The 72,089-nt window shown below is 41.7% G+C and overlaps 1 protein-coding gene across 1 annotated transcript; it reads left to right on the top strand.

Moving 5' to 3' along the window:
* Positions 1–25,353: 25,353 nt before the first annotated feature.
* On the top strand, positions 25,354–44,973 carry LOC148049953 (vomeronasal type-2 receptor 26-like). The gene is made up of 9 exons (XM_087705746.1): positions 25,354–25,478; positions 25,770–25,896; positions 26,094–26,292; positions 27,640–27,697; positions 28,959–29,188; positions 29,708–30,564; positions 33,233–33,451; positions 43,286–43,415; positions 44,069–44,973. The coding sequence occupies exons 1-9, from the start codon at positions 25,354–25,356 to the stop codon at positions 44,971–44,973; spliced, it is 2,850 nt and encodes a 949-aa protein (XP_087561872.1).
* The last annotated feature ends 27,116 nt before the right edge of the window (positions 44,974–72,089 follow it).

Consider the following 72,089-nt stretch of genomic DNA (forward strand, 5'->3'; position numbering starts at 1 on the left):
CAATAGAACTCACAGTGAAGACAAAGAAAAAATATCCCTGACCCAATAAATCATATTAACAAACACCCAGTCCCATTACACCCGTGTGAATATGAGATATTTTGAATTTTTGACTTATAGAAAGTCAGTGGTGAATACCTCTACACGAGATAGAGTTTGGCCTGAGTCATAGTATGTTCAGAGAGAATGGGTGCTAATGAGCTATGGTGGCATCAGCTGTGCCCTAGGGACTGTGAGAAATCATACCAATGTTTAGATACAATGACTGACTTGGTTATACCAGAAGTGATATTCAGCAGGTTCTGACCCGTTCTAGAGAACTGGTAGTGGAAATTTTGAGAAGTTCAGAGAACTGGTAAATACCACCTCTGATTGGCCCCTCCCCCATCTATTCTCTGCCTCCCGAGTCACAGCTGATCAGGAGCAAATGAGGATTTTGCAGTATCCTTCTCCTGGAGTGGGGTGGGAATGGAGATTTTACAGTATCCCTCCCCTGCCATACCCACAAGCCACGCCCACCAAGCCACGGCTACAAAACCAGTAGTTAAAAAAGTTGAATCCCACCACTGGGTTATACCCACAAGACAGGATACGATATTGGTTGAGTGATCCAATTTATATGATCACCCATCTTAGGCAAAGTCACTCTGGGCACCGTACAATAATCTAGTGAAACCTGTAAGTAGAGAAAACCGTCTTTGCTGAAAACCTTTACACAATAAAAGAACTGGGAATTATAAGAGCAGAACTAAAACAGAAAAGAGATTAACAGATGGAGGTATGTTAATAATAATAGAACCAACTCATGACTTCAACTGCTATTGGGGTCCTCAAGCCAGCTAGCATAACCAGGTCTGAGGGAACTTTGGAAGGTCAAGAGTGACAAAGCCAACCAATGCAGCTGAGAAAGCAGAAGCATAATATGGTCTACCAGAAACATCATAACTGATCTTGCTACTGCATTTTATACTGGGTGAAGTATATCAATACTCTTCAAGGGCAGACCTATACACAGTGGTGGGATTCAGACAGTTTGGACCAGTTTGGGCGTACCAATTATTAAATCCCTGGCTGGCCCTGCCCCTTCCTGCAGTTCCCAAATGCCCCGTTTTGACTTCCAGATAAGTGCAGGGAGGCCTGCTAGGCCCAAAACAGGATGCAGGAGGGGTTGCAGGGAGGGCCCCCCCATGGCCTTTTTTTTTGCTCATTGGGGGGTATCCAGGAGGCCAAGTACTGCCTGTCACACACTCTGGCCATGCCCACCCCCTGTGGCCCACCATGGCCACACCCACCCAGCCAATCATTGGGACAGAGAAATGGTTGTTAAATTATTTGAATCCCACCACTGCCTATACAGAACACCTTGCAATAATCCAACCAAGAAGGGGCCAGAGAATCCTTCACCCAGGAACGGGTGCAACTAGCACATAAGCAAAGTTGTGACTCCTAAAAAGAACTTCTCCTTGATTCTCAAGCAGGAGTTATGAATCTAGGAGCATCTCCAGATTGTGCTCAGGATCTGTTTGGGGCATTGCAAACTGCAACTAGCACCATATATGGAGTAATCCTAGAACCAGAGTCCCACAAAACCCAAATCTTGCTGAGGTTCATCAGAAGCCTGTTTTTAAGCATTCAAACACTCAAATCTTCCCAATAGCAGGACAGAATATGCACTTAATTTACCAGAAGCAAAGATGTGCAATTAGATTTTGTCACCATATTGAGGATAACTCACCACATGGAAATGGATGAGCTTACTCTGGAGTCTTATGGAGATGTTGAATAGGAAAGGGGACAGCATTGATTGACCTTTGTGGCTCATCACAAAAAATGGTCAATGAACAGTGAAAAGAACTGGCATGGCTAGTCTAGTGAAGAGAAGGACCAGGCGAGACATGATAGCAGCCTTCCAATATATCAGGGGCTGCCACAGAGAGGAGGGAGTTAAGCTATTTTACAAAGCACCCAAAAGCCAGAAAAGGAATAATAGATGGAACCTGATCAAGGATACATTCAAATTGGAAATAAGGAGAAATTTTCTGGTATTAAGAGCAATCAACCAAAAGAACAGAAGTTGCCTTCAGAGGTTCTGGGAGCTTCATCACAGATTAACAGAGTCAGAAGGGACCTTGTAGGTCATCTAGTCCAACCTCCCACCAAGCAGGAGGCCCTACACCATTTCTGACAGATGGCAGTTCAATCTCTTTTTGAAAGCTTCCACTGAAAGCAGTGGTGGGGTCTGCAGGAATCATTCCTACCCAGGTGCAGCAAATTCCAGTGGGCTGGATGCGGGTATGAAGGGCCTGGCTTCACAGTACTTCCTTGCTCAGTTTGAGAACTTCATCCAGCCTTCCAGAGTTCACTGTGCTGGGGCAGGAATGATTCCCACGGACTTTACTGCTGCTTGAGCAGGGTGTCAACTTATAAAGCATTTCCATCTCTGTTATCAAGTTGACATTGGAGGAAAGGGGGGAGAGAATTCCACACATACCTTCGGCTAGAGTCGGATCCCAGATTACTACAGCAGCTTGTGAGGCACAAAATTTTACAACCTGCTGCAGCACATCATTGGCAAATGTGATTTATGACACAGACTGAGGGGCGGGGAGAAACAGGGGTAAAGTTCTATCATAATTTAACTGATGTCAGATCTGACTCCACGTGGGTATTACCGAGATGGTGTTCCTAATAAATGACTGGATTTCAAATCAAATCAAAAAATCAAATCATGCTGCCCAGAAGCTGCCCCCACCACTGCCAGAAGTTTGGGTGCCTTGGCTAAAGCACAGATTTTTGTTATTGTGTGCAGAAAAAGAAAAACAAAAAAGTTTGTGGGACTGAAAGAAAAAACTGGATCAATTCCAGACTACCTGCTCCCAATTACCTCCCAAAGACCCGTCAGATCTCACAGGGTCGGCCTCCTCCGGGTTCCGTCCACCAGCCAATGCCATCTGGCTACTCCATCCACCAGCCAATGCCATTGGCTACTACACCAGCCAATGCCATCTGGCTACTACCTGGGGGAGGGCCTTCTCTGTAGCAGCTCCGGCCCTTTGGAATGAACTCCCCACGGAGATCCAGATCCTCACCTCTCTCCAGGCCTTCTGGAAAGCCGTCAAAACCTGGCTGTGCCGGCAGGCCTGGGGTTGATGAGTTCCCCTCCCCTCTCGACTAGTATGGCTGTGTGATTTTCGTGTATTTTAATTATGTGTACTGTTGTTTATGTTCCCTTTCCCCCCCTGAGTTGTTCGCCGTCCTGAGTCCCTCCTGGAGAAGGGCGGCACACAAATAAACCAAATACAAATACAAATACAATGGCTAAATTCCAACTTTAAGAGATTTAATATTCTGGAGTAACACCAAATTTCTAACTACTTCTCCTACAAAAAAACTCTTCTCTGCTAAAGTTATTAGAAGTTGCTCCTCTCACAACAAGGTGTTCAGTGTAACACATTGCAAAGTAAATGCATGGTGTGGGTCAGGCAGTCTGCTAAGCCATAAAAACTAAACCAAAGTTAAAATAAAGTGAGTTGAATGTCTTTTCAAAAAGTAACGCAAGTTCAGAATGTATGGGGAGACTTGCCCTGTAATAGTTCATAATAATATGTAAGTGCCCTGTAGAATAACAACATTGGAATTGAGAAAAATAATCATATTGGAAAGTAGAAAAACAAACAAATAAATAAATATTTTTTTAAAAAGGATGGGATTTGTAGACCCCAGAAATGATCAAGATCTCGAATCTTCTTAGAAATACAACACCTGGTTACCTTTCAAAGCATTAGTTTCATCCTTGAAAGGCCTGAATGATCTGTCACAGAGGAACCAACAATTCCATCTTGTCCAAACACTTTTGGCCAAAACTGAAGCCTATGAAGGTGCTCAGGCCCTGCTCTTTTCTTGCTGGCCCTGTTTTGCCTAAGGGAGCTTCCCTTCAGAAATTGGATCTGCTCCATGTTCCCCAGGGTATTTATAAATAAATATTCTGGAACACATTTGGTGAACTCTTCCTCTCAATTTTATTAGTCATCTAATTATTTATACAGTAACTGAAGACTGATTTTTGTTACAAATGAAGAAAGGAAGTGCTATTAAAACTTTCCATATTTTTCCTCCTTGTAGACAGTTGTTTTTTCCACCAAACCCTTGTGCCAAAAAATAGTTCCCTTTCCCATTTTCAGATTCTTTTGAGGGACTCTCATAAACTTCCTCCAACCAGGACTTTCTCAGTATCTTCTCAACCATGTTTGATTGTTCATCAATGTTTATTCCTCAGAGGAGATTGTCCATTATGTCTCTAAATCCATTTGAATGCCTCTTGGTTGTTCCACCCCATTCCCTGACTTTACTGGATGCTCTACATTTGTCCATCTTTTAAGGACTGAATTGCTCCAGATGGTCACAGGGAACAAAAGTTCTGCAGTTCTCTGACAAGGGCTGCGTGTAAATTGTTCATTAGATTTCTCTTTCAAACACAACTTTCTTGAAGTTTGATATGTGATTATATCACATATGGTCAGACAGTTAGATGACAGAATAGGATAGGATAGGATAGGATAGGATAGGATAGGGCAGGGCAGGGCAGGGCAGGGCAGGGCAGGGCAGGGCAGGGCAGGGCAGGGCAGGGCAGGGCAGAGCAGAACAGAACAGAACAGAACAGAACAGAATAGAATAGAATTCTTTATTGGCCAAGTGTGATTGGACACACAAGGAATTTGTCTTTGGTGCACATGCTCTCAGTGTACATCAAAAGACATGAAAAGATACATTCATCAAGAATCATAAGGTGCGGCAGTTCATGACAGTCATAGGCTACAAATAAGCAATCAGAAAACAATCAATATGAATATAAACAATAAGGACATAAGCAACAAATATACAGTCCTGCGGTCATAACTGGGAGGAAATGGATGATAGGAACGATGAGAAGACTAATAGTAATGCAGTCTTAGTGAATGGTTTGACAGTGGTGAGGGAATTATTTGTTTAGCAGAGTGATGGTGTTTGGGAAAAAACTTTCCTTGTATCTAAACATGACAGCTAAAGATGCAGATTTTTTTCCATTATATATATATATATATATATATATATATATATATATATATATATATATATATATATATATATATGTGTGTGTGTGTGTGTGTGTGTGTGTGTGTGTGTGTGTGTGTGTGTGTGTGTGTGTGTGTGTGTGTGTGTGTGTGTGTGTGTGTGTGTGTGTGTGTGTCTCAAATCTATGGAGCAAATCATTTGAGATTTTAGACAACATACCACTGTCTATTTATAAGAGTATGCAGAATTTTGCCTTCCCCAATAACCAATTTCTAGGCATTTCCTTTATTCTTATCTATCAGTTCATTAAACAAGCAACAGCATATCACACAATGGTATTTTCCTCCCTGAACATGAAAAAGTCGCAATGTATTTCATTTTTTCTCCCCACCCCATCCTTCCTCCCTTTCTTCCAACCAAGCATCTTCCTTCTTCACAATATTTGAAAAGGATAAAAAAATACTACCAACAGTAGAAGCCGGAATATATCCATTAATATCTATTTTACATGATCGTGTCTATTAATGATGTTCTCCATTAAGTATATAGAGAGCAAAAAATGTAGCCCATTTAAACTGCAGAATTAAAAGAACTCTATAAAACATTTGAATGAAAAAGATGGCAGGGAACTTGGCAAAGCCAAGTTGCAAACAAACATGCTTCAAAACAATCCAACATAGTGAAACAAACCCACCATATTTTTAAAGCTACTTTTGATGATAATAGACCTTTAACATCAAATCATATTTCCAAGTTGTTCATGGGGCCTCACTGGGGTGAACGGACATCAATGAAAAATAAAAATGTGGTTGATTAACAAATAGTCTGTGATTATTTACATCACTTCATTTCCAATTATTTAAAGAACTAGCTATCCTCTCATGTCACAACTTTTTTTAGAAATCAGATCAAGTACAAAAATACCCTAAAGTCAAATTAAAATTTTCAAATAAATCAGAGATTTTTGTGTCTCATGATATTTTCTCTACAATTAAGATGGGGTCTCAGTAGGATAATATAACATTTGGGGGAAAAGATGCAAGCCAAGAGACCAGCCCCAGAGGCCAGGATGGAGAAGATCTCCACAGCTACCATGGACTTCCCTTTGGTGCTCAGGTAGGTGGGGAGGAAGGTGATCCAAACACTGCAAAAGACCAGCATGCTGAAAGTAATGAACTTGGCTTCGTTAAAACTGTTGGGCAACTTCCTAGCCAGAAAGGCCACCGTGAAACTGATAATAGCCAGGAAACCCAGGAAGGCAAGGACAGCATAAAACATTGATGCTAAGCCTTCATTACATTCCAAGATGGCCTCTCCAACCAAGGAGTGGAAGTCCAAGTTGGGAAATGGGGGATAGGTTACCAACCAGATTGCACAAATAATTGCTTGGACCAGGGGACAGACTGAGACAATAGAGTTGGTCAGAGGCTTTCCTAAGAATTTATTTGTCCTATTCCCTGGTTTGGTTGCCATGAAGGCCAAAACTACCATGACAGTTTTTGCCAACACAGAGGAAACTGCAAGGGAAAACAGAATGGCAAAGGAAGTTTGTCGGAAGAGACAGGTGAGCTTCCCGGGTCGACCAATGAAGAGGAAAGAGCAGAGGAAGCAAAGCAGCAGAGACACAAGGAGGATGTAGGTGAGGTCTCGGTTGTTGGCCTTGACAATTGGTGTGTCACGATGTTTAAGGAAAACCACAAGGACTGTAGATGTGGTCACAAAGAGAAAAAGAGTGAGAGAAACTAAAGCGTATCCCAAGTTATCTTGATAGGCAAGGAAGTGGAGCTTCTTGGCAATGCAATGGTTCTTGCTCTCATGGGGATATTGGTCTTCTGGGCAAGGGTCACACTGGACTGCATCTGAAATCAAAAGTCTTTGTCTGAACATGATTTCCCCTTCTCTGCAATGACCAACCCACAAAGATAAAGATGGAATGACCCAATGTGCTAACTGTAGTGCATTATAAAGGGCAAACTACACTTCATTCATGATGACCCTGAGATCTATTCAGCTCCAGCTGGTCAATTTGGTGGAGGAAAATAAAAGCTCCCTCCAGTCTTTAGACACTTCCATGATTCCTGTGGCTTTTACTGCGAGACAGATTGCCAACTGTTGTTTACCCCAGTTTCTACTGGAACCCACAGAAGACCGATAGTCCTGTCAGCCAGCAATCCTGCTCATTTGTTTATATGTGTCTCATCTGCTTCACCTTCAGAGATTTTTGCAGGAAAGTTTAGCAAACATAGATAGTGGGGCCTTCGGTTTTCTCCAAAAGTTCTAACAATTTCCTGGCAGGTTCATAATACTGAAAGAACAAGCAACTCCCACACCACCAAATAATAAAGCTTAAACCCCATACTATACCCCTTCAGGAAAAATGGGTAGTTGGATTTTTTTCAATGTGATGTGACAGCAGGAACGGGAATTCTGGTAGGGAAACTTAAAATTTTGGCATGAAACTACCCTGCATTAATAGCTGAGAGGTGGGGAAGATGGTCCATGGGGTTAAGAAAGGTCAGAACCATCAACTAAAAGTTCTGCTGAGACCTATGAACAGGTTGATTAAGGCTGATAAAGTTTGATTAGGTTGATTAAGTAGATTAACTAGGTTGATTAAGTTTGACCAAAGTTATTGTGGGTTCTTTCCAAAGCCTTCTGTGGAAACCCTAGAAACTATCAAAAGCTGTTTAAAACTTTCCTATCACTTCTCCTTTTTCAAGATGGTTATAATTGTTTCTTTTTTCTTAGCAAAGAAAGCTTGTAAGGCAGAAAACTCAGAACAGCAATGCAATTCTTCTGATTTGTAGATTTCTTCCTTTCATCTTGGGATAATATGTGATTGTTGGTTCATTCATTCACTCAGTCCTTCATTTAGGGCTAAGACTGGCTATTCCCCTAAAAGACATGGAAAATTTACCCCCATAATCTTGAAAAGCTGCTGCTAATAATGTACAGAATAAAGAATAACATAGTTGAAAGGGACCTCGGAGGTCTTCTAGTCCAACCTGAACTCAAGCAGAAGACCCTTAAATAAGGCTGAGTTCAATGGGCCACACTTTACATTGCATCATCTTGATTTGGCTGAACTGATTTGCTCTCTCAGGTTCTCCTTCAACCCTCTCCATCCAGCCTTGCCAGACCTCCTCATTCGGCTTTGAGGGTCTTCTTGAACAACTTGCCTGTTTGATTAGAGATGGTCCCATCTGGGCAAGAAACACATTCATAGCAGCAAATGGGCCTCCCCTCTGCCACTTTCCTGACCTGTCCTGGAAGGCAGTGCTTCACACATCGGGAGAAAGGCTTTGTCTGGAAGGAGATATTTTAGTGTTGAGAGGTGAGAAACATTCAGCTCGGCTACATGATCTGCATAAAAGTGCCTCCTTCTTGCTCCATTCTGATCACAGTTTCCACCTCAACAGCCCCTTCTCTTCTCTCAGTTTTCCTTAGCCCTGGAAGCAGCGTCTGGTCCCCACCTGGTTGGCCCACACAATGGCATCAGGATCGATGCTGAAACCTTCAGCTGAAGGAGCCTCGGAATTGACCCATCCGACTTTCTCTCGAAAGATCGTCATATTTGCAAAGACGACCCAGTTGAGGATATCAAATCCTTCATATTTCATCCCAGTTTCTGAAAAGGAGACTTCATCCCCAGCAGTGTTGTTAAAAACCATGTTTCTCAAGAAAGCGTTGATCTGAAATTGCAAAAAAACAAACAAAGAACAAGCTCATAAAAGGGAAGAGAGCTGATATAAAGAGATAGTCAGGGATGTTTCCTAGGAAAGAAAAATCCTCAGCTCCAGAAATTTAGAGAAAAGTACTTTTATTAGGAACAATCCAAAAGCAAAAAATTCCAGGCAAGCTCTGAGGCAAAGCACACGAAAACAGCAACTTGAAACAAACTGTACAGTCCAGCCCCCTTGTAGCTAGTCAACCAGAGGGATGCTGCATACCAAAGCTAGAAGAAATGATCTTGAAGTGATATGCAAAGTCCAGGCCATAGTTGCAAAGCTGCAATGAAAAATTATCCACTGATCCCTCCCCGCTTTTCTATGGCAGAAAACAGCAGGCTAACTGACAGAAGATTTTTTAAAATTGCAATATGTTGAAGGAATAATATTCTGAATGCAGGACATGAAACAGAGATGGGATTAGCCAGCATTTCCTGGATAGGCCTTTAAGAGACAATCTGTTGGGGAAGAGAGCTGATGTCGCAATGGCATGACGTGCAATCTTGGTGCTCCGAGATTGCAGTCAAATTCCTGCTGCTGGACAGTCCATTCGAACCTAAACTGTCCTGCAGAGACGGTGATTGAGACATCACAAAGTCCCTGAAAGATCCAGGAATAGCCCTTTTTTTGGGGCGACAGAAATGCAGCTAATGAAGCTGCTGAATTTGGGACAGCTCCAGAATGGGAAGAAATCAGAAAGAGAAAGTGTGTCGAATTGGTGAGGAAATTTTATTATTAGAGGAAGAGACTACCCAAGAAAATTTTTTAAGTTAAGTTAAAATTGAAGACAAAAGAATGTAGGCGGCAAGATTGGTTTGCACTGAACTTAGTGTGTTATCCAGTTTCTAATTTCTCTTTTTTTTTCACGGATGGAACTTTTTCAGAGGCTCCCTGTTTTTTAAACTGAATGGATTAATTTTTTCTTCTTCTTTTTTCACTTTTGCTTATATCTATGGGTTAAAATTCCCCTTCTTTTTTATAATGCCTGACTGGATTGATTGGATTGTTTTTTTTATCTCAATTTAAGGGTTTTTTCTTTCTTAATCTTGGAATATAACGAAGAAAATAAGAAGGATTAAAGAGGGTTGTAACAACAGGAGGAAAAATAGTTACACTGCCACTTAGAGGCTGGAGGCTGGATACATTGTTTTTCCTTCTTTCTCTTTGATCACTTGAGATTCAAGGTTCTTTCAGCTTGTTTACTGACAGTGATAGTAGGAAGTGCACAAGTTGCTTATACAGGTGCCTTTTGGAAGTTCTATCACTAGCTTTTGGAGAGAAGACAACATTTTGACTTGAAAGATAATAACCTTTTTGAAGTGTATTAAATAGCCTTGAAACCTATAGTGGCATTATCTGCAAAATTTAAAGAATGGCCGAGCAGGAATAAGAAACTGTAACATTGCAAATGATTATGTTTGAAATTCAAAATCTGTTAGCTGTAATAGAGAGAATTGAAAAGAATTTGGAGAATATGGAATACAAAACAGAAAAATTGGATGGAGAAATTGAGGATGTTTACCAAATGAAGAACGTGGAGGACAGAGTTTAAAAGATGGAAGGAAAAAAGAAGCAAACAGATAAGAAAACTGTGGAGACTGAAAATAAAGTGAGTGTGGTTGGTAATGGCAAGAACGGAATATGGAAAGAGAAGATGGATAGATTGGAACTCTACCCCAGACTTCAAAGCACAGAAGAAGAAAAGAGAGAAAATTGACAGAGATAAGGAGAGAAATCTTGATAGAAGCACTAGTGATAACCAAAGATAAACTGATGGAAAGAGCAGATATTGGGTTTCAAGCTTTTGTGAGATACGAAAGGAACAGCATGTTGCCTAGGGTGGTTTATATAAGATTTATTAAGAAAGTAACTAGAACATTAATGCTGCAAATGGCAAGAGATATAAGATTGTACTATCACTGGAGGGATACAGGTTGATGCAATGAAAATGTATAATAAAAATTAAGCTAAATGTAGTTTAGATTTTAGGATGATTTAATGGAATGTTATTATGTAATCCTATTCTAGATTTTGAATATTATATATAAAAGGACATAAAAACAATTATAGTCAAATTCAGGTTGAGATATAATAATTGTGATATACATGAATATAGGTGAATTTAAAATATGCGATTTGATATGAAAAGCAGGTGGTGACTATGGAAGAGATGCATGGAAATACTGTAACCAACTGACACACTTTCTACAATTTGTAATGGAAGATGGGTTTTTTATTTTTGTTTTTATGTTTGTCTTTGTTTAAAAACAAATAAAATTGTTTAAAAAAGAGACAACCTGTTATTTCTTTTACTTTATTATACCCTGTTGCAGAACTAGAGTAGCAAGTGTTTTCTTAGTTGATAGACTAACAATAACGTTTGGCAAATAGGGAAAATATATTTCACTTTAAGGTTAAGAAAAACTATTTCCCCCTCAAATGAAAGTGTGGACGGCAAAATATACCTATTAAATTTGAGACTTAATTCCATTTGTAAACTATGACCTGTTGCTACAACAGAATCCCAACTGAAATGGAAGTTGAGACAATGAATGTTCCATTTCTGGAGCGACTACATCTTCACCTTCAAGGATTGGAACAAATGCTACTTTGAAGGGGAAAGAAAAGTGCTTGGAAAAATAAATTAATAGGAAAACTGCAGAGCCAGGTGACTTCTCTGTAAAATCTCATTGGTTAAGCAGTTAATCCAAGTAATGAATGAGATCCATCAATATTGCATGGTCCTGCTTGGAAGTTTCTCTAAGTGTTCTCATTCTTATTTACTTTATTGTTTCCCTTACGAATCGTCTGGAGACAACAGGGAAAATTTCTGTAAATTTCAAGATATGATATTTTTGTAAAAAGAGGGGGGGGAGTACTTAGACAAGAGAGTGGAGATTAAAGGCAAAAGTTCATAAATCCTAAAAGAGTGCAAAGTGAAGAATTTATGTTTCACAGACAAAGAAATAAAGGAATAAAACATAAATTCGACACAAAAATAGTTTGTCATCAAAGTCACTGTCTGTGAAGGCTCCTGGATTGGGACTGAAAGGCAGAAATGGAAGCAATATGTTCTGCCCCATAATTGGGTAGACCAGACAAAGAAACACTTAGTGCAAAGTGAAGGTAACCAAGAGAAGGAAAGATTCCTTGGCCAAAAGGGAAGACCTGAAGATGAGAATTACCTGCCAGGGCTTCATAGAGAGCAGTTGTGGCTTCTTTCTGCCCCTCTTCAATACCCGTCGTGATTCCCATGTATACGCAGCCTGTAATGCGTGTGCCACAGAATAGGCAGCATTGTAGATGCTGTAGCTGAAACCAGTCATCTTTCCATCAAAGACAGAAGCCGGGAGGGTGTCCAGGTTCTCCTGCCCTGTGCAAACCCTTCGGCCACCAGGTGAGGACACACCTGCCTTCAACATATCACAGTCAAATACAACTTCCCACCATTCGGGGAGAAAGACGTTTCCGTGAGGTTTGTGTGGATTCAGAGCCCAGAGATAATCTTTGAATCCTGACACTGGGTTTGTGTGGACCGTGAAAGACAAAGCACCATGGAGGGACTTTAATTTCACCCAATCGTAGTGATAGCCAATAGCTGAAAATTCCCATTGGGTGGTCAGGATCCAGACCTTCCCAGAAGAATCCTGGTTCTCATCTTCATAAGTATAGAGGGATACTATAACGCTTTGCAGAGCATTGGAGTCCCCAGAAATAATCACAACCTGAGCATCACTGTTCAAAATTGTCTGAAGCATATATATTTGAGTCCTGTGCAATATATTCAATATTGAGATTACGGGCAAGATCTGTTCCACAAATTGTATGCAAATATCATACTGGGACAAGGTGGCATCAAAAATCTGGATGAAATGGTCACTGCTCTCTGATTTCTGAACAACAATCCCAATCCAATTCCACTGGAAATACAGAAGGAGTCGGACAATGGCTGCATTCTGCAGGTGATACTGGGGATCGATCTGGTAGAAGGTGGAGAACTGAGTCTTATCCCTCAGAACAGGGTCAGAGAAGCGATACCCTAGCTGAAGGGAGGTTGGGGATGGAGAAAAAGGAAGAAGTTAAACAAGGAAAATAGTATCTGTATTTTTGTTACTATCTAGACAAGTAGGTTATCCTATTCTAGACCTCATCCCCACAACCTTGCTCTTTCATGAGATGTTTTCTGCAGGTCACAGAATTGGCTCTGCAGGTTATTGGAAGTAACTACACAAGGCAGAACATACAACATTACATTTGCATTCCCCCTTTCATCATGTTACATGTACAAGTACCTGAGAAGTCTTGAAACAGCCAAACACGGTTGCCATCTGGTATGAGGTTCTAGAGTTGAGACCCCCAAGGACAGCGAGAAGGCTATCCTGTGTGTCACACTTATAGTTAGGAAACAATTTTCCCCAGCTGGAGAGGAGAGACAGGCTGACCTCTTCAGTCATGCTTGCATACTGGTTCTCTTGGTAGATGCGGAAGCCCAGGGTGATGTTGGGGAGAAGCCGTGGGTCTGTGTTTACCTCCTGAATGGCAAATGCCAAGGCCAGGACATGTTGGTAGTTCTTGGGAATAGGTCTTTGTTGGAGGATGTGTTGGAGGACAAAAATTAGACAGGAGCAGGAGGGAGATTTTGGTTAAGAAAGCATTATCAGGATTCTAGGAGTTAATCATAAAACAGATCAATACAATTTATTTTACTGCTGCCAGAAAACAAGGTTGCTGTCAATCAGTTGTCTCTCCCTCAGTCTGAAGCACCTTTCTATGAGCGGGTGCAGAAATTATCATTTACAGCATGAACTCAGTTTAAGTCAGTATTGACTTTTCCAAAATGTATTTCTCACTCCAGTTAGGGAAATGAGGCTGATCATCTTGCTAAAGCTACACACTTTATTATATCCAGTCTTGGAAATCTTTACAGGCTGACAACTTGCATTCTCAGGGACTTATTCCCACCCTTCACCCATCATGTTATCAGAGTCCTTTTCAATTTGGTGGCTTCATAAATCCAATAAATTAGAGTCTGACCAGATTGACTTTTGCTGACCCGCAATGATTTACCCAATAAATCTGGAAAGCACTTTTAGTGTCTCAGAATGTGGAACTCTTTCAGTTGGGGATTCTCAAAGAAGCTCACTTGGCTGACCTAGAAGGGCCCAGGATTAAGAGGAGATTGAAATTAAATTAAATTAGAATTAAATTGAATGCCTGACCAGATTATTTTTTGCTGGATAGTAACGATTAAGCTGATATATCTGGGTGACATCCACTTAGAAAAAGCCCATTTAATGCCTCAGAATGCAGAACTCTTTCTGTTGGGGATTCTCCAAGAAACTCTCTTGACTTGCCCAGGATTTAAAGGAGATTTATGGTAAATGAGACATGGTGGGACAAAAGACAGACTTTCTCTATATTTGATATAATGAAAGCATGAAGCATGGTGTTACAGATCATCACAATAATGAGATGGGAAGATGAATTTAGTCCAACTATAAGATAGAGGATCTCCCTAAATTCAGACCAAATTGGCTTCTCTGCAATGTGCACTTTACCTACAGAAACATGGAGAAGGCCTGGGGATAAAAATCTTAATTCGTCCCCTCCCGAATGATGAATGAATGTTGCGCTCTATTTTTTTAATATTATGTATTGTTTTATGCTTTTTGTCTTTGTACCCCTTTTCCCATGTTTTTGTGAGCCACCCTGAGTCCCCTCAGGGAAAAGGGCGGCCTATAAATTATAATAAACATAAACATAAACAAGAGGTTGACTCCCTTGTGTGAAGAGTCAGAGGGCTTGAGAAGGGGATTAGAAGGAGATTGAATCATCAAGGTGAAACATTGTGAGGCTAGGTGGGATTTAAATCTGCCCCATCTTCAAGTCTGCCCTTTCCATGTTGCCCTGAATGAAAAGACAATCAAGGAAACACTTACAGATAATAGACGTCCCTATCACCAGGACGCTCATCTAAAATAAAAAATGGGACTACAGAAATTGAGAGAGGCAGGTTTCCACCGATAATGAGATCTCCAGGTCTGTAATAGTCTTTCTGTGCTTGGAAAGGTCTCCTCCAGAAGCAGTTTGGCCTCAGGACCATCTGGACGGCTGCAGGCAAGGACCATAGCAACATTAAAAGCCAAATCATTGGCCACAGAAATAGACCCTCTTCCTAGAGCAAATCAAGAAAGGATGATGTAGGGAGTGTGATGCGCAAGGTGGCGCAGTGGGAGCCAAGGTGGCGCAGTGGTTAAATGCAGCACTGCAGGCTACTGCTAGATCAGCAGGTCAGTGGTTCAAATCTCACCGGCTCAGGGTTGACTCAGCCTTCCATCCTTCCGAGGTGGGTAAAATGAGGACCCAGATTGTTGGGGGCAATATGCTGACTCTCTGTAAACCGCTTAGAGAGGCCTGAAAGGCCTATGAAGCGGTATATAAGTCTACTGCTACTGCTACTCTCATGACTTCAGAGGGCTCAAGTAAGATTTTAAATCTTCAAGATAAACGTTCATCTCAGCTCCAACTCTGAAGAGACCCAGCCATGTTATTCAGATCATGCTAAGTAAACATGTTTGGACTGGACGCAAACCTCTTTATGCTAAGGGAGGGTTAATCTTTGGAAATCCACTGAGATGAAGTCAGAATTACTAGTGAATGAAAATAATAAAACACAAACTGAACTTAATAAAAAAAGGAAGAATTGGTGCAACAAATCAAAAGAGCAAAAGAAAACTTTTTTGAAAATGCTAATAAATCGGGAAGATGTTTAGCCTACAAATTGAAAAAAGAAAAGAAATTGCCGTTCCTGGGAGGAGCCTGCTGGTGGTGGCAGCAAAAAAATCAGCTGCCTCTGAATTCCTGGCTACATACCTGTTTAGAGGATCTTCCATCTGATGTCTTATCAGGTTTTCTTATCCTTCAGGCAAGAAGGAAAGAAGAAATTGTTTTGCTGGCAAATGCTCTTCGATTTTTGCAGCTTTTGTGCTTGCAGGGAAAGGGGGGCTAGCCCAAGGCAGAACGGCTGTCCGTGCTGGGAATTTCAAACTGCCTTGTGCAGGACAAAGTAGGTCTCCCCCACTCAGTTCAAAGTTTTGTTTGATTTAATCTTATCACGAGCTGAATCCGTTTCCGTGGACAATAATTGTTTATCAACATTTTAGCTTCTTTTCTTTTTCTCCTCCGAAAAATTATTTACTTAGAGGCTTTTAAAATGGCGCCGAGCAGGTTGGTTTCTCCGGTAATAATGAACACTTTTTGTTAATTCTCACAAGAATTCAAAACAAAAGAGATTGCTTATCATATGTTTTGGTTTCACAATAGGCCAGCAGAAGTTTTTTAATTAGTTTCATTTCTACAAGAATTTTACTCCTTCATTAACTTTGCTTATCTGGAAGTTAAATGGTGATGAATCTGCTGAACGGTCTTGTTACAATGTTTACTCACTGAAAGTTTTGCCAAGCCTTAAACTTCAAAATAAAAGGGGAACTCAGCCTCTTTAGTTAAAGCTGCATATTCAGGCAATAGAGTTTTATTAACTGCAGGCAGATAAATTTTGAAATGGCTTCAAAACCAAATATTAACTTGAAGTCGTAAATTTTTTTCTTATTACTATTCAAAATACCAGCTTCAATTTTGTAAAAGGCTTTCTTATCCAGCTGCGTTACAAGATGGCGATTTTATAGCTTCTGCGTTTGATATATGACACACTCAATCAGCTCTATTCTCCTGAAGACTTCTCCTTATTAACTGTTAAAAGTCTATAAATAGTATCCCATTTAAAACCGAGGGGAGCAGAGAATTTGTTTGTTTGCTTGTTTGTTTGTGCGTTTTTTATAATGGCTCCCAAATCGAAGCAGTCTAAGCGTTTCCTTAATAATACATCTCAAGAAATTGTTACAAAATCGCTGCCCTTGCCTCCCACACCCTCTACTGGAGATCTCTTAATGCAAGAATTTCTTTTTGAAACCCTTAAAGAGTTCAGACAGGAAATTAAACAACTTTTATCGGACTTATATGATAAACTGGATGCCAAGATTGCTCAAACAAGGAAAGATATGATCGGAGTTATGACTGTTATGACAGACTATGTTTCTGAAATGGAGGACAAATTGGAACTTTTGGAAAAAGCTAATTCTAATTTGACATCTAAAATTCAAACGTTACAACAGGAAGTTGAAAATGCTCAAAAACAACTCGTTATGATAAATTACAATAAGACTGCGTTTGCAATAAGAGTCAGAGGGTTGCGTGAAAAGGAACAGGAGAATTTGAAACAGACCTTTTTTGAGGCTTTCAGACGTTTGGTGGGAAGTCCGGGATTTAACTTTGATTGGCAGATTCAAAAAATTTATCGCCAGAACTCGTGTGTAGCAAAACAACGACAGCTTCTGAGGGACATAATTATATATTTCACCACAAGAGAATCCAGAAATGCGATAATACAGAAGTTCTACAATAACAGGCTGCGAATCGATGGACAGGACTTGATTGTTTTTAAAGAAATACCATCTCAAATATTAAGAGCAAGGAGAGACTACACTTTCTTAACTGAAAAACTCAGAGATTCTCAGATACAATATAAATGGGAAGTGCCATCTGGTATCACAGTCACATTTGAGAACCAAAAATATCGTCTCAATTCTGTTTGCGAAGCCCGAGATTTTTACTACAAAACTCTGAAGGCGGGACTTCCTGATTCACCTGGACTTGGAGAAAGACAAGGAGAAGGAGAAGATAAGCAGCGGGACACGTGGCTACAAGGCGGAGGGTGTTGCTTTCCCCTTCCGGAAGGGCAGAAGAGTAAAGAATAAAGATCCAGCTATGCCTTTAAAATACTTCTTAAATTTTTAATCTGAATAAAATTTCAGGACTCCTGTCTGGTATAAAATGACAAAGCTGTATACCGATGAAGAGATATTGAGACTGAAAGAAGCGGTGCTGAATTTGGACATATATTGTATGGGACTTATATAAGACTTGTTTGCATCTTAATTTAAACTGCGCATGATCTATTCTTTGGGGCGAGGAGAGCGGAGATCGTAGTTTTCTTGGATTGTGGTTTGGGATGAATGGAGTCGGGTGGCGTGGGGTAGATGGAAGGGTAGTGAAAGTTCAATTAGATTACCTTGATCCAGAATGTAAGCTGATTTTTGTATAAATTGTTATTTGAATACAAGGTTAAGAAAGATTATCTGGAGAGTCTACACGAGGGTGGAGTAAATATGGGAGGAGCAATGGATGAGGATAAAATATATATGCGGACACGGGTAAAGGCAGGATGGGAGGTATAAAATTTATATGCGGAAGCAGGTAAAGACATTGTTTAAGATTTTAAAAATAATGAGAAGCTGAGTTTAATGTTAGAGAGTTTATTGACTTCTCTTTCTTGGGGGAGGGGTTCCCCCTTTTTTCTTTTTATTATTCTTTTCTTTTTTGTTCTTTATTTTTTTTAATTATTATTATTTTGTAACTTCTAATCTATTTGGTTTCAATATACTCCAGACTTTGCTTGATAAAGAACGATGCCGGGAATGGGATCTGGGAAGTCGGAAGGGGGTCAGGGAGGGGGGTTCAGGGGGTGGGGGGGAGGGTGGAAATATAGACTCAATTTTCAGAACAATGAATGCACTTGGATACTGTTGCTTTTTTTCTTTTTTTTTCTTTTCTTCTTTCTTTTCCTTTTATTTTTCTTTTGTTTTAGTACAAAACAAATAGACCAATGAATACTAGAAATACACCGAAGCGAGGTGTAGAGGGAAAGAAGAGGGGGGAATTAAGAGGGAGTGAGAAGGGAATGTAAGGAGGGTGAGATGGTGGGAAGGGGAGAAAGGAATGGCTGAGGGGGAGGGGAAGTAGAAGAGGGGATTGTTGGAAGGGAGAAATGAAAGTTGGAGGGGTAGAAGGAAGGGTGTATGTAGGATAGAAGTGTTATGAGTTGTTTATTGCTTCTTCTTTTTTAACTGCACAGTATTTAAGTGATTGTATAAAGGAAAAGGAAAATGTAATAAAAGATTAATCTTGAAAAAAAAAGAAAAAAGAAAAGAAATTGATAAGTAAACTACAAGATGAGAAAGGAAACTTATAGTTTCAAAATGAGTGTCAGCATTCCAAATATCATACAAAATTAAATCAGAGTCCAAGGCAGAGCTTTCCTCAGAGTTCCAATTTATTAAGAGAGACATGTTGGTACATCTGTGGGAAACCTGAATCTGAAAGCTTCCCGGGGTTCCCATCCAGTTCAAAGTTCATGATCTTGCCCCCACACCCACATGTCCATCACATGGTCCAATCTTCCACTGCCTCACTGGCATTTCCACCCATCCAGTTCTGGTCAGGCTCAGAGATGCGGAGACAAAGAATGACCTTGGCTTTCTGGAAAGGATTTTTTTATTTTGACAACAACACATTCTACCCCTTACTATTCCCCCTCCCAATTCCCCACTAATGAAACAGCATAGTAAAATAAGAGAGAGTGTGGCAGGCCAAAGATCCTAAAAGGAACCAGCTGCAGGCCTGACAGGCAGCCTCTCCTCAGAAGAAAAATGTTTCCTGAAAATAGAATAATATAAAAGTTAACATAACAAAATTAACCACCTTTTCCCCCCACCCAAGGGGACCCTTTGGCTTATCGGAAAACATATCATGGAATTGCTTTACTAACTTATCTGCTTTTAGGTCCCAGCTTTTCACCCAAGCGGCTTCGGACAAAGGGTACCCCTTCCAATGCACTAAATACTGTAAGCGACCCTATACAGCCTGGAGTCTAAGATTTTTTCACCTCATAATGTGTTTCTCCTTCTACCCCTACAGGAGGAGGGGGAGCTTGGGTGAACGATCTTATGCTGGACCCAATTACTGGTTTCAACAAGCTACAATGAAATCCTGGGTAAATCTTCCCTAGAATTCTGGGTAGACTGAGTTGAACTGTAACTGGGTTAATTATCTTCACTATTGGGAATGGACCTAGAAATTTTGGGCCAAATTTCTTGCTAGGCATTCCTAATCTTATGTATTTGGTAGATATAAAAACTTTGTCCACTACATGAAAGGGGAGTTGGAGTGAGCGGTGTTTATCAGCTTGTTTCTTGTAGGTTTCTGCCGCATCTGCTAGAGCTTTTTTGTATTTTCCCATCCTTTCTTTAGCGTGTCCATCCATTCATTCAGAGACATGGAGGAGGGAGGTTCTCTAGGTAGCTCAGGCATTGGAACAAATTCCATGCCACTGGTAATCTGGAAAGAATTGTTGTATGCCACTTCAAAGAAGGACAGCAAGTCTGACCAGTTGTCTTGCTGATAGCCCACGTAACACCACGTGTATTGTTCCACCATCACACCAGGCTAGAGGTCTTGTGTGTATGTGTAGTTGCTTTACAATCAATATGCTGATTAAGCATCGAGTGCAGCTGGTGTCCACGACTGCTTCAAGTTCCCCTTCCACCCCTGTTTCAGGTACTTGGAGCTTGGCTTGGAAGGTGAAGGGATGGATGGGTGCATTCACCATTGGGTTGTCTTTGGCATTTTTCTCCTCTGAGGCCTCCACATTGGTAGGACTTTTCATCACCTTAGGTTGGTCTATATTTATGATTAACATACGCACTGGAGGAATTCTCTCCAGAAATAATGCAGGAACTCCTGCAGAGAAAAAGATGAACACATATTTATGCATTTCAGATAGCAGAAGAAAATGATATTTTTATTTCTATTCTGTTCTGTTCTGTTCTCTTTGATTCTACTCTACTCCACTCTATAATTTTCAGGCTATTTCATGTATAGGCATAAGTAATAAAGTAGGTAAGCATAAATATTCACAATGACCAAAACTCAAGTTACTTTCCTAAACCTCTACTGTTAGTATTCCTATGGGGGCGGGGAGGGGGGGGAATTGCCTGAATAAAGGAAACACATGACTTACATTTTCGTATAAATATTGCTAAGACACTTGAAGGTTGCCTTTTGATATGCCAATTATGAAACATTCCTTCTCTGTTTCTGTTTTGCTAACACTCTCCCACTCCTCTATGGATTTATTTTCCTCACAGCACCTGCCCTGATTTGTGACTTCACTGGCCAGAGAGACCCATTCTTTATCCTTTGATGCAGAAATAAAAAATCTGATAAATTTTGGACTAGGTTGAGTCGTGTGACAGAGGTTGCTTTCACACAACTAGAAAAACATTGCAAGTGAAATACACGGGGTGGGTGACACAGGATGCTAATCCATAAAAACAATCTTAGGAAAACTGAGGTGGTTCTCCAAATATGCTCACTAGGACCATTAAAGCATCTGTCAGAATTGTCATCTTGCTCTATGTTCTCTTTTGCTTTGAGGTTCATATCTCCACTCTGGAATGACCATTTTATAAAACTCCGACAATCTTTGAAAGAACTTTTAGGAAGGTCTTTCCTACATGAATCTCATGGAAAAGTGGTTTAGTTTACTTATCTTTCCTCCCCCCAACCTCTTTCCAACAGAATATTATACTGAATTTGCTTTCTTTTTCTGAAAATTACCATTTCAATCTGATTTCTGGTTTCCTGCCTAGGCAGGGGGTTGGACTAGAAGACATCCAACACTGCTATTTTATTTGCATAGAGTAGAGTAGAGTAGAGTAGAGTAGAGTAGAGTAGAGTAGAATAGAATAGAATAGAATAGAATAGAATAGAATAGAATAGAATAGAATAGAATTCTTTATTGACCAAGTGTGCTTGGACACACAAGGAATTTGTGTTTGGTGCATATGCTCTCAATGTACATAAGAAGACAGATACATACATCACAAGGTACAACACTTAATGATAGTCATAGGGTACAAATAAGTAATCAGGAAATAATCACTATCAATATAAATCGTAAGGATACAAGCAACAAAGTTACAGTCATGCAGTCATAAGTGGGAGGGAATGGGTGATAGGAACAATGAGAAGACTTATAGTAATAGTAACACAGCCTTAGTGAATAGTTTGACAGTGTTGAGGGAATTATTTGTTTAGCAGAATGATGACATACAGGAAAAAAAAAACTGTTCTTATGTCTAGTTGTCTTGGTGTGCAGTGCTCAAGTGCATCATTTTGAGGGTAGGAGTTGAGACAATTTGTAAGATTGCCATTGTGCTCTGGGCTGACTCTTTAGGAACCTTCTATGATGATGTTTCATCTATGAATCTTAAGGAATCTTGCTTTGATTTATTTCTGTTCCCCCTTCTGCCCTTTTTCAATCAAAAGCTACACTTAATTCATACCATATTTATGTATAAGTCATTGATGATATAATCACAGATATTCATAAATAGGAAGCTTTGAGGTACTCTCCCTGTTTGAACTGTTACTAACATCAAGAAAGAATAATTGCCTTAATAAATATAAGCATATCTTGTTATGTTGCAACAGAAAATTTAATAAAGCATATGGCAGCCAAAATGAAGGAGTACAAAGATGCTCCTGTCAGCCCTGAAGCCATTTGGGGAGCATCTTTAGGGCTGCCAGCTTACTGAGTACCAAAGCAGTTCGAGATTGCCTCAATTAGAATCCATTTCACCTGTTTTTATTTTGCTCACCACCTCCTACTTCTCCAAAAATTCATTTCCCTCACACTGTTCAGTTGGTCCTCATCATTTACAGTAACTTAATGTCACAAACTTTGAACCTCCAGTCTCCAGCATCCAGCTCCAATCTCCAGAATTCATGGAAAGGATAGGAATGCTGGTTGCCTAAATCATCTAGGAAATGTTTTTGGTTTCTGGGAAGCCAAAGACTTCCCAGAAGTTTCTTGAAGACTTTCTTTTGATTGGAATCAGAATGTGGAGAAGAATCGACGAAGCATGTTCTTTGCTTATGCCATCTCAAGCATTTCCTCTTTCTCTTTTAGAAAGTGTCCTTTGCCAGGTGTTACATGAAAAGATGCCAGGCAGGAGAGAGGAGAAGAGTTCCAGAGGGCCAGCAAGTCTGCTGCTATCAATGTGTCCCTTGTCCAGAAGGCACCATTTCTAACCAGCCAGGTAGAGCAAATGTCAAAAGCAGATCTTCCAGGATCAGTTGATAGACATGTCAAAGGAAGAGGAGATCCAGATATCCATGTCTACTAACACTCAACAACAACAACAACAATAACAACAACAATCATAATCAACAGAGTTGAAGTACAAAACAGAGAACTTGAGCCAAAGAACTCTCATTGCTGTGGTGCTTCTGGATCATTCTTTCCTCTTCCCTCTTTCTCTATAAACTACTTTGGACCAGGAAAAGAGACCTTTCCCTCTCCCAAAAACACAAACTCAAAAATAATACACAGACAAAAGAACTGGATTGCTGGCTGAAACATCTGTCAGTCTTTTTGTGATTCCAGCAAAAAACGGGGAAGACTTGGCAATCTCCTTCACATTTAAAGCCACAAAAGTCATGGGAGAAGCTATTGACTGGACACTGCTTTTTTATAGAACAAAAAAAAAACCAGAGCAGCTGGAGCTGAACCCCTCCTTGTCTGGGGCTAAGTTATCCAAAGCATCATCAATAATATACAAAGAATGAACTTGTTTCATTCATGATGAAATGCACAAGAGTCATTTCATCACTTCCTTTGTAGACTGGCAATAGCAGAAAGGGGAAATCATGCCAGAATAGAGGGAGGGAGGAATAATGAAGGGGCAATAAAACTTATGGCAGATATCCCTGGAATCTTCAGGCAAAGATTTGATTTCTTAATTTCAGATGCAGCTTCCTCTGATCCTTGCCCAGAAGACCAATATCCCAACAAGGACAAGGACCACTGCATTGCCAAGAAGATCCACTTCCTCACCTATCAAGACAACCTGGGATAAACTTTAGTTTCTCTCACTCTTTCTCTCTCTGTGACCATAATAGCAGATCTGGCAGCTTTCCTTAAACATTGTTGATACACCTATTGTCAAGGCCAACAACCGAGATCTCACCTACATTCTCCTGGTCTCCCTCCTACTCTGCTTCCTCTGCTCCTTCCTCTTCATTGGTCGACCCCAGACGCTCACCTGCCTCTTCCGACAAATTATCTTTGCCATTCTCTTTTCCATTGCAGTTTCCTCTGTGTTGGCAAAAACTGTCATGGTGGTTCTGGTATTCATGGGCACCAAGCCAGGGAACAAGTCAAGAAAATTATTAGGAAAACCACTGACCAATTCCATTGTCTTAGCCTGTCCCCTGATCCAGGCAGTTCCCACCTGGCTGGGAACCTCTCCTCCATTTCCCAGCTGGGACTTCCACTCCTTGTTTGGAGAAATCATTTTGGAATGCAAGGAAGGCTCAACTTTAATGTTTTACATTCTCTTTGGCTAGCTAGGTTTTTTGTCCTTCATCAGTTTCACAGTGGCATTTCTAGCTAGGAAATTGCCTGACAGCTTTAACGAAGCCAAGTTCATTACTTTTAGCATGCTTGTTTTTTGCAGTGTGTGGATCAGCTTCCTCCCCATCTACCTGAGCACCAAAGGGCCATGGTAACTGTGGAGATCTTCTCCATCTTGGCCTCTGGGGCTGGTCTCTTGTATCTGTATCTTTTCTCCCAAATGCTACATTATCGTATTCAGGCCTGATCTGAATCAGAGAAAAAATACAATGGGGAACAAGAATCTCTGATTTATATGTAAAGTAGTAACATTTATTTTGCCTTTGGGACCCTTTTTAATTTGATGTGATTTTAGATGTTTAGAGGTTTAGAGGTTTATTCAACTTGTATGCCGCCCTATTCCCGAGGGACTCAGGGCAGCTAACAAACCGGGAGGGAAGGGACACAATACAAAAGGAAAAAGAAAATAAAGACAAACAACAATACAGAGCCACTTTAAAAGGTCTCAACAAGCACACCAATTCGCGTGGGGATGGAACTCAGGAGCCCCAGGCCTGCTGGAACAGCCAGGTCTTAATGGCTTTACGGAAAGCCTGAAGGGTGGTGAGGGTCCGAATCTCCAAGGGGAAATCATTCCAGAGGGCCGGAGCAGCCACAGAGAAGGCCATCCTCCAGGTGGTTGCCAGTCGGCATTGGCTGGCAGATGGAATTCGGAGGAGGCCTAGTCTGTGGGATCTAATGGATCTTTGGGAGGTAATCGGCAGGATTTATAAAAATGGTGAAACAAGAGAGTAGCTTTTACTTCAAATAATTGGAAATCATGGGAATATTTGGTAGTGTAGTGGTTAGAATGCAGGTTTTCTGCTGATGACCGGCTGCCAGTTCGGGTCTCACCAATTTTGACTCAGCCTTCCATCCTTCCAAAGTGGATAAAAAGAGATCCCAGATTGTTGGGGGCAACAGGCTGACTCTGTAAACCACTTAGAGAGGGCTGTAAGTTTTAAAGTCATATATTAGTCTAAGTGCTATTTGTATTTTATAATCATCTCTGTCCAAAGACAAATCATTTTAGTTCCTGTGTGAAATTCCTTCCATTTGCATTTCAGATTTGGTACAATATAATTTAGAGTATTAAAACATTTATCTTTAGGTCTCAGTATTGTGATGTGCTATTCTTAACTAATTAAAATAACACATTAAACAACCTTTTGGACAGTAAATGTGACTGACAAGCAAGTACTGGAGCATATAACACCAGGTATGCTGCTGGAAGAAAATTATGAAATTGAGTCTCATTTACTTTGGCAATTTGTGAAAGCAATGATGTTTGGAAAAGTAAAAGGAAACCAGGCCACCAAAAATACCATGGCTGGACATTACCAAAGGTGACAACAGCTGGAACATAAAACAACTTAAAAGTACAGCGCAGGATCAGAAGATGTGGAAAGACCTGGCCCATAGAATCACTGACAAATGTATCCAACTCAATGGATATGGATCCCTATTATATATTGGATAGATCACACCTCAATATTGCATCCAGCCTCAGAGAGAATCCAATACATAAGTGACAGGGTGTAAGATGCAGGCAGGGACAGCATACACTGAATAACACCACCAAGTAGTTGGAACAGGAACATATGCACACTGTATGGGCTAAGCCTTCTAAAACCCAGTTGTGATATTCCACACAAAGTTGTGGAGAAGAATAGGGCTAAGATCCTCTGGAACTTCCGGATCAAAGCAGACAGGCAGGTCCTGGCCAATGAACCAGACACAGAGGTCATGGAGAAGAAGACAGAGGTGGGATAGATGAAGCAGTGTCCAATGGAACAGAAGTTGCCTTCAGAAATTGTGGGCACTTCATAACTGGAAGCTTTCAAGAAGAGACTGGACTGCCATCTGTCAAAAATGGTATAGAGTCTTCTTGGGTGGTGTGTTGGACTAAATGACCTACAAGGTCCCTTCCAACTCTGTTAATCTGTATCTGTGAATGACAGCAAGATCAGAAAGAAGGAGGATGGGACACTGAAAAGTTCTGGGGTCTAAAGGATGAATTGGAGAGGAAAGTCAAGGACAAAGTGGTCCTAGTGATAGGGGTATTTTGGGCTGTGGCTTTTAAACTGGTAGAGGGGCTCCAGCAGATCCCAGGAACAACAGCAGAGCCCTGGGCCCAGAAGAGTGAAGTGCTAGGAACAGGTAAATTAGTGTGTCCATCCTTGTCTTACTCGACTCAATGGCAAATGTGGAGGAGTGACCCCACCCTGGGCCTTCTTATTGTGAGATGCCACAGGAGTCAGTGCTCTCCCCTCTTCTATTCGACATCTGCATGAGACCCTAGGGAAAGCTCATGTATCTCCATGTGGTGAGGTATCCTCAATATGCTGATGACACCCAATGAATCCTCAGTGCTTCTGGTAAATTAAGCAGTGCTGTACATGTCTTGTCCTGCTGTCTAGAGGCTATGAATATCTGGATGGGGAAAAACAGGCTTCTAAGGAACCTCAGCAAGACTGAGTGGCTTTGGGTTTGGGGGGATCTCTAGTTCTAGGACTATACAATCTATGGTGCTGGGTGGAGTAGCATTTGCCCCAAACAGACCCTGCAAGAAAGGTGGGGTCCTTCTAGACTCACAACTCCTGTTTGAGGACATGGCTAGAAAGGCCTTTTCACAACTGTATATGCCAGTCGCACCTCTTCCAAGACAGAAAATGCCCCGGTCACATCTTGGTTGGACTAAGGCAATGTGTTCCATATGAACCTTCCCTTGAAGAGTATCCAGTAACTTCAGCTGGTGCAAACTGCATTAAGAAGAGAAGTTATGTTTCTGGTACATCTCATCATACATTTGCTTGCTGAGCTGCATTGTGTGGCATCATCACTCCTGAGCTTCTGAAGGTCTTTCAAATCTGGTCATGCTTGCAGACTTGGGGAGCCCAATAATTCTAATTCCTTTTAATAAATGTTGTATAAAGGTTTGAGGCAATGATTGTCTTCTTTATTTACAGTTACACTTTATTTACACTTATTTACACTATTTACTGGACTGTTTTATGCTGCTCAGGATCACTTTGCATGAGATGAGTGGCCATATAAACTTGATCAATCAATCCATTCCATCCCTTCTTTTGTGGATATAACTAAACCAGTTCTTCCATCTAAACACTGGGGTGATTGCTCACTCTTTCTAGGGTACAGCTGACTGCCACCCTGCCCCATCAGCACCCATTCTATCTGAACATACTATGGCACAGGCCAAACTCCATCTTGTGTTCACTTTCAGATAGGTCAAAAAGTTTAGTGCACTTTGACTCTCAAGTCCATCTGCTCTGTGGATTAGCTGCAAGAGACACAAACATGTTTTTCCCATCTGATGTGCAAACCGCATCTATTGCTCAGTGGGCAGGACAATGGCTTTTCCTTGCAATTATCAGAAGAACAGTAATTTGTATTGTATTCCCTGTGGATTTTGACCCACAAAAAAGGCTTTAGAAAATATGATGTGAGTTCTCCCAGTGGTGGAGGACTTTGCTTTGTCTTCCAAAGATCTAACTCCAGGGTTCAGTGAGATTCAGCTGGTCTTGGTCTCAAAGCCCAAACACAGGTAAGAAAAAGCATGATATTAGAGTAGTTTATTGATTGATTACTCTCGCAGCCCTATCCTTAAAATAGAATAAAATACAGCACATGGTCTAATTTCAGAATAAGATAGATAGGAGGACATAAAATGATAAAATGCAAATGTGTTAATTCAAAGAGATATCAGATAAATTTGCCCTGAGGTAATCTGGGCAGTTTAAACTGTGTAAATCTAGTGAGATTTCCTATACTCCTTGCAGTTCAGCTTCTACACAAACCTTCATTTCTGATCTAGGAGGGAAGGGGAGAAGAATGGCTGGGCTGCCTCTCCTGATGCTGCTGCTGCTCTTCTGGCTCCTTCCCCCAAATGCTACTAAGGAGATTCAAACTGTATGTGCATCGCAAAAACATTTACAGTTTCAAGATCCATGGGAATTTTACAGACCTGGTGATCTGAATATTGGGGGGAATTTGCCCCTGTTAACCTCTCTGCAGTTCAGAATCCCAGATTTCCAAAAGGACCCATTGTATCTTAATAATAGAGTCACGTAAGTTTCACCTGGAGGGGAAAGATATAGGTGATTGTTTTCTTTCCTTTTGATTCAGGGCTTCTTTTAAGAAATCCTCATTCTGGGGATCTTCAGATCTTAGTCCTTGTCTCAATAAAGAGGCAAATTCAAGAAATAGGCTAGAATTACCCATCGCTCCAGAAGTGTTCATGAGGAAGATGAGAGACAACATAAAACTGAGGAGAGACAACACTACTAGACTCTAGCTGCCCTAGTGAAGATGTTGACTTATAATATTAATTTGGACCTAAAGTTATAATAATAAAAAAAAACCTCATAGAAATGTTCAATCTTATTCCAATGTGGGACATTACCAAATAAAAACCCCTCAGTTTAGGAATCTGCAGAGCTCATGAATAATGGCCCTTAGTGAGTCTGTGTTGTGACCCTCACTGGAGTCTTTTGCTCAGACCTGAAGAAGCTGCTCAGAGAGAGGAAGAAAATGATTAGGGAAGAAGAGGAGCAACTGGGGAGGATTTCAGACCAAATGAAGGAAGGAGGGAGAACAGAGGGGTGGTGGTGGTAAAATGATCTGGGAGAAGGACAGCCAGGCCTTTCTCCTTACTCAGAAATCCCTCCAAGTTGAGTCAAGGAACGTCCTTTAAAAAATCCAAACAAATGAAATTTGTGACTTTCTGTTCCAAGGGTACACAAAAAGGCAATGCCAACTTCAACAGCACCCAAAATATAATGCTCCCTGATATTTTCTCACTACAGACTCACATCCCTAAACTACCAGTACTTCCTAGCCTTGGTGTTTACTGTCACGGAGGTGAACAAGGATCTGGCTCTCCTGCCCAACATCACTCTTGGCTTCCACATCTATGAGAATAGCAAGATTCACAGGGAGATTTCCTCACACAGCCTCTCCCTTCTCTCCACACGAGGCCGAATGGTTCCAGGTTATAAATGTGACAGGCAGGACACCCTTCTCTCCGTCATTGGGGGTGAGGGCCCCAAATCCTCAAGGCAGATGGCCTCCATCTTCAGCATCTTCAAGGTCCCACAGGTAAGTGGGGATTACAGTATGGAGTAGACGAACATACAGAAGGCAAGGATGAAATCAATGTTTTGGTGTGGAGGGGAGAATATTAGACATATATGACTTAAATAATCCATCTCATATTTGAATTGATTTCTGGATTTTATATATCAAGATACATTTTTATATAACAACAAAGCCATATTGATATAATTCTGAAAAAGGAATTAGTTCCTGACTTTCAGAGAAGTTTACCATATTTCTGCAGCTTTCAGTGCAATTTATTCTCTGTATCAGATTTAGGATTTGTTCCTTTTACTTCTGATCTATCACAACCAGGAAAAATAGGTAACTGGTTGCTCTTCCTAAGAAGGGAGGGAGATGAAGCCTGCCACTCAAAGTGGATAAACCTGACTGGTGGGGCAATGAACCACACAATGGGGACCCTTGAAGTCAGCATTAAAATGTACTTTGTCTTTTCAAGAAGATTCTCCTTTTTTCCAGCTCGGTGTTGGCTCTGAGTTCACTCAGGGAGACAGAAGAGTTTATCCATCCTTCTTCCGGATTAATCCCAGGGAATTTCCTCAGTATGTGGGTATAGCCCAGCTACTCCTGTATTTCCAGTGGAACTGGGTTGGGCTGGTGGCCCCTGAAAATGACATTGGAGAACATTTCATTTCCTCTCTGGTGCCAATGCTGAAGGAGAAGGAGATCTGCCTGGCCTTCACTGAAATTATGAAATTTGATTTTATTGCTACTTCAGATTCGAAATTACATCATATTTTCAATACTTGGTCTATAGGTGAAGTGATTATTTTGTTTGCAGACTCCAATACTATTACAAATGTACAGACAGTTATGTTTGTTTATGAAAGACGGAGAAATGCATCATTTCTGAAAGTCTGGATCTTTACATCCAGTTGGAAACTTAATGTTCTGAACTCTCAATACTTATTGAAAATTATAAAGCCCTTCCATGGAGCTTTGCATTTTAGGGACCACACCAGGGATGTCTCAGAGTTCAGACGTTTTCTCCTGTCTTTAGACCCTTTGAACCCACAAGGGGACATTTTTCTCCCAAAGTGGTGGGAAGAAGTCTTTGACTGCAAGATCTACAAACCAGGCAGGACCCATCCAAAGGGGATGAAACCATGTACAGGAAAGGAGGATTTACAGAATCTGCCATCTTATGTGTTTGAAGCAAGCATGATAGGGGAAGGTTACAACATCTACAACGCCATTTATGCTGTGGCACATGTGTTACATGCCATGCATGGATCCAGAGGGCAACCAGCCATGATGAGGATTGGAAAGAGGATCTCAAATGTCCAGTCATGGCAGGTAATTTCTGTGAGGTTTTTTTGGCCCAGTCCATTCCTTGGACTGGATAAAGGTTTTTTAATGCAGGACACAGATGCTTAGAGAGGAAGCTCCCCATATGTATTTCTTGAATTAAACAATTCTATGGCATCATATCACTGCATCAAATCTGCATTAAACCAGATGAAAACAGTAATTATTAACAAAAACACAAATGAGGGGTCAACCTATATTCCAAAAAAAAAACTGAGAGCAGTACAGGAAGTAACAAATGGAAGATTATCAAGAGTGATCCAATGTCCAGTCTGGAAACGTAATTTCTGCAATCATCATCATCACCATCATCATCATCATCATTATCATCATCATCTTTAAATACAAAACTCACAATGTGTATTTCTTTCATTTAATATATGCATGACATTTACAAGATGTTCTATAGATGGCATTTAGATCCTAAAAAGTTGGCTTCTATGTATCCGAATGTACAGCCTAAATGTTGGAGATGTGGTTCTCTCGATGCTACATATTATCATATATGGTGGACCTGCCAAAAGGTTAAAGCATTTTGGATAAAAATATGGTGGGTCATGCAAAATGTTTTTAAAAGAAGGATAAAGTTTAGTCCTCAGTTATTTTTACTAGGTATATGTACTGACTTTACAGTGGTAGAGACCAATTTGACTCTGCACCTGATAACTGCAGCAAGACTGTTGGTGGCGCAATATTGGAAGAAGGAAGACTTGCCTACAATTCAAGAATGGACATTGAAAGTAACAAACTTAGCTGAAATGGCTAAAATATCGGCATATCTCAAAGATCATTCAAATGAGAGATATAAACGAGACTGGAAAAAATGGATTGACTATATACAAAATAAATACGGGACTAAGAAATTCCAGTTAGCCTATGCTTAAGATCAGAAATGATTTAAATTGTTTAAAGTTAGTTCAGTAAGAAGAAGCTAAGGTCAATCTAGAATGTCATTAATTTCTTTATTTCTTTTTTCTCAATAGATTTTAGACTGTGTTAGTTAAAATACTATACCGTGTACGGGTTCTGGGAAGTCGGGGGGGGGGAAGGAGGAGGGGGGGTGGGGGGGTGGAGGGAGGGAGGGGTACACACACACAAAAAAATTGTACTTCAATGTTTTAATGATTGACAAATGATGACATATTTGTGTTTTTTTTTTTAAAGAAAAATAAAAAAAGTTCTGTTAAAAAAAAAAAAATCACGAAAATATATGCATGACATTATATTACTGCATGAAACCAGATTGAAATAGTATTTAAGCAGAAAACAACAGTAAAGTGAATTAAACAAAATATTTTGTTGAGAGAGGTGGAGGAGAGAAGGGAAATAAACCAAACCAGTGTCCATGAGGTTCATGTAGGAAAGACCTTCCTAAAAATTCTTCAAAGGTCTTCAAGGGTTGCCTGAGTTTCATAAAGTGGTCATTCCAGGGAGGAAGCACCATCCAGGAGCAAGAGAGAACAAAGAGCAAGATAGCAATTTTGCCAGAGGCTTAAACAGTCCTAGTGGGCACATTTGCAGAACCACCTCAGTTTCCTTATGGATGTGCCCTTGATGACGATGATGATGTTATCCGTCATGCCTGACTTTTGGTGATTCTGTGGTCCAGATCGCTCATCATTCTCCAATCTTGTACTACTTTTTTAAAAGATACTAAACTCAGTTGATTTTAACCTTGGTTTGTGTTTCTATGGCTTAGCATGCTGTGTGACCCTCCTCGTGTCTTTAGTTTGCAACGTGTTGTACTGAACAGCTTGTTGTGTCCAAGCAACCTTTGTCAAATTTACCACACAGAACTGGACTCAACCTAGTCTGAAATTCATCAGATGTTTTTATTTGTGCCTCAAAGGCTAAAGAACGGATCTCTTTGGCCAGTGAAGCCACAAATCAGGGCAGACACTGTGTGGAAAACAAATCCTTAGAGGAGTGGGGGAGTATCAGCAGAACAGAAATAAAGAAGGAATGTTTGCTAATTGGCATATTAAAAGGAATGTTTCCTTTTACAAAACTTTTACAAAAGTTTAAAAAAATTAAAAAAACTTATTTCAACATTTGAAAAAGAAGAAAAAAATCAAGGAAACAATTGATCCATTAATGGAAGAAAATGGCAAGAAGGGAACAAGCAAAGATACAATTCGGCATCAAATGCTAAACCTTGGGCCTCTTCTGGACAGTAGAATAACAAACTGGGGCAGGAAATTTCTTCACATGGCCCCACTTGGTCATATCTTGTTCCCACATTCTGCTTTCCTTGATTGTCAGCTAGAGAAAGTCACTCGGATTCTACACCGATGTGGTAAAAATGATTTAATTGTTCCTAAAATGCATTGCTCATTTTCAAGACTTTGGGCCAAAGTCAACATTTAAAAAGAGCCTAGTATCACCGAAGCAAGATCATACAAGGAATTTTGAATTTGACATATTTTTATGTAGACACCATTCTGATAAAAATTGCAGCTGAAGTAGCTGTAATACAAATGACCAATACAAAAGAGAAACTTTTGTAGGGGAAGTAGGTAAAATCTTGATGTTATTCTAGATTGCTCAGATCTTCAACAAGGAAACTCTTCTAGATTCTCAGATAGATATGAATCCCCTAATATGAGGGCCATCACACAATGATAGAAACCAGTTATTCCAATTTCTTTTCATTCAGCTTCTTCCCTATTTGAGGAAGGTCCACTTCAACAACAGTGCTGGTGATGAAATCTCCTTCTCAGAAAGTGGACTGGGATCTGCTCGTTATGATCTTCTCAACTGGGTTTTCTTCCCCAATCTATCTTTTGTCCACAGTAAAGTTGGACAGATAGAACCTGAGGCTCCCCCAGGGCAGGATTTCAACATTAACTCTGATGCAATTGTCTGGACAAAAAGGGTGAGCTGGAAGTTAAAATAAATGCAGCAAAAGAGTCATTCTCTTGTTATTTTTTTATTATTATTATTAAAAGGTTTTTATTTTCCTTTTTTTTTTCATTTTCGTACACTCACATATATACTGCGCATAGCTGGAGCCATACAACATTAAACAATAATCGCAATACCCCAAAAATTAGAAGCCCAATATACCTCTTCCACTCTCTGTACACCTCTCTCTTCCACCCCCTCCAACTTTCTATCTTCCCTCCATCATCCCCCTCTACCCTACTTCCCCTCCCCCTCTACCACTTCTCTCTCCTGATCCACTCCCTCCCTTCCTTCTCACCCTCCCTCTCATCCTCTCTCCCGCCCTCTCTACCCATCTTTCTTCTATCCCACTCCTCCTCCCCTTGGTGTATTTCCACTATATGTCAATGTACTTAACATCCTATTTTTACAGAGAAATTAAAGAAAAACAGTATACATGTGAAGTTGCATTACATTGAAATTTAACACATAAATATCCTTCCATCCCCCCACCCTCCCCCCAACACCCCACCTCCCCCCCGACTTCCCAGAGCCCATACACGGTATAGATTTTTAACAAACACAGTCTAAAGTATATTGAGAAAAAAGAAATTAAAAAATGGTTAATAACATCTCTACATTGATCTTAGCTTCTTTTTGCTATGCTAACTTTAAACAGTTTAAATCATTCCTGATCTTAAGCATAGGCTATCTGGAATTTCTTAGTCCCATATTTGTTTTGTATATAGTCAATCCATTTTTTCCAGTCTCGTTTATATCTTTCATTTGAGTGATCTTTAAGATATGCCGATAATATAGCCATCTTGGCTAAATTTGTAACTTTCAATGTCCATTCTTGAGTTGTAGGCAAGTCTTCCTTCTTCCAGTATTGCGCCACCAACAGTCTTGCCGCCGTTATTAGGTGCAAAATCAAGTTAGTCTCTACCACTGTAAAGTCAGTACTTATACCTAGTAAAAATAGCTGAGGAGTAAACTTTATCCTTCTTTTAAAGATATTTTGCATAATCCACCATATTTTTATCCAAAATGCCTTAACCTTTTGGCAGGTCCACCATATATGAAAATATGTAGCATCGAGAGAACCACATCTCCAACATTTAGGCTGTAAATTCGGATACATAGAAGCCAGTGTTTTAGGATCTAAATGCCATCTATAGAACACCTTATAAAAATTTTCTCTCAGGTTTTGAGCTTGTGTAAATTTCACATTTCTTACCCAGATTTTTTCCCATGTATCCAACATTATTGGTTCTTCAATATTTTGAGCCCACTTTATCATACAGTCTTTAACTAATTCTGTTTCCGAATCCATCTGTATTAATACATTATATATCCTCTTTATATGCATTAAGCTTTGATCTCTTATTTGTTTAAATAGATTATCCTCAACTTGGATAAAACCAATTTTTTGATCTGTTTTCCACCTGGCCTGTAATTGCCCATACTGGAACCATGTTTGAACTACCTTCTCCTCTTTTAATACCTCTAAAGATTTTAGTTGTAGTACCCCCCTTTCCAAAATGAGAAGCTGTCTGTAGGTAGTTTTATCCTGTTTTTGTGCTATATTCATATTTTCAATTGCATGTCTAGGAATTGCCCACATGGGTAACTTGTCATTTAATTTATATTGGTATTTTTTCCAGACCCACAGTAAAGCATTTCTTAAGATATGACTTTTAAAATTCTTGTCCAATTTTTTGTTGAATAATAGGTAAGCATGCCAACCATATACCAGATCGTGTCCCTCAATATTCAATATTCTATCATTAGTTAAATGAGTCCAATCACTAATTAGAGATAGCGCCACTGCATCATAATATAGTTTTAGGTTAGGTAATTTCAAGCCTCATCTTGCATTATTTTCAGCTTTACCCTCGGCTTCTTTCCTGCCCATACAAATTTGTTGATACCCTTCTGCCATTCTAACAGATTCGCATCTTTTTTAAGTATAGGTAAAATTTGGAAGAGAAATAAAAATTTTGGTAAAATGTTCATTTTCACTGCCGCTATCCTACTCAGCAAAGATAAGTGCAATTTCTCCCATTTTTTCATCTCTATCTGTATACTATACCAAAGTGGTTCATAATTATGCTTATATAGTTTCTGATTTGAAGTTAAAATATTAACTCCAAGATATTTGACTTTTTTGACTACCTCACATCCTAGCATCCCTCCTAGTTCTTCCTTTTGTTTAGTATTCATATTTATAGCTAATATTTTTGTTTTTCCTAAATTTATTTTAAAACCAGACACTTGACCATATTGATTAATCGTATTCATTAAAATCAAACTGGATTCCTGTGGTTGTTCCAATATTATGACCAAATCATCTGCAAAAGTGTGTACTCTGTATTCTTGCTGCCTAATCTTGATCCCTTTTAGACCATCCAAGCCCCGTATTTTATTCAACATTACTTCCAGAGTTATAATGAACAATAGTGGGGACAAAGGACAGCCCTGTCTTGTACCTTTTCCGATTTGAAAAGGATCTGTTAAACTTCCGTTGACTATGATTTGGGCTGTTTGCTGTTGGTATATTGCTTTAATTGACTGTAAAAAGCTATCTCCTATCTGCATTTTTTGCAATATCTTCAAAAAAAATTGCCAGTTAACTCGATCAAAGGCCTTCTCAGCATCCAAAAATATGGATGAAGCAGGAATTTGGTTGTTCTTTCCCAAATATTCTAATGCATTAATAATTAATCTGACATTACTTTTTATCTGTCTCCCCTGTATAAAACCTGTTTCGTCGGTGTGTATCAATGGTTGAATAACCAGCATTAACCTATTTGCTAGTATTTTAGTAAAAATTTTATAATCTACATTAAGTAATGAGATAGGTCTATAATTTTTTGGTTGGGTAGTATCTTGATCTTCTTTGAGTATCAAACATATAAACGCTGTCTTCCAAGATGGAGGCACCTTACCTTCCGTTTGAATCTTATTAAATAATTCTCTAAGAGGCTCTACCATTTCTAACTGTAAATTTTTATAGTAAACCGCTGTCAAACCATCTGTACCTGGTGCTTTCCCTAACTTTAATTGCTTGATTACCTGCAAAATTTCCCCCAAGGTTATTGGTTGATTCAATTTTTGCCTGTGCTCTTCTCTAACTGAGGGTATTTTCTCTTTATCAAATATTTGTCTATATCTAAACCATTAATTTTATCCCCTTTATACAATTCTGTAAATATTCCCAAAATGCCTTTTGAATCTTTTCCTGTTGAAACACCTCCTTCCCTCTGTAAATCAGTTTAGATATATTTCGAGTTTTCCTTTTTTTCCTAATCTGATAAGCTAACCATCTGCCAGGTTTGTTTGTGTTACAAAAAGTATTGTGTTTTGCATATAATAAACTAGTGGCTACCTGGTCAGAGATCAACATGTCAAATTGAGATTTTAATATGGTGATTGCTTCCTTAACCTTTGTATCACCTGGATTTATTGTTAACTCCAACTCTTTCCTCTTAATTTCCTCTTCCAATTCTCTTCGTTTTAGCCTTTGTTTATAACTATGTGTTTTATTTATATTCATCAGCACTCCTCTCATATACGCTTTGCTTGCATCCCATATGAATTCCATAGGTGTACCCTTATTCATATTGAAAACAAAGTATTCAGATAACAATTTTTTTACAATCATTAATATACTTTTCATATCTAAATAAGTTTTCATTCAATCTCCAAGACCTTCTTGCCTGCACTGCCCTTCCCAATTCCATTCAAACTGGGTTATGATCCAAAAGGACCCTAGCCGCAATCTTTGTCTTCTTCACCCTAGAAAGCAAATCATTAGTGATTAGTATAAAATCAATCCTTGAAAAGGATTGATGTCTATCAGAAAAGAAAGTGAAATCATGTTCCTCTGCATTTCTCACTCACCAAATATCTCTCAATTCGAAGTCATCCATCATGTCAAAAAAAGATTTGGGTAGCTTTGCTTGCATCTTAGTATTTGGGCGAGAAGTCTTCTTATCTCTTTTAGTGTCTATCACACCATTCCAATCACCCAATAGTATACAAGACCTATAGTCCCACTGAACTAATTTAGCATGAAGATTTCTATAGAATCTGTCTTGCTGTTGATTAGGAGCATAAATTCCCAAAAGTAATATCTTTTTCCCTTCTAAGATTAGATCTAACGTGATATATCTTCCAAAGGGATCTGCTTCAATCAATTCAGCTTTGATATCTTTTCTTAAGTATACAACTATACCATTTTTCTTTTCCATGGCAGAGGCTTCAAAATGTTGACCAAGTTTTGGGTTAATCAAATATTTTTGATCAGTTGATTTGATATGAGTTTCTTGCAAACAAATTATATCATTCTTAAACTGTTTAAGATAGTGAAATATTTTCTTTCTCTTCTGTGGAGAATTCAGTCCATTGGCATTCCATGTTAGAATCTTAGTTGTCATCTTTGGTTACCTGAAGCTTTTTTAGAGCCTCCTGCATGGCCTGTTTAACCTTTGGCCTAGCTCCTCCCAGGGCTTCTGAGCTTGTTGCTGTAACTCCTTGATTGATGGCCAGTGATTGTTGAGGTTGTTGCCTTTTTGCTTGTTTTTCCATTCGTCTGGTAGTCATACAGCTAGGTCTTTGTTCCATAACACCTTGCCCTTCTAGGGAGGGGAGATGGTACATCTTGTCTGGTAGTTGTGTGTTTTGCTGTCTGTCTTGTCCTTCTTGTGGTCTTTCTCCGGATCCAGATGGTTCAGGGTGTCCCAACTTCAAAATATTGTGATAAAAATCTCGAGCTTTCCATACGGAGTTGAGACGATATCTTTGCCTGTCAAATGTAAATATAATTAGTGGTTTTAGTGGTTTATTAGCATTTGTAGGCCGCCCTTTTCCCTGAGGGGACTCAGGGCGGCTCACAGAAAACCAGGGAAGGGGGAATACAACATTAAGATAACAACATATAATAAAATAATAAGCAACATACATTCATCATTCGGGCGGGGTAACGATCCTTATCCCCAGGCCTGACGGGCGAGCCAGTTCTTCAGGGCTATGCGGAAGGCCCGGACGGTGGAGAGGGTACGAATCTCCACGGGGAGCTCGTTCCAAAGGGTCGGGGCTACTGCTGAGAAGGCCCTCCTCCTTGTAGTTGCCAGCCGACACTGGCTGGCCGATGGGATGCGGAGGAGGCCTAGTCTATGAGATCTTATAGGTCGTAGGGAGGTAATTGGCAGAAGGCGGTCTCTCAAGTATCCAGATCCACTGCCATGTAGGGCTTTATGGGTGATTAATAGCACCTTGAAGCGCATCCGGAGATCGACAGGCAGCCAGCGCAGCTCGCGGAGGATAGGTGTTATGCGGGTGAATCGAGGTGCACCCGCAATCACTCGCGCGGCTGCGTTCTGCACTAGCTGAAGTCGCCGGATGCTCCTCAAGGGCAGCCCCATGTAGAGCACATTGCAGTATTCCAGCCTAGAGGTCACAAGGGCCCGAGTGACTGTTGTGAGGGCCTCCCGATTCAGGTAGGGCCGCAACTGGCGCACCAGGCGAACCTGGGCGAATGCCCCCCTGGTCACAGCCGTTAAGTGGTGGTCAAATGACAGCTGTGGGTCCAGGAGGACTCCCAAGTTGCGGACCCTCTCTGAGGGGTGTAAAATTTGACCCCCCAGCCTGAGTGTTGGAATATTGGCCAAATCTTTGGGAGGGAAACACAACAGCCACTCGGTCTTTTCTGGGTTGAGCACAAGCTTGTTAACCCTCATCCAGTCCATGACCGCCTCAAGACCCTGGCTCATCACGTCAACCGCTTCATTGATTTGGCACGGGGCGGACAGATACAATTGAGTATCGTCCGCATATTGATGGTATCTAATCCCGTGCCTACGGATGATCTCTCCCAGCGGTTTCATGTAGATGTTAAATAGTAGGGGGGATAAGACCGAGCCCTGCGGCACCCCATAGTTTAGGGGCCTTGGGGCCGATCTCTGCCCTCCCACTAACACCGACTGCGACCTGTCCGAGAGGTAGGAGGAGAACCACCGTAGCACGGTGCCTCCCACTCCCACCTCCCGCAGTCGTCGCAGAAGGATACCATGGTCGATGGTATCGAAAGCCGCTGAGAGGTCAAGGAGGACCAGGATGGAGGAATGTCCTTCATCTCTGGCTCTCCAAAGATCATCCATCAATGCGACCAAGGCGGTTTCTGTGCTGTAGCCGGGTCTGAAGCCTGACTGGAAGGGGTCTAGATAGTTTGCTTCCTCCAAGGACCGTTGGAGCTGGAAGGCCACCACCTTCTCAACAACCTTCCCCAGGAAGGGAAGGTTGGAGACCGGGCGATAGCTGTTAAGAACAGCTGGATCCAAGGATGGTTTCTTCAGGAGGGGTCTCACCACCGCCGCTTTCAGTGCGGCGGGGAAGTTCCCCTCCCGAAGGGAGGCGGTTACGACCGCCTGGATCCAGCCTCGTGTCACCTCACTGCAGTTAGCAACCAGCCATGAGGGACACGGATCCAGAACACAGGTGGAGGAACTTACAGCTCTCATGGCCTTGTCCACATCCCCGGGGGTAACGTCCTGAAACTCAACCCAGAGCTGTTCTACTTGGTCCCCCTGTGCCTCGGCTGGAACTGCAGGTGTGGAGTCCAAGTCCGACCGAAACCGAGCAATTTTGTCCGCCAAGAATTGGGCATATTCTTCAGCTCTGCCCTGCAGGGGTTCCCCCACCATAATACCAAATGGTGCATCCCATCTGTAGTGTATCTGACGGTTTCTGAGTTCTTCCATTAAAAAAGCATAGTCTCTCCTGGCTCTTAGCATTTGAGATGGTATTTCTTTCAAAACAGTCAAATCCTGGCCCCCAATTTGGAGCCTAGTGTTATAGGACTCTTGTAATATCATGTTTCTGAACTCTCTTGTAGTGAAATATATAACTACATCTCGGGGAAGTTGCTTCTGTTTTGCCACCCAAGAATTAACGCGATAAGCTTTATCGATCTGCCAGTCAAAGTTGGACCCCGGTCTTCCCACCAGACAATCAAAAGCTTCTGAAAGAATCTGTTTCAAGTTCTCCTGTTTATCCTCACGCAACCCCCTTACTCTTAATGCCAGCTCCATCTGCCTCTACTGTATCATAATAATTTGTTTTTCAGTGTTTTCAACTTTTTGTTGCACCACCTCAGTTTTGGATGTCAAATTGGTATTAGCTTCGTTAATATCCTCTAGACCAGTGGTCCCCAACCCCCGGTCCGCGGACCGGTGCCGGTCCGTGGAGTACCTGGCACCGGGCCGCGCAGCGGCCGGGGGCCATGATCGCTGCAGCGGCCGGGGGCCATATTTGCAACTTTGTAGTCCTCATGAACGCGCCCTTTCTCTGCCCCCCCCGCCACCCCAGATGTGCGGGGCTGGGGGGGCGAGGGGAGGCCCAATCTCCCCCCCGCCCTCTTGCTCTGCTCGCCCCGGGAGGGAGGGGGCGGCGGCGGCAGCCTCGGCCCGAACTTGGGATGCTGCTGGCGGAGGCTGCCTGGGAGGCGAAACTTTGTCCGCGGACTCGCCCGGCCCGCCTGCCCCGTGGAATGACGAGGGGGGGCAGGAGGGGGCGGCACCACTGCATTTTCCTCCCAAGGAGAAACTAAGGTTGTGGGGGGGAGGGGCGCAGCGCGGCCGTTTCGGGGGAACTTGGGGAGCTTCGCCATTCCGAGAGGCACTTCGCACGCAGCCCCACCCATGTGGGAGATGTTTTCCTCCGCCGAGGCGGGGAGGGGGAGCTTTACGTAAGACTTGCGGCGCAGCTCTGCCCCCCCTCCTGGAGTGTCACCTGCCTCCCGCCCCTCCCCCCCGCCGCTCCGCCGAAGCACTTTTTGCATCAGGCCGGCGGGGCTCTCGGGGGCCCTTCGGCCGCAGCCCGCCTTCTCCCCCTCTTCCCTTCATGGAGCGCGGCGCGGAGGCCCACCCCCTCGGAAGCAGCTGGCCTCCGCCGCGCCAGCCGCCCGCCCGCCCGAAGTAGGACACGGCACCATCTTTTTCCCCTGCCGAACTGCAGCGAGGAAAAAGGGCTGCCCGAGCGAGCGGATCGCGGGGTCGGTTCCCCCTCCCTTCCCCCGGCGGCCGAGGAGGAGGAGGCGGGGTGGCCTCACGGGCTGTCGGCCTTGGCATGAAGGAAGCCCCCCCTCCCGCCCTGCGGAACGCGCGCCCAGGATGGCCGCCTTCCCACCCACCGGTCCGGAAGGCCGAGGGAGGCTCGTCTGACTGGTCCGCGGCTATAAAAAGGTTGGGGACCACTGCTCTAGACTATCTTCAATTCCAGAAACATTTTCTGTCAGTACAGTTACAAGTCCCAGCATATCATCTTTCATTTTAGCAATCCTAGTATCAATTTTATCATACAAGTCCGCCTTAAGTTCTTTTATCTCCTCTTTTATCTCCTCTTTAAAATCTCTAAAAGTTTCCAAAAAAAGTTCTTTCATTAGCAAATCTCCAGTATGGGGCATAGAGGGTGGAGGCTGCGACTTTGTGCCAGGTATTGGGGATGTACTTCTAGGAGGTGGTTTCAAAGCAGGATTTAATTTTGAGGCCATTCCAAGTCTTATCTTCGAGCAATTAATCAAACTCTACTGGCCCGCTATGCAGCTACAAAAAGAGGCATTAAATCACCCCTTTATTAGCTCCGTAGGACTTTTCAGAAAGTTTCAGAAAAAAAGCATTGTAACGAAACAGCTCAGCATATTCAACGCCATTTTAAACTTCTCTATATTAGAAATATATATTAGCAAAGTTGATTTAAAAAAAGGTCTTGTGGAATCTTGTAGAAATGAAACTAATTAATACAAATCTGCTGGCCGGCTATAAGGCAGAGCAATGAATCACTCCCTTCCTTTGAAGTTTTATAGCTGTCCTTTGCAAGAAGATGAAGGAGGTGAGCATTGTTACGGAGAACATTTTAAAAGCTTTTTTTTTTTTAAAAAAAAAAACCAAATTAACAAAGGAAGATCTTGTAAAAAAATGAAGCTAGGATTAAATAAGCAAATGAAGTTCTCAGATACGGGCTCTGCTTGTATTAAAATCAAATAGTTCAAATATTGTTCTAAGTGGGAGGATCTTACTTTGGGCTGCAAAAAGCAGCTGTAGATTCTGGTGCAGAGATGATTGTGCCTCGGCTGGCCCCCCTCTCTTCGCAGACAAAAAAGCTGCAAAGATCAAAAAGGCACTTTGCCAGCTGGATCTCTCTCCTTCCCTTCTTGCCTGAAGGGATAAGGTACCTGTCAGATGTCTAGACAGATAACGCGACCAGGAACTCGGGAGCAGCTCTATTAAGCTGCTACCATCAGCAAGGTCCCGCCCAGGAAGTCCAAAAGAGTCATTCTCTTCCAGGGATTCAAAACATCTCCCTTACTGGAGAACAGGTTACTGAATCAAAACTTTGGCAATGATTTGATGACAAAACTACTTTGCATGTAACATATTTGAGGTCTGATTTGTGACAGATCCAAAAGGGTTGAGATTAGGAAGAAATTCTGCTTGATACCCAGGATGCAGATGGAGCAGCCAATAGTGGTTTCCATGGACCATTCCCATTCAGTTGGATCTCCATCAGTGTTTGCTTCAGAAAAGCTATAGCTCAATTCATGACCCTTCTATTGCATGTCAAGCCCCACTTACAATCTCCAGCATCCATTGGTGGTCTGGAATGGAATTGGCCTTAATCTCTCTGTGCCTTTTCCAGGTTTCTGCTAGAGCCCAGTTAACCATTTCTTTTGAAGACATTTTGATAATGGAAATAGAAATGTACAAATGAATCAGTGAAGCATGTTTGTTGCTTATACTATCTCAAGCATCTCCTTATTCTCTTTCAGAAAGTGCCTTTTGGCCGGTGTGGCATGAAGAGGTGCCATGCAGGAGAGAAGAGGAGTGTTCCAGAGGGAGAGCAGGTCTGCTGCTATCGATGCGACCCTTGTCCAGAGGGGACCATTTCTAATCAGACAGGTAGAACAAACTTTTAATGTAGATCTTCTAAGATCCAGGAAACCACTCAGTAGAAGCAAATATCAATTTTGTTGTTATTTTTCATAAATTGAAATTCTTCAACATATTCATGTTTTTCAGCAGAAATTCTGAGTTCATGGGATCTAAACTGTCCTGCCCACCTCCCACCCCAGGTCACCTGTGTCAGGATTGTCCTGAGATTGTCCTGAGGAGACAACCTGTCCCACTGCTCAGCAATTTAATGCAAGGTAGTTTGGGACACAATTCATGTGTTGAGGAGTCCTTGGTGCTCTTCATGTTTTACCTCCTTGATTTTCTACTCAACTCTTACAACCCATTGGGAAATCCCACTACAAATCTTTTCATGAATGAGTGTGAGGTTGAAGCTCTAATATTTATTATCTAGAGTATGATTGTTCAGTCCCAGGAAAATGATAGACCTGTTGGGGAATGAGAAGTTATATCCAGCTATATCTGTTTATTCTCCTTTGCAACAAAATCCTGAAAGTGCAATTGCAAAACAAAAAGCAGAGAATTTGAGCCAAAAGGTGAAAACATCATTGCCTCTAGCTAACCTGTCATCAGGGTCATCAGTAAAGGATGATTAACCCTTTTTGATCCATCATGAAATTCAAAATGACGCTTGATTTCAGATGCAGTTCACTGTGACCCCTGTCCAGAAGACCAATATCCCAACAAGGACAAGGACCACTGCATTGCCAAGATGCTCCATTTCCTCTCCTATCAAGAGACTCTGGGATACATCTTAGTTTCTCTTGCTCTTTTTCTCTCTGTGACCACATCTGCAGTCCTGGTGGTTTTCCATAAACATCATGACACGCCAATTGTCAAGGCCAACAACCGAGATCTCACCTACATCCTCCTAGTCTCTCTCCTGCTCTGCTTCCTCTGCTCCTTCCTTTTCATTGGGCAACCTCGGATGCTCACCTGTCTCTTCCGACAAACAGCCTTTGCCATTCTGTTTTCCCTTGCGGTTTCCTCTGTCTTGGCAAAAACTGTCATGGTGGTTCTGGCCTTCATGGCCACCAAGCCAGGAAACAGGGCAAGGAAATTCTTAGGAAAACCACTGACCAACTTCATTGTATTAGGCTGTCCCCTGATCCAGGCAATTCTTTGTGCCACCTGGCTGATAACCACTCCCCCATTCCCCAATTTTGATTTCCACTCCTTGACTGGAGAGGCCATCTTGGAATGTAATGAAGGCTCAGCTTTAATGTTTTACACTGTCCTGGCTTACCTGGCTTTTCTGGCCCTTGTGAGTTTCACTGTTGCCTTTCTGGCTAGGAAATTGCCTGACAGCTTTAACGAAGCCAAGTTCATTACTTTCAGCATGCTGGTCTTCTGCAGTGTTTGGATCACCTTCATCCCCACTTATCTGAGCACCAAAGGGAAGTCCATGGTGGCCGTGGAGATCTTCTCCATCTTGGCATCTGGGGCTGGTCTCTTGGCTTGCATCTTTTTCCCCAAATGTTATATTATTCTACTGAGACCCGATCTAAATTGTAGAGAAAACATAATGAGACCCAAGAATCTCTGACTAATGTAGTTTTTTAGAACTTTTATTTGATTTTTGGACTTTTTTATTTTATCAGCTTTCTTTAAAATATGAAATGAGGAAAGGGCTTTTCCATGAAATAATCAGATGATGCAAACCATTACAAAGAATCTGTTAATCTGAAACAGCCACTTACTTTTTATTTTATTTTTTTATTTTCTCTTCTGAGTCGATCCCCTTGAGTTGATCATCTTGGAAATAAATCTGGATGTTAAATATGTAAATATTCCTTTCCAAAATGATGGATTTATTTGAATCAAAAGTGTTAAAGAAAATATGTTGGGGTGGATTTACTATCATTATTTTTAAGCACGTTTGTTTCCATAGATCACTGAAAGTTTGCTGAATTTCTTATTATTTTTTTCATTCAACTGATTACTAGTTCTTTTAAAATAAATTATAGAATTCAAATAATCCACATTGTTTTTCTCTCTATTAATTGAAAAACACTTTATGAAAATATAAGATAATAACAATAGTAGATATTAAAAGTAGATATTAACAAAAATTTTCTGTCCCTGCTAATTGTTACTACTTTTATGGTTTATTGATGAAGAAGGAAGGACAAAGAGATGAATGCAAAAAAGGAAAGAAGCATGGATGAGAATAAATGTTTTCTCAGAAGTCAAAATAAATGTTTCCTAGATTTGAAATGCATACTTGTTGAATATATTTGCAAATTAATATATCAAATACCAACACAGTTGTATTTGGCAGAGGAATTGAGAGAACCAATGGTGGGATTCAATTTTTTTACTAGCAGTTCTGTGGGTATGGCTTGGTGGGCATGGCTTGGTGGGTGCGGCAGGAGAAGGATACTGTAAAATCTCCATTCCCTCCCCATTCCAGGGGAAGGATACTGTAAAATATCCATTCCAACACCACTCCAGGGCAAGGATACTGTAAAATCTCAATTTCCACCCAATTCCAGGGGAAGGATACCATAAAATCCCCATTCCCTCCCCACTCCACTAACCTGCTTTCCAGCTCCATTCTCTGGTGCAAGGCAACATAGGAAGACCCAGCCAATCAGCTGGGACTCAGATCGCCTGGGACTTGGGAAGCACAGAATAGATGGGGGCAGGGTAAGCCAGAGGTGGTATTTGCTAGTTCTCCAAACTACTCAAATTTTTCACTACTTGTTTGTCAGAAGCGGTCAGAACTGGCTGAATGCCACCTCTGGAGCAAACTATTTAGAAGAAGCCCTTGCCAGAGTTTTGCAGAACCTCTATTCCCATTTGCCATCTGGAAAAAAAAGATCATGGATGGGGGGAACTTGGGGGAGCCTTCCAAAAGAACTTGAAAGAAGGAAGGGCAATTATTTTGTGCTGTACAGATTTGGGGGAAACTATGGTGGCCTGAAGGAAGGGAAAGGCATGAAGAGCTATGCTGAGTTTAGCTGTATTTCCTATAAAACCAATGAAATTGAGAGCAAGGATTTTTTTTTTTGCCAGGGCAACCTGGTCTACCCAATTATGGGATGGAGTGTACTGCTTCCATTTTCATTTTTGCCTTTCAGCCCCAATCCAGGATCCTTCACAGGCAGTCGATTTTGGGACAAACCATTTTTGTGTTGAATTTATGTTTTACCAACAAAGATATAAAGGAAAACTAGTACAGATCTATTTCAAGCTATTTAGCTCTCATCAGCTAGCCATACCCTTCTGGGATTCGAACCCCAGCTACTTGCATATTAGGTAGATGTATTAACCTCTAAGCTGTGGGCTCTTCTCCCTTTGTCGGCTATACCTCGGGAAAGGTCAAGTGTTTTTTGTCAGGGCAACCTGGTCTACTCAATTATGGAATGGAGCGTATTGCTTCCATTTTCATTTTTGCCTTTCAGCCCCAATCCAGGAGCCTTCACAGACAGTTGCTTTCATGACAAACTATTTTTCTGTTGAATTTATGTTTTACTAACAAAGAAATAAATAGAGACTAATATAGATTGAGGGCAAGGCATTAAACACCAAATACATTCCAGAATAATTCTATTTTTAATAGCTTGTGGGACACAAGAAGCAGATCTAGTTTCTCAGGCAAAGCTGACAGTGTCCTGGAAGGTGGGAGGCTACATAAATATTTTAAATAAATCAACAAAACGAAACCTCCAGAGAACAGGGGCAGCAGCAGAAAAGGATCTGATCCTTGAGTGGGAGCTGAGAGTCAAGTGGGACACCCTCCCCATATCACACCACAAGGCAGTGTAGCATCGTGCAGGACCAAAGAGGGAAAGTCCTGAATGGACCAATCATCTACAGTTACTTAGTTTTGCTAGGATTCAAACTGAGATTTTTCCTCCCCTTCCAACAGCCTTCAAGCACCTGGACAAAAAATTGACTGCATTGCTTTGTCAGTCAATGCTTGTAGAACTGAACATCATCAACCTACAGTTGACCTCTGAGCTAGAACTGAGAAGTTCTCACTGAGCCACCTAAAGAATCAGCAGTTTGTGCTCAATCTCTCCCAACCAACCAACATTGCCTGGAGCCATCTTCCGAGAAAGGAGAGAGACACATAACAAACACATTGCACCCATTCTTATTATCCCAGAGGTTTACCAAGGATGATGGGTTCCTTCCCACACCAGCTGACAATACTGGATACATCTAGCCTTGAGGATGGAGATTCATTCTCCAAGTTTGTGGGTTGGTTCCCAGATGTATCATTCCACTGAAGATGTGATGATGTTACCTAGCCTGGTAAAGAAACATTCATAAACCAAGTCACAAGCTTGGAGAACAAATCTCCACTCCCAGCGTACACTTGAGCTACAGATATTCACCACCATCGCAAACATATATTGCTTCCCAACACAACCCAGAAGACCAACTTTGCTGGTTCCAACTAGACAACTGCTAGACAATACTCCTGCAGAGTTCAAATTAGCCTAAGGTCTTGAGAGAGCATCTTACCTATTTTTAAAATTATGAGAGAAATTCAATTTTTGGGGTAGATGATGGAGAGGATGGCTGTGCAACAGCTTCAGAGGTTTCTGGTTAAATCAGAGTATTTGAATCCTTATTACCAGTGATGGGATTCAAACTTTTTTACTACCAGTTCTGTGGGCATGGCAAGGTGGGCATGGCATGGCTTGGTGGGCATGGCTTAGTGGGCATGGCTTGATGAGCATGGCAGGGTAAGGGTACTGTAAAATCCCCATTCCCTCCCAATCAACTGGGGCTTGGGAGGCAGAGAATAGATGGGGGCAGGGGCAGTCAGAGGTGGTATTTGCCGGTTCTCAAACTACTCAAACTTTCTGCAACTGGTTCTCCAGAACTGGTCAGAACCTGCTGAATACCACCTGTGCTTATTACTCAGGTTTTACACCTGGATGTATTTTAGATCAGGATATCTTACAGAAACATCATTGGTTGAGAGTCCTGATGTAAGTGGGATTGTGGCAGTGCTTCCATCCTGGTCAGTAGTGTTTGGGGAGGAGAGATCCTTCTTGATGTGAGGTGCCATAGGGGTCTGTGCTGTCCCCTCTCTTGTTCGACATATGCATGAGACCCCAGGGTAAGCTCATCCATCGCCATATGGTGAGGTATCCTTAGTATGCTAAGGACATCTGCTTCTGGTAAACTAAACGATGCTATGCATGCCCTGTCCTGATGTCTAGAGTCTATGAGAATCTGAATGTGGGGAAAATAGGCTGTCAACTTGTAAAGCATTTCCATGTCTGTTATTAAGTTGACATTGGAGGAAAGATGGGAGAGAATTCCATGGATACCTTCAGCTAGAGTCGGATCTCGGATTATTACAGCAGGATTTTGAGGTGCAAAATTTTACAACCTGCTGCAGCACTTTGTTGGTGAATGTTATTTATGACACAGACTGAGGAGAGGGGAGACACAGGTATAAAGTTCAGCCATCATTAAACTGAAATTAGATCTGACTCCACGCGGGTATTGCCAAGATGTTGTTCCTAATAAATATGTCAGCATTCCAAATATCATCCAAAATTAAATCAGAGTTCAAGGCAGAGCTTTCCTCAAAATTCCAATTTATTAAGAGAAACATTTTGGCACATCTGCTGAGGGAAGGCAGGTGCCCACTGGCATCTCTCCCATCCATGATCTGGGAAGAAAGCCCATTGTGGGGCTGCTTGATTCACTGGTTGCAGCCCAAACATCGATGGCTGGCTAGGAGAAGATATGGCCCAAGCCCCTTTCTGCTGGCTGGGTTGATTTTCCTATATTGGTGGCCAAGCAGGCAGCTACAGACATCTCTCCCATCCATGACCTGGGAAGAAAGCCTGATTTGGTGGTGCTTGATTCACAGGCTGCAGCCCAAATATCGGGGGCTGAGTAGTGAGAGATGCTGGCCAAATCCCTTCCTGCTGGCTCAGCTCGTTTATTGCTGTATGGAAGGAGTCAAAATCTCCACTCTTGGGTTTTGCCGAGCCTTGGCTGGAGGAGGAGGGGGATCATCCACTCACGTTTAGCTGCACAAGTTGGGCTGGGAGGCACCAATCATCTTGTCGGCTGCTGGGTGATTGCTTTGGTCCCCTCAAGCAGTTTGTTGAAATAGCTTTTCCAACCCCCCCCCCCCAGTTGCGACCACATCTTCCCAGACGCTATAAATCTCTTGCCTTCCTCCTCCACAGATTCCTTTGTAAAAGTGGAAGGTTTGCAGAGAAGTGACTCGTCCTCTGCTTCCATTCTCAAAGGCTCGATTTTCATCTTCGCTGATATTTTACACTGAGCAGGTCATGCCGGGGTTGCTGGTGATTTATTTTTAAAGGAGATTCAGGTTAATGTCAGCATTCCAAATATCATCCAAAATTAAATCAGAGTCCAAGGCAGAACTTTCCTCAAACTTCCAATTTATTAAGAGAGACATGTTAGCACATCTGTGGAAAACAAGAATCTGAAAGCTTCCTGGATTTTCGACCCAGTTGAAAGTTCATGATCTTGCCGTCACACCCACAAGTCCATCACATGGTCCAATCTTCCACTGCGACGCTGGCAGTTCCACCCATCCAGTTCCGGTCAGGCTCAGAGGTACAGAGACAAAGGATGACCTTGGGCTTCTAGAAGGAATGTTTTTGTTTTGACAACAATACATTCTACTCCTTATTATTCCCCCTCCCAATTCCCCACTAATGAAAAAGCACAGTAAAATAAGAGAGAGTGTGGCAAGCCACGTGACCCGACAAAAGAGCGAACGACAAAACCATGCCCGACTAAACCGCGTCGCTAAAACCGTGATGTCATCAACGCGCCAACAGCTCGGCAACAACAGCACGGAGACAGAAGGGCGCTTTACAACAGCATGTCGAAAGAAAGCCGATTTAACTTAAGGTAAGGGTTAGGTTTAGGGTTAGGGTTAGGTTTAGGTTTAGGTTTAGGGTTAGCGTTACGTTTAGGGTTAGGGTTAGGGTTAGGGTTAGGGTTAGGTTTAGTTTTACAGCACGCTTCTGTCCACGCGCTGTTGTCGGAGCGATTCAGCGCTCATTCGTCGGAGCGCTTTAGAACACGTGGTTTTGTCACCGCGGTTTAGTCGGGCGTGGTTTTGTCGTTCGCCCTTTTGTCGGTGAACTGGCAAGCCAAAGATCCTAAAAGGAATATGACTGCAGGCCTGACAGTATAAGGACTCCTGCCTTGGGAAAGTGGTTGGAGTATGACATCTCCAAGGTTCCTTCCACCCCTATGATTGTATCTGAGGAACCATCTCACCCAATGCTTTTGGCCCATTCCTCTCAATTCGGCAGAAGGGCCATACTGCAGGCCCTTGTGGTCAGAGCTTCAGCTGGCAGGGTCTAGCAGGAGAATCTTTTCTATCATGGAATATTCTGCCACCCGAGATGAGATCTGTCCCCTCCCATCTTGACTCATGCGGTCTTTCCCCTTTTCCCTGGGCAGGAGGTGTCATGACTCCATACGGCAGAATCAAATTCAGATGCCTCCTCCAGTCTCAAGTCAGCTGAGGACACCCATAGCCACTTGCTTTGCTCCAGGTAGTCCTTCTCAGAGATGCCCCCAATTGCCACCTTCTCCCCTTGTTCTCTTCTCTTGCTGTTCACATCCCCCTAAAGGCAAAGAGCTTTGGTCTTCCATGATCCCAACTCTTGATGCCTAGACCTCTACTTTCTGCACCTCAATGCTATACAGTTAGTCCTCGACTTACGACCACATTTGGGCAGGAAATTTATGTTGTTAAGTGAGACATATGTTAAGTGAGTTTGGCCCCATTTTACATTTCTTGCTGTAGTTGGTTGTTCATTGAATCTGGCTTCCTAGTCACTAAATGAACTGCTGTAAGTTGAGGACGGCCTGTATAATGTCACACGAGGATTTTAAGTTCCTTCTGTGTTTAATTTTCATATTTATTATATCATTTTTGATTTTTTAAAATTAAATCAATATATTAATTTTAAATAACACATTTCCTCCTTTTAATGTAAGATAACAAAATAAATAAAAATAAATAAACAAAATTACTGTTGTTGACACCCACACACACCTGAAATTCCACGTTCACTGGAGCTCCGGCATTTTTGGCAACGCTGCACAAACTTAAAGAGGGAAGCAGAACGAATCACTTTGTCACACGGCCACGTGGTGCAATTACAGAAGCGGCCACCAGATTCCATATGACCACAACTGAGTGAGGCCACTGATGGTTCCTACCAAAATTATGCCGGAAGTGCTTGCTAAGTGAATCTGTCCCAACACCTATGGAATGAGATCAGTTTTTGTATGCTTTTAGACCTACAAACATTGTAAATATAGTGCCGTGGTGGGTTCTGTACGGTTGGAATGGCCCCGGCATCACTCACATGCACACGTGTAGTGCACATGTACACATGCGTGGCATACACATGCATTGTAGCTTGAAACGATGCTTCTGCAAACCACTGCAATGCTCCAGCTGCTCAGCAGGGCATCACACAGACACTGTACGTGCCATGCACATGTGCAGAAGTGCCAACAGCTTCAAAAGACAGTAAGGAACTCAGGCGGGCAGGTGGGCCCTCTGGAGCATCGTACCAGATTGGTACCCATACCAGGGCATACCGCCTGCAACCCACTACTGATATAGTGTCTACCAAAGGTTCCTGCAGCCCCCTCATCATTGCCACCTTACCCTGCCACCCACCTCAGTCAACCCTCGGCATCCTTCTTTCCCCAGCTGCCCCTTCCTGGTGACCCTTCCCATTTGCTCCACCACCCTCCCTGAGCAATTCACCATGGGACAATTGCCCCAGAAGATTTGCCACATGTGATAATAAGCCATGCATATCTCCACTGTTTCTACAACAAATCTGATCCCAGAACAGTGACATGCAGTCAGGGGAGGCAAGTGAGGCACAGCCTCACCGCTCTCATCGTGAAAAGAAAAAAGAATGTAAAAGGAAAAAATAAATTAAATGCTTGTATTTATCTACTGATCTGTTCCATAAAGTTATTTTCCATTTAACTTCACCAGTTTTACATTATTTGGTATTAAAATTGCTAATTTTTCACATTTACCATTCAACTAGTCAGGCGAGAGCTTGCGGTGAGGATGCAGCGAGCTCAGCCTCTCACGCGAGAGCTGAAGTGAGGCTGAGCTAGTTGCTACCTCACTGCGGATGACCCTGCTTAACTGTTTAAAAAAGACTCTAAAGAAGTTCCCTCTGCCATGAGGCAGGAGAACTGTGTGCCTCACCTAGTCTGACTTTTAGGCGTTTTATGATCACGCAGCACGAGCAGAGTTAAGCAGAGGCTTAAAAGCCTAAAAAGTCAGACTAGATGAGGCATGCAGTTCTCCTAACTGGATGTTCGTTCCGGTTAGAAGAAGTTCATCACGGAGCGCCTGCGCCACCCCCCTCGCTCACTTGCCCCACCCATTCCATCGTTGCTTGCGGGTGGTAGCTTGTGTGGCGTGGCCGGCTTCCTAGGACCTCCCCAAAACTTGCCTAGGAGACGTGGCTACCAGCAAAGCTTACAAAAAATATCAACTTTAATTTATGGCCATAGCAAAATCTGGGTGACCAAACTATACCCAAAACATACAAAGAAGTGCATGGAAGGAATAGCCGTCCCCTGCAAGAGGGGCTCAGAGTATTATATACATTTTAGGCAGATAGAAAGAAAATTTATCCAATCAGAGACAAAGATTCTTTAACAACATGATCTTTTAAGTGTCTTTTTGTTCAAGCTCCTGTCTCTGTCTCCCTTATCTATGGAGGATTCCTATAGCCTTGTGTAGTGGGTGGCAGCCCCCCTTTGCCAAGTTGTTTTTTGGCAGAATGCTTTAAGGATTTCTGAGCCAGGAAAACTCCCTAATTTGGTTCCTTTATCTATGGGGCCTGATATTCTCATGTAACAATTTTTTCCTATGTTTTCAAGAATATACCTAGCTTTAAAGCCAAGAATAAAAGTGAAACACAGAAGTGAGATAACATTTACAGCAATGCCATCCAGTATTACAATTTGCTAGGCTAGAAAACAACTAATTTCTGACATACAATATACAATATTGACATACAGTATACAATAATATAAGAAGAAGCCAGTAAAAAATCTGAATTCTTAATAAATGATTTCTACAAGTATATCATATCAGAAGGAAACAGCAAATATTGGTTTAATCAGTAACAATTATATAGTAACGTAAGCAATTCATAATAAAGGGAAACAGCCAATATTGATTCATATTGATTCATATACTTCATTAGAAACAAAGGGAGGGGAGAAAGAAAGAAAGAAAGAAAGAAAGAAAGAAAGAAAGAAAGAAAGAAAGAAAGAAAGAAAGAAAGAAAGAAAATAAGAAGAGGTATGAGAGAAAAAAAGAAAGGAAAGGGAGAAAGAAAAAAAGGAATGAAAGAAGGAAGGAAGGAAGAAAAAGAAAGAAAGAAAGAAAGAAATGAAAGTGATGGGAGAAAAAAGGGAGGGAAGGAATAAATAAGAAGAAAGAAAGAAAGAAAGAAAGAGAAAGAAAGAAAGAAAGAAGGAAGGAAGGAGGGGGGTAAAAAAGAGAGGGAGGAAGCACAGCATCCAGGGCTGGAAGGGACCTGGAGGTCATCTAGTCCAACTGCCTGCTTTAGTAGGACATTGCTAAAGTGAGTTTCTGTCTTTTGACCCCTCCAGTCCCATGATTACATGGTCATGCCCACCCAGTCACATGATCCCCCGCCAAGCCACACCCACAGAACTGGTAGAAAAAAAATTAGATTCCACCCCTCGGAAGATTCCATTGCAAGAAGCAGCTGGGACTCCCCTCCCCACTCTTCCCTGCCTGATCCCAGCCCCACAGCTGACCCACACGCCCCCCTGCACCCATGTATATCAAGGACCCACAGCTAGGCCACCCCCGTTTTGCTTCCTGCCTCCCTTGCAGCAGTGGCACCAGCAGCAGCAGCACCCAGGATCAAGGGGAAACAGAAGTGGGGCTGGGCAGTAGAGTCCTGGCACCCTGGGAACTCAAGTGTTGGGTGCCTTCTGCCCAGGGCCCCAGGCAGCCCTTGCTGCCATCCAGGAACTGCCATAGTGGCCTGAGAGGGTTGGTGAGGCTTTTCCAGTGGATCAGGACTGGCGCCCACCCTGGTCCCAACCCCTGACATGAGGGTCATCGAACATGCTACGCTCACTCTGGCCATGCCCACTCTGGCCGTACCTGCCCAGATAGCCACAACCACACAGCAACACACTCACACCCTCTTTGTTCCCCTGAGGACAACAACAATCCTGATATCGCCCTCAATGAAATTGATTCGGACTCCCCTGCTCTAGCTCATGTTCAGTCAGATTCTTCCTTTGTGTTCCTTCAGCAGAGCTCTGGATGTCCCTTGACCCTTTTCAGCTCCCTCAATTGAATCATGGAGCATGTTGGGAACCATGGACCAAGAGGTTGCATGCAGTGAGGTTGCATGCAGTGATCCCATCCAAGGCCTCATAGTTTTCCTATTCCAGGTAGTGGCCAAGGTCTCAGAAGGACCATGCAGCAGAACCTGGGGTATAATCCCCATTTCCCTTTGGAACCCCATCAGTCACTAAGAGCGGACTGGTCAAATAGATCCAGCCTCCCTGCAGAGAGGGGCAGCATAAAAGAATCTTAAAGTCATCAAGACATGATCTGGCCAGGACAAAGAGGACAACAATAGCCCCTCCTCAGATCACGTTGGAAGTGGTCTCTTTTGAGTTGAGACAAGATTGATGGGGGGCATGTTGAAATGCCTCTAAGGCCAGCCCTGGGGATGGCAAATGGACCTCTCTCGAGACCAGAAGTCTGGGGAACCCCTCAGTCAACTGTGAAATGTCCCCCAGAGGCTCAGACATGGAGGTTGCTGTGCAGTAGGAAAGCTTGTGTAGCAGTAATGATCCCAACTGGTCCCCTGAATGAAACTTCAATAAAAGAATTTCAAATCTGGCAATTTGGAGAGGAGCATACCAAAAGGCCAAAAGAGACACCTGGATTACAATTCCTATCCTTAGGCTACAGCAATGGAAATTTGCAACTCTTGCCAAAAAATTGCAGTTAATATCCTGAGATTCTTCCTCAAATTACATTTCTGCCTTGTGCCACTATACCCAATTAGCACTCCTATTATCTGACCAAACTGGGGCATAAATCAAAATCCATCTTGTGTGCAGGAGTCACTTTCATGTAGGTCAACTAGACAGTTTCTCCAGGACTCAATCTGCTCTGTGCATTACAAGAAGAGACACAAACATGTTTTCCATTCTGCTGTATGGAGAGAGGCTGTTGCTAAGGATAGAGGACCATGGCTTTTCCCTGCAATTATCACAAGTACAGTCTTTTTTCATGTATCCCCTGAGAATTTCTAGACACAAAGACCTTCCAGGATAAACCTTGCTTTAAAAAGGTCTCTGAGTTCACCAACTGAGGGGCAGAACGTGCTACGTTAGTCTGTCTTGCAAAGAGCTGACTCCGGGGTTGGAAGAACCGCACATGCCTTTGTTTCCTCTATGGTCATGGCCCAAACACAGGTAAGAGGAAGCATGGTTGATATAAATTTGTCCTGCTGCCACCCAGCTGGCACAGGTGGTGTCTGATCTGCTAAGGTTCCAGTGAGATTTCAGGAGCAACCTTCAAATCAGTTTCTGCATAAACCTTGATTTCTGTTCTAGGAGGGAAGGTGATAAGAATGACCAGGCAGGAGTCATGCTGCTTCTGATGCTGATGTTCTTCTGGCTACTGGCTCCAACTACAGCGAAGAGGCTGCAAACCATGTGTGTGTGCAGAAGTTATGTCGACTTAGAGGGAAGATATTATTGGCCTGGTGATCTCATTATTGGTGGGAATTTGCCTTTGGGAGTCATTGAAACGTCTCCTGTCTTTAACTTTAGTACAGTTAAGCTTCTTTCACTTAATACGTAAGTTTCACATGGAAGGGAAACATGCAGATAATTGTTCTCTTTGCTTTAAATTCAGGGAGTTTTTTCAGAAATACTTCTCCTAGTGCTTTGAACTATCTTGGTGTAGTGGACATTTTGTGCTTTTCTCCATAAATTAGCAAGCTCTTAAAATAGGCTGGAATTCTCAATTTCTCCATCAGGAAAATGATAAACAATAAAAATGATGAGGGAAGCTGGGCTGGCCTAGTGAAGAAGTCAAATTATAATATTAATCTGACCAGAAACTGGTAGTGGTAGAAAATTCAATAAAAGCTCAACACTCTTCAAGTGTTCCAGAGTTAGAAAAATTACTCTTAGTTTTGGAATCAGCATTGCCGATGATTCACAGCCATCAGTAAATCTATGAGGTGATTCCCATTGTAGTCCTGTGCTCAGCAATCCTTACCCCACCTGAAGAATCTGCTCCAAGAGAGACCTTAAATTATTATGGTGAAAGGGGGGCAGTTGGGAAGGATTGCAGCCACTGCAGCAAAGTGAATATGGCAGGGGTGATAGTATAAAACAGCCTGTGATATCTATGGAACGGCTCATCTCCTTTCTCACAAAGTCATCCAAGATTTCAAGGGAAATCCTTTGAAAAAACCTAAACCCAATAAAATGTGGGAGTTTCTGCCCCCAAAAGTTCCCCCAAACAATGAAGCAAATTCTACAGACATGCACAAACTTTCCTGTAATGTTCTCCAATGCTTCTCGCACTACAGATACATCACCAGTTACTACCAGCAGTTCCTTGCATTGATGTTTGCTGTCTCCCAGGTCAATAAGGATTTTCTTCTGCTCCCCAACATCACCCTTGGCTTCCACATCTATAGCCATTTCCAGAGGGAAATGTATATTTCCTGGAACAGCCTCTCCATGCTCACCTCACAAGGCCAAGTGATTCCAGGTTACAAATGTGACCTGAAGAACACTCTGCTGTCCGTCATTGGTGGTCTCAGTGCCAAGTCCTCAAAGCAGATGATCTCCATCTTTAGCATTTTTAAGGTCCCACAGGTAAGAGAGCTCTCTTGGGTACAGTATGAAACAGATAAAGGTCAAAAGACACACAGAAGCCAGAAGATGAAACTGAAGGTAGTTTTTTGGGGAGGGGGGGATATAATGACCGTGTCAATTTTAGTTTATTCTTTATTAAAGGGTAGCATCATTTTAATGCCATTTATTTTCTGTATCAGGTTGTTGGTTTCTTCTCTTGTCTTCTGACAACCAATAAAAATGGCTAAGAAGGGAAGAAGAGAAAGTTTGCCAGTCAAAGTGAGTCAGTCTGACTGTGAGGGCCATCAACCCCACAATGGTCACTACTAAAGTCAGCATAAAACCTTTACTTTGTCTTTGAAAAAAGAATCTCTTTTTCTCCAGCTCGGTGTTGGCTTTGAGTTCTCTCCGGGAGAGAGAAGAGTTTATCCTTCCTTCTTCCGGATTAATCCCAAGGAATCTCCTCAATATGTGGGTTTAGTCCAGCTGCTCCTGCATTTCCAGTGGAACTGGGTCGGGCTTCTCGCCCCTGAAGATGACAGGGGAGAACATTTCATCTCAACTCTGACACCAATGCTCCAGGAGAAGGAGATCTGCCTGGCCTTCACTAAAATGATGAAATTAGATAATCGTGAAAGCACTCTGGACCAGTTAATTCTCAATTTGCAAACCTGGTCTAAAACAAAAGTGATTATCCTGTTTGCAGATGCAGCTGTTACTGGCAATGTAATACTGACACTACATTTTATTGAAAAATACAAAAAAGTATCATTGAGGAAAGTTTGTATCTTCACTTCCCATTGGAAACTTGGCTTGGAAGAATCTGAATACATATTACAATATGTAAAGCCTTTGCATGGGGCCTTGCATTTTAAGGACCATACCTGGGATGTCTCAGAATTCAGCCACTTCCTCCTGTCTTTAGACCCCTTGAACCCCCAAGGAGACGTCTTTCTCCCTCCATGGTGGGAATTTGTCTTTGTCTGCAAGATCTATAAATCAGGAAAGATCCCTAAAAAGGGGGAAAAACAATGTACAGGAAAGGAGAATCTTCAGAATCTTGCAAATTACACTTTTGAAAGGAGGATGACAGGGCTAAGTTACAATATCTACAATGCCGTTTATGCTCTGGCACACGCTTTACATGCTGTGAATGGATCCAGAGTCCGACCAACCATGATGAGGCTTGGAAAGAGGATCTCAACTGTCCAGTCATGGCAGGTAATGTCTGGGGCTTTTGACTCAGTCCAGATGCTTAGATCAGAAACTCCCCATATGAATCTCTTCAGTTACTGATTAAATGACTGCAAATGGCCATACCAATTCATCTGAGTCCCTGCCCCTCTTTTTTTAGTTTACCATTTTTTGTGCTACTCAGCTTGTTATGTGAAAACAGCTTCTGATTAATAATGGATGGAAATTAAACAAGGAGAGAAGCAACCTAGAACTAAGTAGATAAGAGACAGGATAGCCACTTTTCTAAAACAGTAGAACCTCTGTTGCTTTAGCAGGGGGTTGGACTAGAAGACCTCCAATGTTCCTTTCAATACTGTGATTCTGTTTCTATTACAACCACAGCATAGATCAAGATTCAAAGTGGTCCTAATGGGTTCCTGGTCTGAAACTCATCAGAATTTCCTCCATCAAAGGACCTCTCTGAATAGTAAAGGGACCAACCATGTCAGATGCACATTGCCCAGTAGATCAAACCTGGTTCCTGTATTCTGTTGCCTTTGAGAATGAGCTAGAGAAAACCAGTGGAATTTTCTATGGTTTTGATAGAAATAATGTATTCATTTCAAACATTCATTTATTGGATAACAAGACCGTTTCAAGTTTCAAGTTTATTAGAATTTGTATGCTGCCCACTCCCGGGAGACTCTGGGTGGCTCACAACAGACAAGAAACATTTCAATTTAAAAATAGAAATAAAAAAAATACAGTATTAAAATTCACACCACCCATTCCATCTAAGCGGGGATGGATATCAATCAACAGCCCCAGGCCTGCTGGCACAGCCAGGTCTTAACGGCTTTACGGAAGGCCGGGAGAGTGGTAAGGGTCTGGATCTCTATGGGTAGATCGTTCCACAGGGCCGGCGCAGCAACAGAGAATGCCCTCCCCCGGGGAGCCGCCAGCCGGCATTGTCCGGTTGACGGCACCCGGAGGAGGTCCAACCTGTGCGATCTTGTAGGTCGTTGGGAGGTAAGTGGCAGGAGGCGGTTTTTCAGGTAGCCAAAGGAACTATTTGACAGTTTGTGTAGTCAAGTATCACAAGAATATAGAAGCAATGATGTCTCATTTGTAATTCTAACCAAAATACTCCAATTCCTTTCTTTCAGATTCTTGCCTCTTTCAGCAACGTGCAGTTCAACAACAGTGTTGGAGAGGAAGTCTCCTTCTCAGAAGATGGACCTGGATATGCTCGTTATGATCTTCTCAACTGGGTTCTCCACCCCAATTTATCTTTAGTCCCCATGAAAGTCGGGCAAGTAAATCCTGAGGGTCCGTCAGGCCAGGATTTCACCATTAACTCTGATGGAATCGTCTGGGCCACAAAGGTGAACTGCATGGAACTGTTGTAAATTCAGGGAAAGATTCGTTCTCTTCCTGAGATGAACAACATCTTCCTAACTTGAAAAATAATCAATTGAGTCATAAATCATTTGGTGAAAAATCTGCTTTGCATGTAACACATTTGAGGTCTGATTTGTGTCGTTCCACCAAGGGTCAGGCTTGGGAACATTGTTTCCTTGAAACACAGGATGCAATTACATCAAGCAACAGTGGACCATTTTTGTTCAGTATCCTCATAGTTCTTTCTTTTAGCAACACTGTAGTTCAGTCACAATCCTTCCTCTTCAGGTTGTGATCCCAGTTCCAAACTCCCACATCCATTGGTTTGACAGAAATGCCACTTGCCTGAATGGCTCAGGAGCTGTTTCTGATTCCTGATAGATGGTGGCAAACTTTCTTTAGAAGAGATTCTGAACAATGAAGTAGGAATAAGGGATGGAAATAGGAATGGGGAAAAGAATGAATGCAGCAGCTTCATTGCTTAGGTCATCTCAAGTATTTCTATTTTAGACTTTGCCAGGTTCAGCACTATGGTGAATCGGTTCTTCTGAAGATCTTTTGAAGATGGAGATGTCAATGTAGAGATTTAATGATACATGATCATTGAATAGACCTCGGGTATTTGTCTTTTCCCTTTTAGAAAGTGCCCTTTGCCAGGTGTGCCAAGAAGAGGTGCCATGCCGGAGAGAGGAGAAATGTTCCAGAGGGCAAGCAGGTTTGCTGTTACCAGTGTTTGGCTTGTCCAGAAGGGACATTTTCTAATCACACAGGTAGATCACACTTCAAATCTAAATCTTCCATAATCAAGGAAGACATTCATTAAATCAATATATATATTTTTATTCTTGATAAAATTGACATGCACTCATACTTTCTGGGGGAACTTTCAGTTTAAAGATGTAAACTGCCCTGGTAAAAGAAGCCACCTTTCCTGAATTCAGCAAGGATAGTTTGAGGGCACAATTTATGAGTCCCCAACTTCCATTTCTCCCCCTACTTTCACATCCAATTGGGAAACCAACTTCCAATTTTTTCCTGAGGAAGTGGGACATCTGGTCCAAGCTTTTATTTAATCATTTAGAGTGTGCTTCTTCTAGCAGCTCTATCAACCTTTGAGGAAATAGATCTGCCAGAGAAAGAGGAGAACTATCTATTTATGTCTCTTTGATAGAGCAGGAGGGAGTCTGAATGAACAGATTTGAGATTAAGGCTATCAGGTTAAGGGATGATGTGTTGTCGTTGTTAGTTGCAAAGTTATGTCCAATCCATCATGACCCCATGGACAATCTTCCTCCAGGCCTTCCTGTCCTCCCATCCTCTGGAATCCATTTAAGCTCATGCCTACTGCTTCGATGACTCCATTCAGCCACCTCATTCTCTGTCGTTCCCTTCTTCTTTTGTTCTCAATCTTTCCCAGCATTAGGCTCTTCTCCAGTGAGTCCTTCCTTCTCGTTAGGTGGCAAAAGTATTTGAGTTTCATCTTCAGGATCTGGTCTTCTAAAGGGTAGTCAGGGTCGATCTCCCCTATGACTGACTGGTTTGATCATCTTGCAGTCAAAGGGACTCGTAGGAGTCTTCTCCAGCACCATAGATCAAAAGCCTCAATTCTTTGGCTCTCAGCCTTTCTTATGGACCAACTTTCACAGCCATACATTGCAACTGGGAAAACCATAGTCCTGACTATACGCACTTTTGTTGGCAGGGTGGTGTCTCTGCTTTTTAGATTGCTATATAGATTTTCCATAGCTTTCCTCCCCAGGAACAAGTGTCTTTTAATTTCTTGGCTGCAGTCACCATCTGTGGTGATCTTGGAGCCCAGGAAAATAAAATATGTCACTACAAGCCAACTTTTGCACTCTCCTTCTTCACCCGCATTAAGAGGCACTTCAGTTCCTCATCACTTTCTGACATTAGAGTGGTATCATCTGCATATCTGAGGTTGTTGATATTTCTCCCGACAATCTTAATTCCAACTTTTGATTCATCTAGCTCCTCCTTTTTCATGATGTGCTCTCTATATATGTTAAATAGGCAGGGTGACAGTATACAGCCTTGCCGGACCTTTTTCCCAATTTTGAACCAATCAGTGGTTCTTGTGTCCAGTTATCACTGTTGCTTCTTGACCCTCATAGTGATGTCTCAAGAAACAAGTAAGATGGTCTGGTACTCCCATCTCTTTAAGAACTTGCCACAATTTGTTGTGATCCACATAATCAAAAGCTTTAGCATAGTCAATGAAGCAGAAGTAGAGGGGTTTTTTCCTGGAACTTCCTAGCTTTCTCCATGATCCAGCGTATGTTGGCAATTTGATGTCTAGTTCCTCTGCCTCTTCAAAATCCTGGTAGTTCTGGATCCTTTTCTGCTGGAGTCCAGCTTTTAGGATTTTGAGCATAACTTTACTAGCATGTGAAATGAGTGCAATGGAGGGGTAGTTTGGACATTATTTGGCATTGTCTTTCTTTGGAATTGGAATATAAACTTACCTTTTCCAATCCTGTAGCCACTGTTGAGTTTTCCAGGTTTGCTGGCAAATTGAGTGCAGCACTTTTACTGCATCATCTTTTAAGATTTTGAATAGCTCAGCTGGGATACTGTCACCTCCACTAGCTTTGTTGCTGCTCAAATTTCCTAAGGCCCATTTGACATCACATTCACACTCGAGGTCAGTGATCATCCCATCTTGGTTACCAGGGACCTTAAGCTCATTCTTATATAGTTCTTTTGTATACTTTTGCCATCTGTTCTTAATCTCTGCTGCCTCTGTTAGATCCCTACCATTTTGTTCCTTTATCATGCCCAACTTTGCATGAAACATCCCTTCATATCTCCAATTTTCTTGAAGAGATCTCTGTCCTCCCTATTCTATTGTTTTATTATATTTGTTTGCATGTTTCATTTTAAAAAGGCATTCTTATCTCTTCTAGATATTCTCTGGAATTCTGCATTCAATTGGGCATATCTTTCTCTTTCTACCTTGCCTTTTGCTTCCTTTCCTCAGCTATTTTCAAAGCTTCCTTGGTCAGCCATTTTGCTTTCTTGCATTTCTTTTTCTTTGGGATGGTTTTAGTTGCTACCCCTTGTACAATGTTATGAACCTCCGTCCATAGATCTTCAGGCACTCTTTCTATCAGATCTAATTCCTTAAACCTACTTGTCACCTGTACTGTATATTCACCAGGGATATGATTTAGTCCATATCTGAGTGGCCTAGTGGTTTTCCCTACTTTCTTCAATTTAAGCCTAAATTTTGTGATGAGACGGTCATGATCTGAGCCACAGTCATTTCCTGGTCTTGTTTTTACTGACCGTCAATCTGATTTAAGGGTGATGTCTGGTGATGTCTGGTGATGTCCATGTGTAGAGTCATCTCTTGGGTTGTTGAAAAAGAATTTTTTCTATGACCATCGTTTTCTCTTGACAAACTTCTATCAGCCTGTCCCCTGCTTCATTTTGTACTAAAAGGCCGAACTTGCTTGTTATTCTAGTTATCTTTTGGCCTCCTACTTTAGCATTCCAAACCCCCATGATGATAAAGACATAGTTTTTGGTGTTGATTCTATAGGTGCTATAGGGCTTCATAGAACCAATCATTTTTATCCTCTTCAGTACCAGAGGTTGGGGTATAGGCTTGGATTTCTGTGATGTTGAATGTTTTGGGATGATGTACAAACAAACAAAACAGCACCATTCTTGGATAACAGATCTGTCTGCCTTCTGTAGGTTTCATTATGAAATGGGAGAAAAAACAGGCAGTAATCTCAAACTAAAAGCCACATTACTCATGGAAGTGCACAGTGAATGGATAGCTGGAACTGAACAAATCCTTGTTTCTGGCTAATCTTTCCCCAGGATCATCATAAATGAAGGATGATTTGCTCTTTTTGATGTCCCATAAATTGCACATGGATTATTTCATTATTCCCTTTGCAGATAGGTCAACAACAGAAAGGCAACATGTGCATCATCTCTGCAGGAGGGATAATGTGCATGGTAGTTGCTCAAGAAATCATTAGATAAAAACTTTTGATTTCAGATGCAGCTCACTGTGAATCCTGCCCAGAAGATCAATATCCCAACAAGGACAAGGACCAATGCATTGCCAAGAAGATCCACTTCCTTTCCTATCAAGACACCCTGGGATACACCTTAGTTTTTCTTGCTCTTTGTCTCTCAGTGATCACTTCTGCAGTCCTGGTGATTTTCTATAAACACCATGACACACCAATTGTCAAGGCCAACAATCGAGATCTCACCTACATCCTCCTGGTCTCCCTTCTGCTCTGTTTCCTCTGTTCCTTCCTCTTCATTGGACAACCAGGGAAGATCACCTGTCTCTTCCAACAATCTGCCTTTGCCATTCTCTTTTCCCTTGCAGTTTCCTCTGTGTTGGCAAAGACTGTCATGGTGGTTCTGGCCTTCATGGCCACCAGGCCAGGGAACAAGAGAAGGAAACTCTTGGGAAAACCACTGACCAACTCCATTGTCATAGCCTGTCCCCTGATCCAAGCAGTCCTTTGTGCCACATGGTTGGGAACCTCTCCCCCATTTCTCAACTTGGACTTCTACGCCTTGTTTGGAGAGATCATCTTGGAATGTAAGCAAGGCTCAGCTGTAATGTTTTATGGTGTCCTCTCTTACCTAGGACTTTTGGCCCTTGTGAGTTTCACAGTGGCCTTTCTGGCTAGGAAATTGCCCGATAGTTTTAATGAAGCCAAGTTTATTACTTTTAGCATGCTGGTCTTTTGCAGTGTTTGGATTTCCTTCCTCCCCACCTACCTGAGCACCAAAGGGAAGTCCATGGTGGCTGTGGAGATCTTCTCCATTTTGGCCTCTGGAGCTGCTCTCTTGGCCTGTATCTTTTTCCCCAAATGCTACATTATTCTACTGAGGCCAGACCTGAATTGTAGAGAAAATATAGTAAGAAACAAAAATTTCTAACCAATGCAAAGATTGACCTTATTTATATTTTTCTTTGTGGCATGTTTAGGATAAGATTTATAATAAATGACATGAAGTAGGAACTTGTCCATAAAAGAATTCCTTATCAGGTTCTGCAACTGCTTGCAACATTCCTGTGCTCCGTCTTTTGTTTATCATGTTTTCAAGGTATCCTTAGCGAGGTCCAATGCTCTGTATGGAAGGAAAATCTGTTGTTATTATTTCAGACATTTCTAAGTTCTAAGTTTGTATGGTAAGGAGAAAAAACCAAGAGTTAGATACAAACTACTGCAAATGCTGAGGAAAAAGGGGTTTTTGGTTTCCCAGACCTGAAATTGTATTTTGAGGCATATCTGGTCTGGTTAAAATAGTAGGTGAACCTCCAGAATAAGAGGCTATGAGTTAGAGGGCCATGAATTCAGGTTTGGATGGCACAGTTATTTATGGTATGATAAAGTTAAAGTTAAAGTTAATATAATCCTGCTAACAAACACCCAGTCCTATTGCGCCATATCAACTTATTGCACGTCACGCTGACACTGCTAGTCAATCATACTATGTTGTTGTAGAGTTATTTTTCATTCAAAAGTCTGACAGCCCATGGATAAAAACTGTTCTTCAGCTTTCTGTGCTTCTATATCTCTTTCCCGATGGTAGGAGAAGAAAGAAGAGCTGACCAGTGTTTGAGTCCTGTGAATTGACATGTGATAGAGGAAAGAAATTTTGGAGTAGGATTCACAATATAATACAGAATGTTCATAAAATGAAAATAAATATGAAACCAGAAACTTTTATTTTGGGTTTAATGGAAAAAGGCATGGGAAAAAAATGATCTTATATATGTTGACAGCAGCAAGACTATTATACATATAAAAATGGAAGGAGACTTGGATTCCCACTGTGGATGAATGGCTGCAGAAGCTGGTGGAGTTGGCAGAAGTGGCTAAATTGATCATTTTGGTTAAAGGAAAGAGTATAAGTACCTTTGTTTCCACATGGAGAACACTTCTGCACTCATTTATGTTTTTGAGGCATATTTAGAAGGTGATAAAATTTCTGAAATATGATGACATGAAGGATGAATTTTTCCATTAAAATGTTTCCATCAAGTACTGTAATATAGCTGTGGTCAACAACAATCACTCAGCCTTTTTTATTTCATACTTCCTTATTTTATCTGGCCTCCAGAAAACCTCTTCCTTGTTGTTTAACAATAAAAAAATCTCAAAAAGGACTAATAGGCTATGACTAAAAAGAGCTTCTTTTAGCTAATAAAGATAATGATCCCAGAAAGAGATTAAGAAAATAAAGGTGTCACTTAGTGTCCATTTGAAAAACAAATTCCAAAATGACTGCTTTTTCACCAATGAAGTGAGCAGCTCTCTGACTGCTTCAAAGCACAGCTCCTGAGGCTTCCTGCAGACCATTGCTGTATGGAGGTCATGTGGGGTGATTCTAGCACTCTCCCTAACCCAGGAGAGTCATAATAAAATAAAGGAATGCCTGTTGCTTTCGTTAGTAAATTGAAAACACCATAATCCAGAGAAAAACCCCTCAGGGAACCTCCCTGATCTAGTCATCAGTCAGCCATCTTCGCCAGAAGTCCTGCTTTCCTAATGCAAACTGCATAGCTGTGCATAAAGCTCAGAAGCCCTGGAGGTCTTCAAAAGATAAATGCACAAAGGGTGATGGGTGTGAGGAAGAGGCCCAGCCCTTGTTGAAACTTGGGCAGGGGTAACAGTCCTGTAGGTACTTTTGTGGGGGGAAAGGCCCAGCAGACAAAGCAAGATCAAAAGGTATGGGGGGTTCCATTGGGGACAGGAAGCAGAGAAGAGAGTGACTCAGGGTGAGGGAGGCCTTAGGAGACCTGGAAAGTTTTCTCTTTATTTTCTGTCCTGCCACTTCTCCATATTCTTCTTCTTTTTTATTAATTTCGGCCATGTTTCTTGTGGATCTTCCAAAATAAAAGCTAAGTTATCTGCAAACGCCTGTAGTTTATACCTTTCCTTTTTTATTTCCATACCTTTTATCTCTGTATCTTGTCTGATGTTTCTATTTAATACTGCCAGTGTCAATACAAGGGGCATCCTGGTCTTGTGCCTTTCTTCATGCTAACCTTCTCAGTCATATCTCCATTTACCATCACCTTTGCACTTTGCTTGTAAAATATCACCTTAATCATATTAATAAATCTCTCCCCAAAGTCCATGCCTTTTAATTGTGGTAGCATAAACTTGTGAAACCCTGAATCTTGTGGTGATACTAATATTGTAATGATCGAACACTCTAGTATACAGCTCTCCCAAGACCTGGCTAGCCTTGCTCATTTTGGAACCAATTTCTTTCTCCCAATAGCCATCAGTCAAGTTGATGCTTCTCAAGTGTTTGAAGCTGTTGTATTGGTCAGATAGTTGTCAACAACAGTGATTTTGAGTCTGCAGGGTTGATACTTGGCAAGGGCAATGATAATTTTAAAAAGCTAAGAGCAAAGCACCTCCTCTCCAGCAGCCAACACCCAGATAACCATGGATTAGCACCAGACAAACAAACAATAAATAATATCCTAATCAAGGAAGTACCAAGGGGGGGGGGAACCATACTCCCATCAACATTGACAAGAAAGCTACTGGATACAAACTGGGAGCAATCCCCACACTCACTAGCATTTGAAATGTCTGCAAGCAAACAACCAAACTCATAAGACACCAAGGACTCCATAAATACATAGATGACAGAGTGAAAATTATATTTATTTATTTATTAAATTTATACGCCACTATCTAACTCTGCCAAGTAACTAGGTGGCTACAATTAGAATCATAAATATAAAAACATTAAATATTGAGACAGGGAGCAAAATTGATACGATGGCACCATCTTCTTTATCAATCCACCAGCCACCTCCCACATAGGACACCCCCATCAGAAGACCAGGCTAACTGCCTAAGACAGTTTTTAATAACCTTCTTGAAAACCAGAATTGGAAGATCTAAATACAGGAACAGTTGAACTAAAGCCACATAGTGAGAAAATTTAGAATGTGATAATTTTTTTAAAAAGTTGATAAGAAGGAGGAACTTGTCCATTAAAAAATTCCTTCTCAAGTCCTGCAACTGGTTACACTTTAGCTGTGGTCAGCAACTATCATCCAGTCTTGGTTTATGATGTTTTCAAAGTGTCCTCAGTGATGTTCAATGCCCAGATTTGATGGAAAGCTTGTTCATAAAGATGTGTTTATTATTACAAGGAGGACATTTTCTCATTTTATTCCTTTTAAATTAGTTTATTTATTAAGTTAATATTTTAAGGGATGGGTTCAGTATTAGTGTTTTTAAGCAAATATGGTTGTTTCCTTAGATATCTGAGGCTTTATAGAATTGCCAATCAATTATTTTTCAAATGGCTAAGTTTAAATCTCCCTCACATCCAGATCTGCTAAACTTCCTTGTTGATGTCAGACAGAATTTTCCTGAGTTGGATGAGCAAAGTACATCATAACTGTATGCAGTATTTTATCATCTTTGTGACATTTCAACTCTTTGGCTTTCTTGGTAAACCATAGTGCTCTACGAGATCTGCATGGATAGAGCGTCTCCAGAGGAATAATTCAAACCATGCCCAGGATCACAATCTAATTTCTTTAAGGAGTATCTGTTTTTAGCAAGATCATCCAGGGCATAACTGTAATCCCAGCTTCCTAACTAAAGTCAGGTGGCACCTGTCAATCACCCAGTCCCTGGGACATGTACTTTTTAAAAGATGATAACCAGCACCTTGAATGGTGTCTTGGAAGAACCTGGGAGCCACTGCAGCTCATGCAACAGAGGTTTGTCTCTGGGTGACCCTACAAATGTCCAATATTGTAAGCACCGCTTCATTTTGGACCAGCTGCAGCTTTCAAGGAGTCTTCAAGGGTAGCCCCAATGCAAGAACATTGCAGTAGTCCAAGTGAGAAGCGACGAAGGCACAACTGACTTTGAGCAGAACCACCACTCCTGGGAAGTGCACAATTGCTGTGTTGATGATAGCATCTCCATTTCCATCAGATGGACTCTCATCTGAGAAATAGAAACATAGGGGGGGATGTGTGCAAATCGGCCCATAGAATAGCAAACTCTGGTTTTCCATAAGCTTTAACCAAATGTCTTCGGCAATGTAACTGATTCATTCTTTTATTAAGAGAAAACTTGTTTGTCTCAGATAGTAACATTAGAAAGATGGGAATTAACTAGATATTTTATTCATTATGAATAGGTACACTCATATCATCTATTACTTATGCATATATGATTTTACCCCCTCTTTTCTGAAATGGATAAATATGAAAGCATCCTTTTCCCTTTTGGAGTTATTCCTACTATTCTCAGGACAGGAGTTGTCCAGATTACATCCATAACAATAAAAACTGCCATGAGATTTGGTTATTGGTTTTTGGTCCTGCATTTCATTCACAGTGGTTTTGGGAGGGAGGGAGGGGGCTTGAAGGACACGTTCTTCCAGATGTACCCTGAAGTTGGTGGATTTGGTTCAATCTGTCCCTCCAACCAACCAACGTTGAATGGAACCACCTTCAGATGAAGGAGAGAAACACATAACAGGATGCACATATTCTCTGTTTGCTCCAGTGTCTAATTTCATCCCGCCATGTGGTTACAAATAAGCTACTTTTTCCATCCAAGCATTGCTCACGATTACAAGAGTATAACTGATTCCCATGTGTCATCAAACCCCATTAGCTCTCATACTAACTGACCAACTATGGCCCAGGCCAAACTCCAACTTGTATGTAGGAGGTCACTTTCATGGGGGTCAAATTTACAACTGCAGCATGACTCCATCTGCTCTCTGCATTACAAGAAACACAAATATTTTTTCCCCCTTTCTGGTGAATGAGAAGCTATTGCTACATGGGAAGAACAATTGCTTTTTCTTGCAATTATCAGAAGTACAGTAATTCTTAGTGTATCCCATGTGGATTTCTAGATACAAAAACTTCCAAGCCATAATAAATATCTCTGAGATTTGCAGACGGGGGGGGGGGGAGAACATCTCTCTATAGCCTGTCTTGCAAAGACCTCACTCCTGGGTTTGAAGAGATTCATATCCCTTTGTTTCCTCTATGGTCACAGCCAAACACAGGTAAGAGGGAGCATGGTTGATGTAAATTTGTCTTGGTGCCATCCAGGTGGCACAGGTGGTGTCTGATCTGCTAAAGTTCCAGTGAGATTTTAGGAGCAACCTTCAAATCAGTTTCTGCATAAACCTTGATTTCTGTTCTAGGAGGGAAGGTGATAAGACTGACCAGGCAGGAGTCATGCTGCTTTTGATGCTGATGCTCTTCTGGCTCCTGGCTCCAACTACAGCAAAGAGGCTGCAAACCATATGTGTGCTCACGGATTATATCACGGTGGATAAAAGCTACTATAGCCTTGGTGATCTCATTATTGGTGGGAATTTGCCCTTAGGAACCTTTTTAAAGTCTCCTGTCTTGGAATTTAATAGAATAGGTCATCTTTTTGGGACTTTGTAAGTTTCAGCTGAAGGAGAAACATGCAGATAAATTGTTTATTTGTTTTAAGTTCTTAGATTCCTATCAGAAATCCTTCTTCTAGTGCTTTAAACTTTCCTGGTGTCGTGCACATTTTGTGCTTTTCTAAATAAATTAGCAAGCTCTTAAAATAGGCTGGAATTCTCAATCTCTACAATGAAAACTGGTATAATGGAATACCCCCACCCAGTATGCTCAGCAATCCTTACCACACCTGAAGAAGCTGCTCCAAGAGAGACCTTAAATAATTACAATGAAAGGGGAGAAGTTGGAAAGGATTTCAGCCACTGCAGCAAATTGAATATGGCAGGGATGATAGAGAGTATAAAAGAGGCCATGATATCTATGGAAAGGCTTCTCTCACAAAGGCATCCAACTTTAGCCAAGGGAAATCCTTTGAAAAACAACACAAACTCAATGAAATTTGGGAGTTTCTGCTGCCCAAAAGTCTCCCCCACCAAAACAATGAAGCAAATTCTATAGCCATTCACAAGCTTTCCTGTAATGTTCTCCAATGTTTTTCTCACTACAGATTCATCAACGGTTACTACCAGCAATTCCTTGCATTGATGTTTGCTGTCTCCCAGATCAATAAAGATGTTCTTCTGCTCCCCAACATCACCCTTGGCTTCCACATCTATGGCCATTTCCAGAGGGAGATTGATATTTCCTTAGACAGCCTCTCCATGCTCTCCTCACGAGGCCAAGTGGTTCCAGGTTACAAATGTCACCTGAAGGACACTCTGCTGTCCGTCATTGGTGGTCTCAGTGCCAAGTCCTCAAGGCTGATGGCCCCCATCTTCAACATTTTTAAGGTCCCACAGGTAAGAGAGCTCTATCCGATACACTATGAAGTAGACAGAGACCAAAAGCACACAGAGAAGCTAAAGATGAAACTAAAGGTAGGGGTTTTTTTGGGGGGGGGGCATATAATAAGCTTGTGACTCTTAGTTTATTCTTTATTAAAGGGTAACCAATGTTTTATTGCCTTTTATCTCTGTATCAAGTTGTTGGTTTCTTGTCTTGTCTTCTCTGAAATACCACAACCAATAAAAATGTTTAAGAAGGGAAGAAAATTAAGTTTGCCAGTAAAACAGTGTCAGCCTGACTGCAGGGCCATCAACCACACCATGGTCACTACTAAAGTTAGCATAAAACTTTTACTTTTTCTTTGAAAAAAGTATCTCCTTTTCTCCAGCTCGGTGTTGGCTTTGAGTTCTCTCAAGGAGAGAGAAGAGTTTATCCTTCCTTCTTCCGGATCAATCCCAAGGAATCTCCTCAGTATGTGGGTTTAGTTCAGCTGCTCCTGCATTTCCAGTGGAACTGGGTTGGGCTTTTTGCCCCTGAAGATGACAGGGGAGAACGTTTCATCTCAACTCTGACACCAATGCTCCAGGAGAAGGAGATCTGCCTGGCCTTCACTCTAATGCTGGAATTCAATCATTTGAAAATCATGCTGAGGAAGTTAGTTCTCAATTTCCTCACCTGGTCTAAAATAGAAGTGTTTATTCTGTTTGGAGACTCAAATGTTACTATGGGTGTAATAGGGGTGGTAGACAGAAAATTATCATTTAGTAAAGTTTGTATCTTTACTTCCCATTGGAAATTTGGCTTTGAACAATTTGGAAGAATATTGGAAGTTGTAAAGCCTTACCATGGGGTCCTGCATTTTAGGGACCACTCTGGGGATGTCTCAG

This window comes from Thamnophis sirtalis, unplaced genomic scaffold, assembly GCF_051295495.1.
Source record: "Thamnophis sirtalis isolate CommonGarterSnake01/CBP01778 unplaced genomic scaffold, rThaSir2_p1.2 scaffold_1, whole genome shotgun sequence".
In the NCBI taxonomy this organism is placed as follows: Eukaryota; Metazoa; Chordata; class Lepidosauria; order Squamata; family Natricidae; genus Thamnophis; species Thamnophis sirtalis.

Excerpts from the sequence above, each read along its gene's own strand:
- LOC148049953 (XM_087705746.1), top strand. The coding sequence starts at position 25,354 with ATGCTGCTGGAAGAAAATTATGAAATTGAGTCTCATTTACTTTGGCAA. Across the intron at positions 29,189-29,707 it reads CCTTCTCTCCGTCATTGGGG|AAGATTCTCCTTTTTTCCAG; the intron begins GTGAGGGCCCCA and ends TGTCTTTTCAAG. Across the intron at positions 43,416-44,068 it reads GACCATTTCTAATCAGACAG|ATGCAGTTCACTGTGACCCC; the intron begins GTAGAACAAACT and ends GCTTGATTTCAG.